The sequence below is a fragment of the Vigna unguiculata genome, chromosome 9 (assembly GCF_037176805.1).
Source record: "Vigna unguiculata cultivar grain cowpea cultivar isolate G323 ecotype 2 chromosome 9, ASM3717680v1, whole genome shotgun sequence".
Classification (NCBI taxonomy): Eukaryota; Viridiplantae; Streptophyta; class Magnoliopsida; order Fabales; family Fabaceae; genus Vigna; species Vigna unguiculata.
Genome location: NC_140800.1, coordinates 25649748 through 25721836, shown reverse-complemented (window position 1 = coordinate 25721836; position 72089 = coordinate 25649748). Strand labels below are relative to the sequence as shown.

Below are 72089 nucleotides of genomic sequence, written 5' to 3'. Positions count from 1 at the left end.
TCAATTAACGTCCCTGGTCTAGTGGCTGAGCATAGACATGGTCAGCAAAAGGGATCTGGAAGATCAAAAAGACCAGCCAAAATGATGAATGCAGTACGTACAAGTGGATTAAGAATGTCAGGTTTTACAGGACTCCGAACTTTTAATCCTTTGGATACTATGTTGAGACCTGGAATAGATTTTCATTCTAAAGTATCCATTGCGACTTCTGCACGCCGTGGAAGAGCTACCAGATGTGTACCTAAAGCCATGTTTGAGCGTTTCACTGAGAAAGCAATTAAAGTAATTATGCTAGCCCAGGAGGAAGCAAGGCGTCTTGGTCATAATTTTGTTGGAACAGAGCAAATTCTATTGGGTCTTATCGGTGAAGGCACTGGTATTGCTGCCAAGGTTCTGAAGTCAATGGGGATCAACCTTAAAGATGCTCGTGTGGAAGTAGAGAAGATAATTGGAAGAGGGAGTGGATTTGTAGCCGTTGAGATTCCGTTTACTCCTCGTGCAAAGCGTGTTTTGGAACTTTCACTGGAGGAAGCTCGTCAACTTGGTAATCATGTTTTTCACCTTTGTCCTTCCTTTGTTGTGTTAACTAATATATACTTGGCAAAAAAACATTTCTCCCGTTAACAGAGGATATCCTTCCCTTTTAGCCATCAGACAGTCTATTCTTAGTAGTTTCCTCATTGATTTTGTGGTGCAATTGTCACTTGAAATAATGTAGAAGAATTTGGTTATATAAGATCTATTATGCATATATATGTAAGGCAGTCTTCTATTATCAACAAAGGATAAAGCAGAGGATTGAAAAAGTGACCTTATGAATCTACGATACAAGATTTTCTTCAATGTTGTCATAAACTTTTGTTTAATACTTTGTATATATCGGGTCAATTTACCAAACTTGTTCATTGATAGTGTGTGTAAACCACCACTGAATGGTATTCTCTTACTTTAAAATGCATTTGGAGTTGAGTTTTCAGTCAGTTGTTATTATTTATTTTGTTTAATGTTGCTCTGTATTTTGGGATAAAAAGTTATACTTAGTTGTAACATTGTCTTAGATTGCTGGAATTATGACCTTAATCCTTAATATTTTCAGGTCACAATTATATTGGATCAGAGCACCTGCTACTGGGTCTTCTTCGAGAAGGTGAGGGTGTTGCAGCACGTGTTCTGGAAAACCTGGGTGCTGATCCTACCAACATTCGCACACAGGCTAGTATTATACTTCTATGTATCTTTTCCCAGCAAACTTCAGTTTGCATTGCATGGATACATAATGAGTTTATGTTTTATCTGATAGTTTTCACTGGATGGGTACAGGTTATTCGCATGGTGGGTGAGAGTGCCGACAGTGTTACTGCTACTGTTGGTTCGGGAAGTAGTGGGAATAAGATGCCAACTTTGGAGGAGTATGGTACGAATTTGACCAAGCTAGCAGAAGAGGTATGGAGAGGTCATGGTTTTCTTCATGAAGGTTTTAGGTCTTGTTTTATTGTGAATAAAAGCTTAATTTCTCATGTGCTTCCTAGGGAAAATTGGATCCTGTTGTGGGAAGGCAGCAGCAAATTGAGCGTGTGACACAAATTTTAGGCCGTCGAACTAAAAATAATCCTTGTCTGATTGGAGAACCTGGTGTTGGGAAGACAGCAATTGCTGAAGGTCTTGCTCAGCGGATTGCAAATGGTGATGTTCCTGAAACCATAGAGGGCAAAAAGGTTAGTTGAAATCAATGTACCTCTCCTGTTCTTCAAGTTAGTGTTAAGTTACCTGTTAAGTTTGGGGGCTTCATAATCTATTTTTGGCTTACTATGTACTGTTCAAATTGCTGGAATTCTAAAAAGTCTCATTTCGTATATATACTTATGAAATTTTTTTTACATATTATAAAATGGAGTTTTGTGGCACCAAGATGGTCAAATCAGTATCTATGGCATACCATCTCATTTTCAGTGATGATTGTATGATGGTAGTGATTTCATTATTTCATACTAATATTTCAGGTTGGGATAAGTAACGAAATTATTTGTTTTGTGGTTTTCAGTATCATTTGACAAGTCTCAAATCTTAAATAAACATGAATTTTTTTTTGGTTTAGTAGTATTTGGCATACAATAACCTGATTTGGACATGCTATTTGTTGACTATTAATATTATGCCGAACAAGTAGGTCATCACTTTTGTATTAGTCATTGTTATTTATCTTTTCAAATTAATGGGAATAAAATCTGGAATGGATTATCAATATTGGTGCTGTTTGAAGAGAATACATTTGTAGATTAAGTAGTTATCCTTTGATAACTTTTCCTTTCTGTTTTTTTGTAAACAAACTATTCAAAAAGCTGACCCTGTTTGGTGAAGGTACATAAAAATGATTGCATGTCTAACCCACTCCCTCCTCATTCTTGACAACAAGCATCTTTTCTTGATATCCCACATACTATAATATACTTTGTTTTCAATGCTTTAGGTTATAACCCTTGACATGGGTTTGCTTGTTGCTGGAACTAAATATCGTGGTGAGTTTGAGGAGAGGTTGAAGAAACTGATGGAAGAAATCAAGCAAAGTGACGAGATAATCCTTTTTATCGATGAGGTACACACTTTGATTGGAGCAGGAGCAGCAGAAGGGGCAATTGATGCTGCTAACATACTTAAGCCAGCTCTTGCAAGGGGTGAACTCCAGGTAGTACTTTCCCCTGCTGACATGTTCAAAATGAATTTACTGCATGCTGACTCTGATGTTAGCAATTTAATGTGAAGAGGGTGAAAAAAAATTGAATTTTTGACATTTGGATTTTAGTAGGATCACTCAAACTTGTGATGATAAAGGAAGAAAAGACTTTCTCTGGTCATAATATTGTCCTTGGAACTCCACACACTATACAAAAAATGTATTCGATCTTCTGGTCATTCCATGCTTGTAAACTGTTAAAGCCATTGTAAGTTATTTAACATGTCTGCTATGAGCAACTCTCTAGTCTCAATTCTAGTATAGTCGGGAGTTGTTGCTAACTTGTAGTCAGCATTATATGATATGCTGAAGATTTTTAATCCAAAATTTCAAGCTTGGAATTTCCTACAGTTTCAATTGCGGTTGATAGCACATCACAATGGCTGTTGTAGGCATATTTTGAATGGGGCTCCGAGGCCTATGCTAAACTCCTCAACACAATGAATATCTTCTAAATGTGGACCATTAAATAGTTTAATTCAGTCCCAAGTACTGGCATTGTTTTAATTAGTTTGTTCTGATATTTCTGCAGTGTATTGGAGCCACAACATTAGACGAATATAGAAAGCACATTGAAAAGGATCCTGCTTTAGAGAGACGATTCCAGCCAGTTAAAGTACCAGAACCGACTGTTGATGAAACAATACAGATTCTGAAAGGACTTAGAGAACGATATGAAATTCATCACAAGCTCCGCTATACTGATGAGGCTCTTGTAGCTGCTGCACAGCTGTCATACCAGTATATCAGGTTTGTCATAATTCATCTCTCTTTCTCTGTTCGTTTAATGTCATTTATGTTATAGATATTTTAATTTGTTTTTCAACATTGCATGTTTAAATTGGAAAATTTCCCTTGAATTAAGCTGATGCATGTTAGTTATGGAATTTTGCAACAATAGCTTCCCTCTTTGAATTGCTTTATATCAGTTATATTTATGTCTGAATGTAGTGATGTGATTGATATCTATGTTAACTATCATGCCATCCATTCATTTATGATAATGTTGTCTCTGCAGTGATCGGTTTTTGCCGGACAAAGCTATAGATTTGATTGATGAAGCTGGTTCCCGAGTTCGGCTTCAACATGCACAGGTATATATTATTTGTTTACATGAACTATCAGTTCTAGCTTCTATTATTGAGCTAATATAGGCTGTAACTCTATTTACTTCCAGTTACCGGAAGAAGCAAGAGAACTTGACAAAGAGGTCAGGCAGATTATAAAGGAGAAAGAGGAAGCTGTTCGTAACCAAGACTTTGAAAAGGTAATATCTCTCTAAGGATTTAACATGACAATTTTTATTGGACATTTTCACGAAAATTTTCAACTACCTTGACTAAGGAAAGTAATGTCTTTGCTAAAGTAAACGCTAAAAGTGATTGGCATTTTATCAATTATATAAAATGGATTTTGATTATACTAAGCTTGTAGAGTTTAAAGAATGTTGTAGTAGTATAAAGCCCCTTTTCTTTCACAAAAAAGGAAAGAACAGTGTAATGGCTGGTTCTTTTTGTCAGATGTAATATTTTTGTGCGTATAATTTATGGGTTGATGATGTGAATTTCTGAGCAGGCTGGAGAGCTACGAGATAGAGAAATGGATCTTAAGGCACAGATCTCAACACTTGTAGAGAAAGGCAAGGAGATGAGCAAAGCAGAGACTGAGGCAGGGGATGGAGGTCCTACTGTGACTGAAGCTGACATACAGCATATTGTCTCATCCTGGACTGGTATTCCGGTTGAGAAAGTCTCCACGGATGAATCTGATCGCCTCCTCAAGATGGAAGAGACTTTACATAAGCGAGTCATTGGTCAGGATGAAGCAGTGAAAGCCATTAGTCGGGCTATTCGTCGAGCTCGTGTTGGACTGAAGAACCCTAACCGTCCAATTGCTAGCTTCATCTTTTCTGGTCCAACTGGTGTGGGGAAGTCTGAATTGGCCAAAGCATTGGCTGCATACTACTTTGGCTCTGAAGAAGCTATGATACGACTTGACATGAGTGAGTTTATGGAAAGACACACAGTTTCCAAACTTATTGGTTCACCTCCTGGATATGTTGGTTACACTGAAGGTGGGCAGTTGACCGAGGCAGTTCGACGTCGTCCTTACACTGTTGTACTATTTGATGAGATTGAGAAAGCCCATCCCGATGTGTTCAACATGATGCTTCAGATCCTGGAAGATGGAAGACTAACTGACAGTAAGGGAAGAACTGTGGATTTCAAGAACACACTTCTTATAATGACATCAAATGTTGGAAGCAGTGTTATTGAGAAAGGAGGCCGTCGAATTGGATTTGATCTGGATTATGATGAGAAGGACAGCAGTTATAATAGAATCAAGAGCTTGGTGACTGAGGAGCTAAAGCAATACTTTAGGCCAGAATTTTTGAATAGGTTGGATGAAATGATTGTCTTCAGGCAACTCACAAAACTGGAGGTGAAGGAGATTGCTGACATAATGCTCAATGAGGTGTTTGCTAGACTGAAGGTGAAAGATATTGAACTTCAAGTAACAGAAAGATTTAGGGACAGAGTGGTGGAGGAAGGTTATAATCCTAGTTACGGAGCCAGACCTTTAAGAAGAGCTATAATGCGACTTTTGGAAGACAGCATGGCAGAGAAGATGCTTGCAAGAGAGATCAAAGAGGGTGACTCTGTTATAGTGGATGTTGATTCTGATGGTAACGTGATTGTGCTCAATGGTAGCAGTGGAGCCCCCGAGTCCTTACCAGAGGCACTTCCTGTATGATGACGCGGTTAAATTTCTGATACTATGTGTACTTAATATGTCCAAACCATAGTCTGTTATGATTCTCAGATTTTAAGAGAGAAAAAGACAAATTGAAAGATTAAAACAGCTTTCTCTTATTGAAAAAGGAAGAAACAATTAGAAAAATTACTCCAAAATACATAGCTTCCATGAGAGAGAAAGGAAAATTACATTACCAAAAACATTAATCCTTTACCTCCTTCCTCATTTCCTAATATATCTTATGCACGGACACGTTGATGGTCCTTGCCAGTGTCAAGGACGAGTCTGACACGGACAGGCCTTAGTATGCACAAAATTTGCAACTTACGGCAGCATCATAAAGTCTGGTTTCATGCTGAAAATTTGAAACAAAAAAAATAAATTAATAACCTAACATGTTAATATATATTTAAATAAATTCAGTAATCATGTTTCTGTTAATTTAATTTATTAACAATTTTTTATTTTATCCTTTTAAATATTTTTTTTAATATTAACCACTAGAATAAAATAGATTTCGGTGTTTTTTTACATTTATGAATTGTTATTCAATATTTCTTTAAATTAAATTTTTAAATAATGATTACAATAAATAAAAATAAGTTAAAATAAGATACAAGTTCAATTTTAAATATTAATAACAAAATGTCTACAACTAATAAAATATTTCAGTAGTTTAAAAAATATAAACTATAATATTAAATATTTAAATGTAAAACAATAATTAAGAAAACACAATAACTTAACATATGTAACACTACAATAGATAAAAAAAATTCGTTACTCATAATTTAAAAATAAATGAAAATTTTAAGATCAAAATGTATAATTATTTTGTTTTAAATTTATATTTTCTTATTTTGTTTAAATAATAGGCAAATTAATAATAACAAGTCATGGATAATAACAATTTATATATTTATATATGTGATGTGTTATTAAAGGAGTATGAAAGAAGTTAGTTGAAGTGATATTCAATTATTCTATTCTTGTTATTTTGGAGATTTTTGACGGATTGCATTTTATAATTTTTTTATCAATTTTATAAGGTATTTTTCTTTCTAAAGTATTATTTCTTCTTTTAAAGATTTTTTTTTTCACTATTGTTTGCTTTGTGTTGATTTTATTTATTTCTAAAGCAAATGTAATATTTTATTTATGGTTAGACGAGTAGAAAAAATGTCAAAATCTTCTAGTTTTAACTCGAAAATTTCAAGTAATTTTATTTCAAAAGATGTTCAACAAGTAGATTATGCGCCTTTATGGGCATATGTCACTTTATTAGACAAAAGAGTAGAAGGAGGGGGAATAAGAGATGAGCTTGCAATTTTTGTAAATTTTTTTTTAAAAGTTCTTATTCTAGAGTAAAAGCCCATTTATTGAAAATTTATGGGTTTGGAATTAGTATGTGCTCAAAGGTCAATGAAGAATATTTGGTTGAATTGAAATCGATTGTTGAATTGGTAGAAAATAGAGTAAAACCTAAGCATGTTCTCTTGCACACTGAAAATAGACATGAAAATACTTCATTAAAAAGAAGGAATAATGGTCCCTTAGAGAGGGCATTCAACATGGAGGATAGAGACAATCTCAATGCTCTCATAGCTAGAATGTTTTATTCTTCTGGATTACTTTTTAACCTTGCAAGAAACCCATATTACGTCAATTCATATTTGTTTGATGCAAATCATAATATTAATGGTTTTTTCCTCCTGGATACAATGCATTAAGGACAACCTTATTACAACAAGAGAGAGCACACGTTGAGAGGTTACACAATCCAATTAAATCAACTTGGAACAAAAAAAGGGGTTAGCATAGTCTCTGATGGATGGACGGATTCCCAAAGAAGACCTTTAATTAATTTTATGGCCACGAGTAAAGGGGCTCCTATTTTTTTAAAAGCGGTTGATGCTTTTGATGAAATAAAGAATAAGCAGTACATAGCGGACAAGATGGTCGATGTTATTAAAAAAGTAAGGGAAGAAAATGTTGTGCAAATTATAACGTATAATGCTTTTGTATGCAAGCTATTGGAATGATCATTGAAGGATTATTTCCTAAAATTTTTTGGACACCTTGTGTTATGCATACATTAAATCTTGCCTTGAAGAACATATGTGCAACAAAGAATGTTGAAGGGAATGATGTTGTTTATGGTGAATGTAGTTGGATTATAAAAATTATTGATGATGTTTCTTTTATTAGGAATTTTATCATGAATCACTCCATGAGATTGACAATTTTCAATCGTTTCTCACATTTGAAGTTACTTGCTGCTGCGGATACACGCTTTGCATATGCTATAGTGATGATGAAAAGGTTTAAATTTTTGAAACCTTTGTTGCAATCCATGGTCATTAGTGAAGAATGGAGTTCTTATAGAGCGAATGATATGGGCAAAGCTTAAGCTGTTAAAGAATTTGTTTTGAATGATGTATGGTGGGACAAAATTACGTATATTTTGGCTTTCACTCAGCCTATATATAACATGCTTAGAGCTTGTGATAAAGATAGTCCCACCCTTCATTTGGTTTATGAGTGGTGGGATACCATGATAGAAAAGGTGAAGATAGTTATATATAGGCAATAAGAAAAAGAAGTAAATGATACATCAACATTTTATGAAGTTGTTTACAATATACTAATAGCAAGATGGACTAAAAGTTGCACTCCTCTCCATTGCATGGCTCATTCTTTGAATCTTAGGTAAATGTATCTTCTCGATATTTTTGTAATAATTTATACCTAAATAATTAAAAACTTACTAATTTTATAATATATTTCTTTCCCAATTTGTATTTATAAGTATTATAGTGAAGAATGACTTCAAGAAAGTTCAAATAGGATCCCTCCGCATGAGAATGAAGAGATTTCTATGGAGAGGAATAAGTGTCTGAAGAAGTTTTTCACAACTAGTCAGGATAGACAAAAGGCTGCACTTGAATATGCTGATTTCTCATCAAAATAAAAAAGTTTTTCTTCTTTTGACACAATTGAAGATATGTGGATATTAGATCCTAAATCTTGGTGGGTGATGCATGGTTCTTCTGCCCCCTCCTTCAAAAGCTAGCATTGAAACTGTAGATTTATGAAAATATAAAGAGCAATAAACCCTATAGATAAACATACAGTTCCCAATATTTCAAAGGACTAAAAGTGGAAGCATACCTAGGAACAATAGATAATTTAGATTTCTAGTCTTCCACCTGTAAAGCACCCTTAATTTCCTCTTGATTTTCTCTTCTGATAGGGAGAAAGAGAAAAGAACAGAATGTTGATCAACGTACTCTCAGATGGGGACCATAACCCTTTTTGTAACCTCTGATGGTTACTTTTCTTAAAGATAATATTCCTAATTTGTCCCCGTCATCAAATTAGAATATCATGGGTATCTACACATTTAATATTTTCATGATATTATTAATCACTCTTAGCCACAAATACAATTAACCAGATCAATTTATTAAATTGACTAATAAAATATAATGACCCTAACACATTTAATTATATATATATATATATATATATATATATATATATATATATGCATGACCCAAATTGCTAACAATCTCTCACTGGTCACAAATATAAATCCTTATAAATGTGTCAGACTTTATGAGTTCAAAATTGTCGTTATATATACCTTGAGTATATCCAAAACATCCCGTCCATTGATTATATCCGCATATAGAACCAAAATAGTTTTAATTGCATTAATCGCAACTAAACTTGATAATGATTACTAATACTGACAGAACCATATGACATGGACTCATCATGAAAAGTGTAGCGTGAAAAATTATGTGAAAATGACCTGTACACGTCTATTTTTTCAACTGGTCCTTACTTTATCTCAATGAGATCAATATAATAACCTTAACATACAAAGTGTAATTTTTGAATGATAAACCATAAATTTATTAAAACCAAAAGTGTCCTTAGGACAATGTATACATACATAAAAATTAAACATAGAACATAAACCAAAAAAGTGAGTAACTTCCACTAAACCAAAGATTCCTCAAAAAGTAAAACACCCATATGAGCAACATGCTCATGAAAGTCCTTGGGTGGAAGTCCCTTATTAAGAGGATCTAACATCGTGAAGTTTGTCCCTAAGTGTTCTATGAAAATATGTCCACTCTGTACACTTTCTTTAACAACTAGGAACTTGATGTCAATGTGCTTTGACTTGCTCGAGCTCCTATTGTTGTTCGAATATAATACAACTAACTTATTGTCACAGTATAACTTAAGTGATCTTTCAATTTTTTTTTTACAATGCACAAACCTGTGACAAAGTTCCTCAGTCATATTCCTTGATTTGATGCCTCATAGCACGCTACAAATTCTGCAGCCATAGTGGATGACCCGTAATACTTTGCTTGGCACTACGCCAAGAAATTGCACCACCAGCTAACATGAAAATGTAACCTGAAGTGGATCTTAGGCTATCTTGGCATCCTGAAAAATCTGAGTCAGAATACCCAATGATCTCCAATTGATCTGACCTCTTGTATGTGAGCATATATTCTTTTAATCTTTGTAAATACCTCATTACTCTTTTTGCTGCTTTCCAATGATATATTCCTGGATTGCTTAAATACCTGCCTAATACTCAAACTATGTATGCAATATCCAGACATGTACATACTTGGGCATACATCAAACTCCCTACAGCTGATGCACAAGGAATCTTCTGTACTTCTTGAATTTCCAAATTTTCTTTTGGGCATTAATTAAGACTAAACTTGTCTCCCTTAACAACTGGAGTGTCATATGATTTACAGTCCTGCATGCCAAACTTTTTAAGCACCTTTTCTATTTAACTCCTCTGTGATAATCCTAGAATACCTTGAGATCGGTCTCGGTGTATCTGAATTCCTAATACAAAGGAGGCGTCCCCAAGATCTTTCATTTCAAAATTTCTAGATAGAAATTTCTTGGTTTCGTGCAACATGTCTATATTATTGGTGGCAAGCAGTATGTCATCACCATACAAGACCAGGAAAATATACTTGCCCCCACTGAATTTATGATATACACAATCATCGACTACATTCATCTCGAAACCAAATGAGAGAATCACGTGATGAAATTTGTGGTACCATTAAAGAGATGCATGTTTTAGCCCATAAATGGATTTTGTCAATTTGCAAACTATAGCCTTTGGGTCACCAGACACAAAGTTTTCTGGTTGTACCAAATTGCTAATAGAAACTTCTTGTAACATACCGTCAGGATATTACGAATCTACTTAATAAAATAAGATAATAATATTAGATGCTCATTTATTAAGCTCCATTTTCCAAAACATGGGAAATATAAAAATTTTGTTACATCCGAAGTTAACTCAAATCCATAAAATTTAAAACTCAATTATAATGTCTATGGGTAGTAATATGACATATTACAAATTCTTTAAAAAATCATAAAATATAAAACTCTAAGAAAGTCGTCTCCCAACTAGCCCCGCTCCGGCTCTATGCCTCACCAGATCCACCTGCAACATCGACTGCTCCCGTGTACCGCGTACACGATCATCGCCAAACACAAGCAGATAGGATGAGCTAATAGAATAAAACATATGCATCAATTTATATAACAAAACACACACAATCCAAGGATCCCCATTCTTTGATCTCATATCACATGGCCACCACCATGTAATCTATGTTCTACGTCTTTGGTTGATAATCTCAAGCATTCGTTACTATCCAACCTACAAGCCACCACTTGTAGAACGCATGCGGGAACACTCGCTATTCCGAGCCACAACTCAAAGAATGCTTGTGTTATCCTCCATCCTGAGTCATAACTCTAGGAATACTCCAACATCTTACCTTTGAGATATCGCCCAAAGCCTCGTAGACCACGCACATCCAAAGCAAGCAAAGCACAACGTCTGCTTTATCAAAAAATCGCCTGGCGCTCCATACGAGTCACCAGGCACAAAAGGCTTCCAAACCGCCTGGCGGGGGACACGTGCCACCAGGCGCCAAGCGCCTCTGATGCTATTGTTTCCACAAGTATCGCTTGGCGGGACAACCCTTATCGCTAGGCGTAACACGCTTAAATTCTCTACTGGTTTTGTAGCCATCGTCTGGCGATCAAACACCACCGCCAGGTGCGACACCAGTACTTCTGCAGTACTGGATTTTTAACACCTAGAACAAGTAAAAACAATCCATTCATATTTCATATATATATATATATATATATATTCCCCCTTTTAAACCATGCTAGCATTCAATTCTAACTTATGAATAACGTATGCTCAAACAAATATAAGCAACAACACTCTAACAATTTAAGCACATGATCCCATGCACCAATGCAAATTAATATTGACACATATGCATTCACCAATAACCAATTCTCAACATGTGACTAACCCCAAAGGGACATTCAAAATGATAGAGACTTACCACATAACCCAGTCATGCTTCATTAGAAGTTACTTGAAATTATCAAACGCTTATTCATGTATTTTAAAAACTCCAAAATCAGCAATATTGAGTAACGTATATCTCTAGCTACTGACGTCCAAATCAAATCTCCACCGTTCAAAGTGAAGAACCACATGTTATGGACCACCTGTCAAAATTTCACATAAATCGACGGTTAACAAACCGGGAAATGCAGTTTTACAAAAACTACGGAAACTAGAAAAAAATGGTGGTGCCTAGCGCCCAGAAGTGGGTAAGGTGGAGCTTGGCAGGATTATACTTCTGCCGGGCGGTTCCTGTTCCATGAAAAATACGAAAAATAATGTTTTTCGTGAATCAGAGCGCCACACATCACTGGTATGGCGCTTGGCGGCCAATTGGGTGCCGCCAGGCGGTTCCTGCAGTTTCAGGAATCCAGCAGCTCTTCCCTTGCGCCTGCGAAACTCACTTTTTTCCCAATTTCCCCTGGCATGCAGATTTCCATCAATTCTCACGCAATCCAGCTTCTAAGTATAATGATTCATATCTTCGGCGCATCCATTATCAATTTTTCCAAGCAATTCAACACCAATTAATCACATAACCTTCAACTCTAAAGATCTCAACCCTAAGAGATGTTCATACAAATTCTCATCCAATTTAGCCTCTAATTACATATAGTCCAACGAGGTATGAAGCCTAATCACTCTTAAAAGATTAGAACTTTAGTTTCCCCCACTCAGAATCATCACAAAACACGAAACACATCAAAATCGAGTCAATTCGACTCGCGTCGCCTGACGGGTGTTCATCACCGCCAGGCAGTTCAACCAAAAACCTAGAATCTGGGTTGCAGCCATGTGTCGCCTAGCGGCAGATCCCTGGATACAGGCGACTCCTCTTCAGGAACCCAATAAAATCAATACAAAATGAAGTGTCGCCTGGCAATGATTCATCACCCGCCAAGCGGTTTCTGGAAAAAATTCCAGAAACACGAGAATCACTTGAAATAGGCAGAATACATGCATCCAATTCATCATACATTGCAAGCAATTAATGACACGAATAAAAATAACGGAGTCCAGCTCCCCTAACTTGGATTCCTTGCTCCCAAAAATGAGTAAATCTTCGAGTCCTTGATCCCAATCAGCCTTAGTGTGATTCCTCCTTCAGAACTCCTTCTTCGCTATCTTTTCCCTATCTTTGCATTGTGATTTACTCTCTCAAAGTGTACCTATGGCAACCTTAGCATAAACCCCCTCCCCCCTTTTAATTCTCACTAACTTGCACCTTAATTAGCAACGATGGGAGGAAAAATTAAAATGGTCATTAAGCTAACTTAATTGCCATTCAAGGTCCATTAGTGACTATTTTTCCAGCCCCTCTTGGCTGCCCATTCAGCTAAGGTTTTCTCTACCCTTTCACATTAATGCCAAAAACTAGTGTTTGCAAAAAAAGAAAGTTTAATGTCGTTCTACCAAGGTTTGAACCCATAACCATGCCAATTACCAAGCACATGCACAACCATCAAGCCAATTCATGTTTCTTGATATTTTCTATAAATATAAGATTATATTATCCCTCTTCACGCTCAACATATTATTAAAATTACATGATTAAAATAACACCTAAATGGTATGCATAGGATTCGAACCCAAGTCCTCTCAATCTAACTAAGTACTTTTAACCATATGATCTAGCACTTTTCCATGTCATAAACCTTAACATTAAATTTCATAAAGGCTTCACTACCTGTATTTATTAAATAATTATTTATTTAATTATTTAAATTTCTCGGGTCTTACACTTCTTGTGCAACCTTGCTCATCATCTTGTTGTGAAAGAAATTAGAGTACATATTCATTTTTCACTCATTAAAAAGAAATAAGTTGGATCCTAAAAGAGCAGAAGACTTGGTTTATGTGCATACTAATTTGCGACTTTTGGCTAGGAAGAATGAAGAGTACAACCAAGGGAGTAGTAAGATGTGGGACATTAGAGGAGATACATGGGATGGTTTTGATGACGTTGGAAATCTTAGAGTGGCAACATTATCTCTTGATGAACCAAATATGGAAGTTTCCTTATTTACATATACTACTCAAGGAAGAGATGAAATTGACGCTATTCTTATTTTTAAGCAATAAACCATAAATAATGATTTACAATTTTTATTTGTTAAATTATTTAAAACTATAGTTTGTCTTTTTAATTCATATATTGAGTTTAATAAATTTAGCATATTCAATTTAGATAATATTTATTAATAAAATTTACATTTGTGGTATGATTTAAAACAAGTTATAATAATATAATATAGTTTTTAAATATAAAATAATCATCGTATCGAAAATGTGTCGTATCCTATATATTTTAAGATAAGACGAATCACCGTATCAGATACGTGACGTATCCGATACTTGTATCGTATCCATGCATCATAGCCTAATATACTACCTTTTTTCCCACACGTTCTGTATTTTGCATTTGTCATGTATATTGCACCTCCTACTATCCGATTTTGTTATTGCATCCGCATTGTTATATACCACGTGTCCATACTCAGATTCATTTTCTGTTACGATTTCTGATACCGTATCAATCCCTCCTCCATTGAAATTGACATTGACCCCAAGGTCAAAAGCTGGAAATTATTGTTGATGATGAAGGGTAGGAAGGTCTGGAGTAATGTTCATATTCGTGAAACAGTATAAAGAATGGTATTGGATTTGGGAAGATGATACCTTAGTATTAGATTCACCTCGAAAAGTGACATAATTGGAACCATCATAAAACTTAATAGTAAGAGTACTATAATCTGCCATATGTGGCCTAAGTGTGGCTAGCCATGCAATGCCAACGCTCCAACAATTTTGGAAGTAAAACAACAGATACATTGATTGTAAGATCTTGAATTTGGATAGGTATGTGTTTTACCATGCCTTCACAAGTTAAATAATGACTATTACCTACCCAAACTTTAAAATAATGTTCAACTTCCACATGTAGTCCCAAAATTTTTGCAAGATGAGGTTGGATGAAATTATCTAAAGAACCACTATCCAATAACACTTGAATTGTATGACCAAAAATAGATCCTTGAACTCGTTGGATGCATGGCCCCGATGAACCATAGAATTCACAATGGGAAAGATGAAGTTCTCCCACTTTTTCTCCCAATCTAATGCCCTCAGAAATTTTGGCACTACTATGTGCCATGTCAGATTATGATTCATCATCATATTGTAGAAGCAACAATTGACGATTGGAACATCAATGGGATGGTGTGAATTTCTCCTCACAAGTGTGATGAGGATCACTTCGCGTATACTCCAAAGGCGCGTCGATCTACGCAGCGGAATGGATGAATCAACACTTGTAGTGGAAGACTGAGTTGATACTCAGACGAGTTCTAGTGGGGAACTCTCACTGGTTTAGGGTTTGAGCTGGCGAATGTTAGGAGTGTTCTCAACCAATTTACATTCATCAGAAGCTCCTCGACACAAAACATGGCTTGCCTTATATAAGGAAGGCAACTGTGAAAAATGCTAGAGAAGAAGGAACTAACGGCAATACAGCCGTGTACATTGAACCCTAAGGAAAAAACGTTCGAATAAAATTGCGCCTTCTGAAAAGATATGAATGAACGCTTGATTCAGGAAGAAATTGGGTTGCTACGTGCATGCCCAATTGACATTGATGCTGTTTTGAAGAGAAAGTGCTGACTGCCACTTTGCAGACGCAAGGAGGTGTGCGGATTATCACTTGTAGAAGCGTGAAGTTGTTGCCACGCGTGATTGAGTTTGGGCTACAGCTGAATTGTGGACTGATGCAAGCCCAACTAGGTATGTTGATATTGGAAGCATTGGTGTGAGAAGAATATGGGCGCATGTCCAATACTAATTGGACAACTTAGAAAAATAGGCTACAATTAGTAACACAAACCAATTAGAACAACTTTTATTTAATTAAAAATATAAGAAATTAAAAGAAAAGGGCCAAGCCATTGGCCCAAGCTGAAAAGCCTTTTAGGTGATATTCATCATCACATCCCTCTTGAAGAGGATTTGTCCTCAGATCGAGGTTTCTTGGCCCACAACTTTGAAATCCTTTTTCCTCCAGGATGAAAAACACATCTGCAAGAATCATCAAATAATTTTTTTTTTTAAATTCTGGATACCATGCAGAGTATATTTTCTTAAGATACCATGCAAAGTATATTGATTTTCCCTTTGACTTAATTGTAATCTAAAAGGTAACTCTAAGTCAAAGGTTGATTTTCGCAAATCTTTTGAGGAGTATGGAATGATTGGTGAAGGTGGAAAAACAATTTTAGGGAAAGTTAAGACAAAAGCATTAATGACAAATAAAGAAGAGTTAAAAGATGGGATTAATCCCTGGAAGTTTATGCAAGGAATAGAATGTTGTATCTCTACTTCCCTAAGCATTATTTCTTTTCTTTCTTTTCTCTAAATCTCTTCTTTTCTTTTAAACTCTGCATCTTGTCTTACTCTCTCTTTTTCTTTCATTTTCCTCCTTCTCTTTCTCTTTTTCTCTCTTAATTTTTGAGCTTTTTCTTTCTTCAAGCTCTCTCTTCTCTATCTTTTCCCTATCTCTTTGATCCTTTTCTCGTTCCTCTCTCATTTCTTTCTCAAAATTTTCTCTTTCTTTTTGCTCTCTTGTCTGAATTCTTAATCTTTCCTTTTCTTCCAACTCCCTTATCTCTCTTACGAGTATTGTGAGTTTTTCCTCTTTCCTTCTTGCTATCTCAATTTTCTTTTTCTCTATCTCACGATAAAAATCAAAGGAAGGTGGTATGAATATTTTTCTCATGCATGCTCTCAACTCACTCCAATTTTGAATGGGAGATTTTCTTCCTTTTTCCACTCTAGACTGCCTATAATCCCACCACTCTCTTGCATGTCCTACAAAACTAGAAATGCACAAAGTAAGAATGTAGTATTTACTATGTCTAAGATGGAAAGAATGCATCAAATCATCTATTTCCCTCTCCCAAGATATGTATGATAATGCACTTATGTCCTCACCAAAAAAAGGGAATGTACTCTCATGTGTATGATGCATTATATGCTCACTATGACTACCTAAATGCAATCTATTGTACAAACGATAACTCATTTTGGAAAACACTTTTGAAACACTTATCTAAACAACTTTTCACAAAGAAACTTTATGAATTTTTAAAGAATATCAAGGAAAAGATTTCTAGAGATGCTCCTAGGAAAGGGAGGTGAGTCTCATGGACAAGCTTAGAAACCAAGCCTTTCCTAGCAAGAGATCTCTAAATTTCTTTCACAAAAATTTCTCAGTAAAAATTCTAAGCAACACAGATTTTTGATTGTGAAAAACAATTTTCAAAGTGTGTGAAAAATCCTATGACCAAAGAAAAGTCAAGTAAGTGTTTAAAGATTTGCACCTAGATATCACAAAGACGTAAAACATAAACTTAACATGCATATCACAAACACAAAACCGGGACATGGAAAACATAAAGAACAAGAAAATATAAAAAATAGGAAAACATAAACTAGACGAGAAATTTTCCTATGTGAAGAATCAAGTGGCACTTGGAACCCCTTGATGACCTCACACTACACGTTAAGAAGCTATTACAAACAACTAAGGAATGTAATTGCAATAATGCATTTTCCCATTCCAAAGCAAATGAACAGAAAACTAGAAACAAATATTACACAAAATTCTGTGATAACAAAACAACAATAAAAAATAAAAAAGATAAAACTGGATGTTAGCTGCTTCCCATATTTATCTCTCGGTCCAACCCACATCTAGATCTCTCCCTCTAGTGTTTATTGCAATTGTAGTCCCAGCTCACTCCTACAAGTCCTCTTGGAAAGCCACTCAAATGTATTTCCTCACAGTTGTACCACTTACAACAACTGCACCATCAAAACAAGGATTCACACACAAAGCTGCCAAATCAGTGAGATTCAAGCCAAAATGGAAAAACCAGAGATATCATATTCACGTGATAACGAAGCAAGCTAAGAAATCAAGAAAAGCTCAAATGGAAGAATTCGACAACATTAATTGACAGAATAAATGGACAGACTCAAATGATTAAACAAGAAAGACAATCAAGCAAAATAAGGAATTACAAGACTGGTTGGCACATAAAAAAGAACCTAAGGAATGTGTCTAGAACAAGATTAACAAAACTAAAATCAAGAAGACACAAAACAAGTTGAATCAAGAGCATATGCATTTGAATTTGAAGATGATAGTGGTATCTGTGTGAGTTGTGCTACACTCTTAGCACACTAAGGAAGTAAAAAAATTCCAGAGTCCTACAATACTTTTCAATTTTTTTTTCAGATTCGTTTTCTTTTCTATCTTAAGAAAAGTTGGACCATTGAATTTTTTTCTTTATTTTCTTTCAAACGTTCAAATATCTTTTGATTGCAGCTCCAAAATTTGAGTGTTCCAATTCCAATATAGGTATCAAGTGCACATGACAGAGTTCAAAGTTGATTCAACTCAAAAAAACAAAGAAAAAAATTAATGAAAAGCATACAAGACAACAATACTCGGACAATGACGAACAATGAGCACTATTTGCAGCAGGATTCACACAGATGAATCAGATATCAAAACAGATTCACACAATCAAAAGTGAATTGGTGATTAAAACAAATGACACAACCACACTAAAAATTCAACAGTGTAATTACACAGAAAGATGCATAAGATTTTGAAACATTAAAGCTCACCAAATTAGTCATAAACCACTAGAATCAGTTCACAACAGAGGCTACTGCAGAAAAGAAAATCAATCTGCCAAACTCGCAACTAAGCCCAAGGTAGTACATATATATGTGAACCAAACCAAGAAATTTGCCAACACAATCAAAGTAAGAATGAAACTACAAATATATGACAAGATGCACAGTCTAGGCCAATCACAGATACAAAAAAATATTGTGATATAGCAAATAGAATTGATCAAAACGGATTTAATCTTGAATAAACTGGAAGTTGTTCAAATAGTAACAACACATAGCAAATCAACCAAGATTTTTCCAATTAACAAACTGAAATACTTCTTCAAACACATATCAACTTAATAATTGGAAACAAAAATGGTCAAAAACTAAGTCACTCAACAATAAAAGATAGCTATGATTCAACCAAAACAGAATGCTCAACGTTCAACTCCGCATAATAGATTGTATCCACAAAGATGGTTAATCCAGAATGCACCAGATCAGCACAAAATTATATGGCAAAACTGAATCTATTACACAACAGTAAGTATCCACTGTAAGCTAGAAAGCAAAGAAGGATCAACATGATTTTACTTCAAATAGGTGGATACGAATCTATTTAGAGCACTAAAAAATCAATCACAAGACAGGACTCAGTCGATGAAAACAAAGTACTCAAGAACAAGGTGCTAACATAGCCTTGCCTTCACATGACCAAGACCTCATAAGGAATCTAAACAAAGCAAGATATACTGTAATAGCTCAATATTGGTTTGGTTAGTGATGAGTTCAAATTTTTGCCCTCATTTAATATTTAAATTTGGGGATTTAATTGAATTTTCTGTACTTAAAGATTGATTTAATTAGGATTTGTGATTATTGGATTTATTGAGTAATTTTGGTAAAAGTGGCGTAAAAATTGATTTTAGTTGCATAAAATATTATTGGATATTCTAACGTTTGTTAATGCAGCTGGAATTTATTTTTGGTCAATTAATAATGTGATTTTGAAATATTCAAAGTTACAAAATAAGTCCAAAATCAAGAAATTTTGAAAAAGAATAAATCAGGAGCTAAATGCACCCCCAGTTTTTATTTGCACACTCCTTCCTCAAGTGGACCACAAAAACCTGTTCTGCACCCCCAGTTTTCACTAAGTTGCACCCCTCCTACCACTTAAACTCCACTAAACCAGATCATGCCATGTGGCAATCCCCATCTCTTAAAATTAGCCAACCAAAGCAAGCCACGTGGCAACAATCCTTGCACTAACAAGCTGTCCAATGGAAGGCTGCCACGTCATCATCTTCATCTCCCAAAACCCTAACCCTAATTTTCTCCTCTCCTTCCACCCACCATGGCAGCCGCCGCCGCCATCTCCTCGCCGGCCACCACGAATAGCAACGCCATCTTCTTCTCGCGTCCAGCCGCTCCGCGCGCCACCACCATCTTCCTCCATTCGCGCAGCAACGGCGGCGCCACCGTTCTCGCCACCACCACAGATCGCGCAAGCTTCACCGCGGCGCCACCATCTTCTTCTCGCGCCTCCACCAACGCGCAACCAGCCACTGCTCGCAACAGCACCAAGCCGGAAACCACCGCGAGCCAGCAGCACACCGCCAGCGCGAACAGCGCGCATCTTCTTCTTCCTTGTTCGATCACCACCGCAACGCACCACCATCTGCGCGAACCAGCGCCGTCACGCCGCAACCACCATGCCCCTCCATCTTCTCCATTTCCGCAGCGCACGCGTCCCAGCTTACTCCTCCATCTCTCCCGCAACTCACCTCGCCGGCGACGCACCAGCAACCACCGCGCAACTCGCCGGAAACGCGCCGCACCGTCTGACCACCATGAACCACCGCGCCGTCACAAGGGAGGGAGAAGAGTGTGAGAGTGAAACCCTAATTCTGGAGAGAGAATCTGCACTGCCACGTGTCAGCATCTGATAGGCAGTCAACTGGTCAAACTCTGGTCAAATTCTGGTCAATTCTGTAAAAATGCTTAAATGCGAGGGGCAGAATTAGAAATTGGACAGGAATTAAGTTGCTAATTAATTAAATAAAAATAAAAGATTTTAGCAACTGACAGATAAAGCCCAAAGTCCAGTTGAAGCCTATATAAAGAGACTTAAGGGAGCAGAGGGACTGACAATTTACAGTTGACAGCTTAGACACTTCGAACTCTCTGGTTTTGGCAGATACCGTCTCCACCACATCTCTCATTCTTTCTTTTATTTTCCTCTCTCATATCATCATGTATTCCATCAAAGCCATGGAGGGCTAAGCTTTAAGGGTTAATTCCACTGTAATTTCTTAAATGGATTCTGAGGTTAGATGAATTTATGTGTTTGTTATTTTGATTATTGTTGTGGTTTTTGTTTATCTATGTCCTTTGCTTCTTAATCGAATAGAAAATAATGATTTTGAATCTACATGCATGCTAATCATATGAGTTAAAAGGTTTTTAAATTAAATTGAGACTTTACTTTGATTTTGTTTAGAAACTTTCATTTGATTAAATAAGTTTTTGCCAATAATTGAGACTTTAATTTGATTAGAGGTAATTACTTTAACTAAAATTAGTCAAGACTTTACTTTGATTAATTAAGTTTTCTATTTGGTAAAGAAACAAAGGAATAGACATGATTAGGCATAGTAAAATTAATTGAGACTGTACTTTGATTGAATTTACTATGGACAATCTAATAATTCTCACTTTTAATTGAGACTGTACTTTGATTAAAAGTGAGGATGCCAACAAATGAATTGAGTCTTTACATTGATTTATTTGTAAATCAACAACAATGATTAATTTAACAATAATCTCTAGATAACCAATGAAGAATCTTATTTAGAAAAAACAGTGGAATTGACCTATTTACTATTACTGTGTTTACAATCTTCCGTGTCATTTTCTTTGCATATCAAAACCTCCCTATTCTTATAGTTGCTAGTTTAAATTGCATTTTTGAGAATCAAATATTTGAGATCAATTCCGTATTCGTTGTGAGACGACTCAGGGTTATCTTAACCCTAACTATTTTCTTCACTACAAACTGGCAATACTGAAGTTGCTAAAGTAGTGGTAATTTGATCGCCCAACGACAGCGATATCAAATTTGGCACCGTTGCCGGGGAGTACGGTTAGTATTTCTTTTATTTTGATTCTGTTTTTTTTTTATTTTTTATTTATTTTACGCATATACGTTTGATATAGTTTGTTATTTTGTAGTATCTAGTTTTCTGTTAATATATTCCAAGCAAAGTTCTATTTTTGTTTTGATTAAGAATTTCTTTTAAGAAATTTTTTGAGACTAGTTTGGAAAACTCTGTCTAGGAAAGACTTGGTATTTAAGTTGTCCACTGTGACGCACCTCTCTTTCCTGGGAGTAGACCCAACGACATCTTAACTCATTTCTTTCTTGAAATCTTTCTCCAAAACAAGAATAGGAAAAAAAAAACACACAGGGAAACACTTTCAGGTGGACTTGCATAGTGCATGACTCGGGCCAATCCGGGTCAATTTTATCAACTTGATTCAGAACTTGAAAGGAACTTGCGTAAATCACGTAGGAGACTTGATCTCAGGTGTTCTATTGAAGGAGCACCATCATCATCTGAACCTACCACTGAAAGTGTACCGCTAGAATCACCTCCGGTGATTAACATATCTTCTGATCCATCACCTGAACCAGAAATTCAAGAAGATAGAATGGAAGAAAGAACAATAAGAGAGTTGGCTTCACCGGATGCAGCAATTACACAAAACATGTGCATCCAATATCCTGATGGAGAATGTGAGCTTAAGTCTGGGTTAATCCATCTTTTACCCAAATTCCATGGATTAGCAGGAGAAGACCCATACCATCACTTGAAGGAATTTCATGTTGTTTGTTCATCCATGAGACCTACAACAGTGACAGAGGAACATATCAAGCTTAAGGCTTTTCCATTCTCATTGCAAGATGCCGCTAAGAATTGGTTATACTGCCTTCCGCCAGGATCCATCAATACCTGGGAGACTCTGAAAAGATTATTTCTGGAAAAGTTTTTTCCAGCATCTAGAGTTGCTGCTATTCGCAAAGATATTTATGGGATAAGGCAACAAGAAAGAGAAAGTCTTCACGAGTATTGGGAGAGATTCAAAAAGTTGTGTGCTTCCTGTCCTCATCACCAAATAAACGAGCATCTCCTCATTCAATACTTTTATGAGGGATTGAGTATCATGGATAGACAAATGATAGATGCTGCAAGTGGAGGGTCATTGGTGGACAAAACGCCAACAAATGCAAGACAATTGATTGAAACTATGGCGTCAAACCATCAACAATTTTCCACAAGGAGTAATTCTATAACTCTATTGAAGGGAACCCATGGAGTAGAAGCTTCATATGTTGCAGATCACAAGAAATTAGAAGGGAAGTTGGATGACTTAGCAGCCATGGTAAGGACCTTGACAAACTTACAGAAAAAGCCTATCCCTTCTACTTTATGTGGAATTTGTGCTTCTACTAATCATCCTACAGAGGCTTGTTCTATGTTAAAAGAGACAGGGACGTTAGACAATGAACAACCTCAGGCATATGCTGCAAACATCTATGGCAATAATAGACCACCTCGGCAGCAATACAACCATGATTTGTCCTCCAACAAGTACAACCCAGATTGGAAGGAATATCCCAGCCAGAAATGGGGAAATCAATAGCCTTAACACCAACAAGTCTATGTTCCACCTCAACAGAGGCAACAACCACAACCAGCGGCAACCTCTGGTGATTCAAACATGGAGGCAATGATGAAAATGATGGCTGACATGATGAAGGGACAAATCAACAAGTTGAAACAGACGATGGAAGCAACCAATCAGAATTTGCAAAATCAGATTGCACAAATGGCAAATGAGTTAAATCAGATGAAGTCTCAACAAGGCTCAAGCAATTTGCCTGCACAAACTGTAATCAACCCGAGAAATGTAAGTGCTATTACTTTAAGATCGGGTAAGCAAATACAAGGTCTTGGGGATGCCCAAGAAGATGAAGATAAGGACAATGAAGTTGTACCTAATGATGAAAGAGGAAGATCAGATGAAGCAACACAAGCAACATCTGAGATGCCTGCACCCAGTGATAACTCCAGGTTGGTATCCCCTAATACTTCCTCTGAAAATCCTTCTCCTTATTCTCCTCCTCCTCCCTATCCAAACCGTTTGAAACCAAAAACTAAAATGATGGAGGAGTTAGACAAAGAAATCCTGAATACTTTCAAGAAAGTGGAGATAAACATCCCTTTGTTGGATGCTGTGAGACAAATTCCTAAATACGCCAAGTTTCTCAAAGAATTATGTACACATAAAAGGCGTATTATGGACAAAGAGGTAGTGAACATGGGAAGAAACGTTTCTAGCTTAATTAAGAAGCCTGCAGTCAGAATGCCGCAAAAGTGTAAGGATCCAGGTATGTTTTCTGTTCCCTGCATTATAGGTAGTACTAAGTTTGACAATGCTATGTTAGATTTAGGAGCTTCCATTAATGTAATGTCTTTATCTGTTTTTACTTCACTTCATCTTGGACCTCTTAAGTCTACTAGTGTGGTCATTCAGTTGGCCAACCGTAGCACAGTTAACCCTGCAGGTGTGTTAGAAGATGTGCTTGTCCGTGTGGAAAAATTAATTTTTCCTGCAGATTTCTATATCTTGGATATGAAGGATGATGAAGGAATGAGTTCAACCACAATCATCTTGGGAAGACCATTCATGATGACAGCACGTACCAAGATAGACGTGCATGCAGGATCCTTGACTATGGAGATAGGAGATGAGAAGGTGCAATTCAACGTGCTAGAAGCCATGAAGCACCCAATTGAAGACCATTCTTTGTTTTGTATTGATTTATTGAGTAATGTAGTGAACAATTATGCTTTTGGACTTTTGGACGTTTTATCTGGTTTTTCTTCTTCTTTGGATTTTTCTTTTTCGAATGTTTCGGGATCAATTTTAGACGAAAGAGAAAATTTTAAAACAGATGATGTTGAGGACGCGGTGTCACTATTTGATACCTCTGTGGCATCCAAGTGTGATGCTGAGGTGGCTGAAATTACCTTAGGCAATAAAATGTTGCCATCTGTGGAACAGCCACCCACTTTGGAGTTGAAACCTTTACCATCTCATTTGAAATATGTTTATCTTGAGAGGGATGGGAAACTCCCTGTTATTATATCTGCCTTGCTTACTGACGAGCAGGAACAAAAGCTATTGCAGGTTATCAAAGATCACAAGCGAGCAATAGGCTGGACTTTGGCAGATATTCCTGGTATTAGTCCTTCTTTCTGCATGCACAGAATACTCTTGGAGGAGGATGCTAAGCCAGTAAGGCAACCTCAGAGGAGACTGAATCCTCAGCTGATGGAGGTTGTGAAGAAAGAAGTCACCAAGTTGCTACAAGCAGGTATTATATATCCCATTTCTGACAGCACTTGGGTGAGTCCTGTACATGTGGTCCCCAAGAAATCTGGGATCACCGTGGTCAAGAATGAGAAGAACGAGTTGATTCCTACTCGTATTCAGAATAGCTGGAGGGTCTGTATTGATTATAGAAGACTAAACCAGGCCACCAGGAAGGACCACTTTCCTTTACCATTCATGGACCAGATGTTAGATCGATTGGCAGGTAAGTCTCATTACTGTTTTCTTGATGGATTCTCTGGGTATTTTCAGATTTGTATTGCCCAGAGGATCAACATAAGACTACTTTTACTTGTCCATTCGGTACATATGCTTATAGGAAAATGCCATTTGGCCTTTGTAATGCTCCTGGAACATTTCAGCGATGTATGATGAGTATTTTTACAGATTTGTTGGAGCATTGTATTGAGGTTTTTATGGATGATTTTAGTGTATATGGTTCATCTTTTGATCACTGCTTGTCTAATCTTGCTAGAGTCTTGGAGAGATGTGAAGAAACTAACCTTGTTCTAAATTTTGAAAAATGTCATTTTATGGTGGAACAAGGTATAGTTTTAGGTCACGTTGTTTCCAAGAATGGTATATCTGTAGATCCTGCTAAAATTGATATTATTTCACAATTGCCTTACCCCTCTTCTGTGAAAGAGGTTCGATCTTTTCTTGGACATGCAGGATTTTACAGGAGGTTTATCAAGGACTTCAGCAAGATAGCCAACCCTCTCTCCAACTTGTTGCAAAAGGATGTAGTATTTGACTTTGGAGAGAGGTGCAAAGATGCGTTTGATACATTGAAAAAGGCGCTTACCACCACTCCTATCATCCAGCCACCTGACTGGACATTACCGTTCGAGTTGATGTGTGATGCATCAAACTTTGCAGTAGGAGCGGTGCTTGCACAAAAAGATGGGAAGCTATCACATGTGATATATTATGCTTCCAGAACATTGGACACAGCGCAGGCTAACTACACCACGACTGAGAAGGAATTATTGGCTGTTGTGTTTGCCTTGGACAAATTCAGACCGTATATACTTGGTTCCAAGGTAATTGTTTATACTGATCATGCAACATTAAAATTCCTTCTGAAGAAAGCAGATTCGAAACCAAGGTTGATCAGATGGATGCTACTGCTCCAAGAGTTTGACATTGAGATTCTAGACAGAAGTGGAGCACATAACTTGGTAGCCGATCATCTTAGCAGGATTGAAAATGGAGAAGATAACATTCCTATTAAGGATGACTTTCCTGATGAAGTCCTCCTAGTGTTGACTGTTGTGAAAGGTATGTTTCCTGAACCTTGGTTTGCTGACATTGTTAATTATTTGGTTGTTTCTGCTATTCCTCCTTCCTTCTCCAAATATGAAAGAATCAAGCTAAAAAGTGAGGCAAAGTACTATATCTGGGAAGACCCAATCTTATGGCGCATCGGTAGTGACCAAGTCATAAGGAGGTGTGTTCCAGATATCGAGATACCTCATGTGCTTGAGTTCTGTCATTCGTCTCCTTTTGGTGGACATTATGGCACACAAAGAACAAGTAGGAAGGTGTTGGATTGTGGATTATATTGGCCTACTATTTTTAAAGATGCACAGAGGGTATATGAAAATTGTGAGCAGTGCCAAAGGGCAGCCAGATCCATTACAAGAAGGGATGAAATGCCTCAACAACCCATGCTATATTGTGAGGTATTTGATATTTGGGGTATTGATTTTATGGGTCTTTTTCCTCCTTCTTTTGGGTTTTCTTATATTTTGCTTGTTGTAGACTATGTCTCCAAATGGGTGGAAGCCATAGCTACAAGGACTAATGATTCTCGAGTTGTTATGAGTTTTGTCAGGTCTAACATTTTCTGCAGATTTGGGATACCACGAGCCATCATCAATGACCAGGGGACTCATTTCTGTAATAGGCTACTTGAGAACATGTTGAAGAAGTATGGGGTGACACATCGCATTGCTACACCATATCACCCCCAAACCAATGGACAAGCAGAGATCTCTAACAGAGAGATTAAAAAGATACTAGAGAAAGTAGTGAAGCCTAGTCGAAAGGATTGGGCCACAAGATTGGATGAAGCACTTTGGGCGCACAGGACAACCTACAAAACACCTATAGGTATGTCACCTTTCAGGGTGGTTTTTGGAAAGGCTTGTCATCTACCTGTGGAGATTGAACATCGGGCCTATTGGGCCGTGAAAGCATGCAACTTGGATTTGGAAGAAGCAGGGAATGAGCGAAAGCTTCAGTTGCAAGAACTAGAGGAGATTAGGCTAGCAGCCTATGAAAATTCAAAGTTCTACAAAGAGAAAACCAAGAAGTTCCATGACCAAAAGCTTGTGGCTAGAAAGGATTTCAAGGTAGGCCAAAAGGTGTTACTATACAAATCCAAGCTTGGTCACATGAGTGGTAAGTTGCGTTCTACTTGGGAAGGACCATACATTGTTACAGAAGTCTTCCCTTATGGAGCAGTGGAGATCAAGGAAGAATCTTCAGCAAGAACTTTTAAAGTTAATGGGCATCATCTTCGGATATTCAATGAAAATCAAGATATGCTGAATAAGACGATGGATGGGATGAACTTGACTTCTGCCTCATACCTTCCACCTTGAGGAGGTAAGTACACTTCATACTTTTTCTTTGCATTTTATACATATTGAATACATTGAGGACAATGCATGGATAAAGTGTGGGGGTGTGGGGAGATTTTCCCCCTTTTCTGTTTTTGTTTTCTATTTGTTTTGTTTTTTCTTTTCTAATTTTGTTTTTTGTTTGTTTTTATTATTATAAAAAAAAAGTTTCTGCTTTCAATAAAACATATTGACATTGGATTTTTGGATTTGATTTACTAATTGGAACGATCATAATTCTGGGAAAATAAAAGTCATGTGCTATGAGTGGATTGTTTTCTGTGATTTACTGATTGAGTTGATTTGAGAGTTTCTGGAATAAATCTTTTGTGAAAGAGTTTTTGACCTTGTGAGTTTTGAGCTTTATTGTAAGGATGAACTACCATGTGTCATTCCTATTTTTCTTGTGTGATTTGCTCATGTCTTGTTGATACTCAAATGTTTAGCTTGATTCTGTTGTTTTGCATCTTAGGTGAACATGCATGATTTGATATGACTGAGGCATTTCTTGTTTTAGCTACTTGGCCAAATAAGCTAACCATGACATTGATCCATTGGTAGCCCCTTGAGCTTAAACCTCTTTTTCTTGTTTTGAGCATATTGTTAAACCTTAAAAAGAAAAAGACCATGTTTGTCCTTAGGGAGAAAGCAGGAGCTAGTGGATTATGTTGAGATTGGTTGAGGAATAAAGTGTGGGGGTGTGTATTTCCCCCACAAAGTTGTAAAAATGGCAAAAAGGAAAATAATTGTGGATGACAGAGTGTTGTAATGAAAAATGTTGAAACTATGCTCCATAACTCTTTCTTCCCTACTATTTCAAAAACACACAAATCCTAAAATTTTTCCTACCTTTGCCTTGGCCTCATTATAACCTGTGAAAAGTCCTCATGATTTTTGAATGCATGTTTTCTAAAAGCTGTGAACATTAGAGTCTTTCTAAGCATTGAGAGTGTTTACTTGCATGGGTATTTTGAGTGAAAACACAAGCCAAAACACTTGAGCGAATCTTGGTGAGAAAATATATATTTAACTTGAGTGTTTCTCTTTCATATTTGATTATCTTGTAAACTCAAAAGATTAACTCATGTGTGAAAAACAGAATTTTATCCATTTGTATGTGCATGACAACATGATTTCTAGAAGATTGATCTGTTTCCATTGGTATTCATTTCTTTAATCCACTGAAAATATGGAATAAAAGACCTCAGAAAAAAGTTTTGAAATTGTTCAATTTTGCCCAGGAGTGCAAAAGGATAAGTGTGGGTGTGTGATGAGTTCAAATTTTTGCCCTCATTTAATATTTAAATTTGGGGATTTAATTGAATTTTCTGTGCTTAAAGATTGATTTAATTAGGATTTGTGATTATTGGATTTATTGAGTAATTTTGGTAAAAGTGGCGTAAAAATTGATTTTAGTTGCATAAAATATTATTGGATATTCTAACGTTTGTTAATGCAGCTGGAATTTATTTTTGGTCAATTAATAATGTGATTTTGAAATATTCAAAGTTACAAAATAAGTCCAAAATCAAGAAATTCTGAAAAAGAATAAATCAGGAGCTAAATGCACCCCCAGTTTTTATTTGCACACTCCTTCCTCAAGTGGACCACAAAAACCTGTTCCGCACCCCCAGTTTTCACTAAGTTGCACCCCTCCTACCACTTAAACTCCACTAAACCAGATCATGCCATGTGGCAATCCCCATCTCTTAAAATTAGCCAACCAAAGCAAGCCACGTGGCAACAATCCTTGCACTAACAAGCTGTCCAATGGAAGGCTGCCACGTCATCATCTTCATCTCCCAAAACCCTAACCCTAATTTTCTCCTCTCCTTCCACCCACCATGGCAGCCGCCGCCGCCATCTCCTCGCCGGCCACCACGAACAGCAACGCCATCTTCTTCTCGCGTCCAGCCGCTCCGCGCGCCACCACCATCTTCCTCCATTCGCGCAGCAACGGCGGCGCCACCGTTCTCGCCACCACCACAGATCGCGCAAGCTTCACCGCGGCGCCACCATCTTCTTCTCGCGCCTCCACCAACGCGCAACCAGCCACTGCTCGCAACAGCACCAAGCCGGAAACCACCGCGAGCCAGCAGCACACCGCCAGCGCGAACAACGCACATCTTCTTCTTCCTTATTCGATCACCACCGCAACGCACCACCATCTGCGCGAACCAGCGCCGTCACGCCGCAACCACCATGCCTCTCCATCTTCTCCATTTCCGCAGCGCACGCGTCCCAGCTTACTCCTCCATCTCTCCCGCAACTCACCTCGCCGGCGACGCACCAGCAACCACCGCGCAACTCGCCGGAAACGCGCCGCACCGTCTGACCACCATAAACCACCGCGCCGTCACAAGGAAGGGAGAAGAGTGTGAGAGTGAAACCCTAATTCTGGAGAGAGAATCTGCACTGCCACGTGTCAGCATCTGATAGGCAGTCAACTGGTCAAACTCTGGTCAAACTGGTCAAACTCTGGTCAAACTCTGGTCAATTCTGTAAAAATGCTTAAATGCGAGGGGCAGAATTGGAAATTGGACAGGAATTAAGTTGCTAATTAATTAAATAAAAATAAAAGATTTTAGCAACTGACAGATAAAGCCCAAAGTCCAGTTGAAGCCTATATAAAGAGACTTAAGGGAGCAGAGGGACTGATAATTTACAGTTGACAGCTTAGACACTTCGAACTCTCTGGTTTTGGCAGATACCGTCTCCACCACATCTCTCATTCTTTCTTTTATTTTCTTTCTTTCATATCATCATGTATTCCATCAAAGCCATGGAGGGCTAAGCTTTAAGGGTTAATTCCACTGTAATTTCTTAAATGGATTCTGAGGTTAGATGAATTTATGTGTTTGTTATTTTGATTATTGTTGTGGTTTTTGTTTATCTATGTCCTTTGCTTCTTAATCGAATAGAAAATAATGATTTTGAATCTACATGCATGCTAATCATATGAGTTAAAAGGTTTTTAAATTAAATTGAGACTTTACTTTGATTTTGTTTAGAAACTTTCATTTGATTAAATAAGTTTTTGCCAATAATTGAGACTTTAATTTGATTAGAGGTAATTACTTTAAATAAAATTAGTCAAGACTTTACTTTGATTAATTAAGTTTTCTATTTGGTAAAGAAACAAAGGAATAGACATGATTAGGCATAGTAAAATTAATTGAGACTGTACTTTGATTGAATTTACTATGGACAATCTAATAATTCTCACTTTTAATTGAGACTGTACTTTGATTAAAAGTGAGGATGCCAACAAATGAATTGAGTCTTTACATTGATTTATTTGTAAATCAACAACAATGATTAATTTAACAATAATCTCTAGATAACCAATGAAGAATCTTATTTAGAAAAAGCAGTGGAATTGACCTATTTACTATTACTGTGTTTACAATCTTCCGTGTCATTTTCTTTGCATATCAAAACCTCCCTATTCTTATAGTTGCTAGTTTAAATTGCATTTTTGAGAATCAAATATTTGAGATCAATTCCGTATTCGTTGTGAGACGACTCAGGGTTATCTTAACCCTAACTATTTTCTTCACTACAAACTGGCAATACTGAAGTTGCTAAAGTAGTGGTAATTTGATCGCCCAACGACAGCGATATCAGTTAGCAACACTCATTGGCAAGCAGTTTCAAAGTGCAGAACAACAACAGAACTCAAAAGCATAAACAACAAATGTGTAAGCAAAACAACAAATGGAAGGACGAATTAAGCACGAAACAGTGAAAATATGCACTGCAGATAGTTGCTAAAGTTCTAATAGTAGTTAAGGAACTCCATAACAGAAACTAAGAGTGAAAAACAAAACATGGACTGAATCAGAGACAAAGCAATGAACAATACTCAAATTTGGCAACACTACTATGGAATTATCGATATATAAAATGAACTAAACAAAACCTAAGACAAAAACACGAGATTATAAAATTAAAAGCTAGGTAATCAAAACTGAGATTAAACCTACTGACATGCATTTGAACGACAAATTAGGTAGCTTAAGACATGATATCATCAGTATTGATTCAAGACAATAAGAACAAATTAAGGAATCAATTTCAGCAAAAATTTTAGAACACAGATTTTTGAAGAGCAGCAAAGATGAACTCAAACAAATTCGTACAAGACAGAAATCAAACATATATGAAAGAAGAATCAGAGATAAGTGAAGAATGGTGGGAGTATTCTCAACCAATTTACATTCATCAAAAGCTCCTCGATATAAAACATGGCTTGCCTTATATAAGGAAGGCAACCGTGAAAAATTGTAGAGAAGAAGGAACTAACGACAATACAACCGTGTACATTGAACCCTAAGGGAAAAACGTTCGAATGTTAGGAACCCTAACGACTAAGGCGCAAAGGAACCCTAACGACTAACGCACGTTCCTCGTGTGGCAAGCAATGCAGATCCCAGAAGTAGGGAGGATGAAGAAATGCGTGAGGGACTTGAGAAAGTATTAGGGCTTCAAAGAAATAGAAGTTGCACCTTCTAAAAACATATGAATGAATGCTTGATTGTGGCAGAAATTGGGATGCTACGTGGAGACCCAATTGACACTGATGCTGTTTTGAAGAGAAAGTGTTGACTGCTACTTTGCAGACGCATGAAGGTGTGTGGATTATCACTTGTAGAAGCATGAAGGTGTTGCCACGAGTGATTGAGTTTGGGCCGCAGCTGAATTGTGGACTGATGCAGGCCCAACTAGGTATGTTGATATTGGAAGCATTAGTGTGAGAAGAATAGGGGCGCAAGCCCAATACCAATTGGACAACTTAGAAAAATAGGCTACAATTAGCAAAACAAACCAATTAGAACAGCTTTTATTTAATTAAAAATAAAACAAATTAAAAGAAATGAGCTAAGCCATTGGGCCAAGCTGAAAATCCTTTTAGGTGATATTCATCAAAGTGTAACATAGCCCACACTCTCTACGAAGCTGCATCTCCGCAGGTGACAGGCATTTGACGTTCTCCTTAGGGAATTTGAGTTGTGAAGTCGATGGTGTGGGTAACAACCCCTGATAAGACGTAATTAGTTGGGCAATGTAACGTCCTAGCCAGAAATTACTTATTAAAATAAATAAGAAAATAAATAAATAACAACCTCATTTATTAATCATCAATTTCCCAAAAATCGCGGGAAAATTTTAAAACTTGACGTTCAACACGCCAACATAAATTAAATAAGTCGTATCAATACGTCTTACAAATAAAACTGTCCATAAAATTTTTACAATAAAACCATAGTTCAACATAATATCTAATGATAAAATCCCTGAGAGGTCCCCACTCCGTCTCTATGTATCTGTCTGCTCACCTGCATCAACATCTGCTCCCATGTAACAAGTTACATGATCATCGCCAAGCACAAACAGATAGGGTGAGCTCATTTAAATAAAACCAACAATATAATATTAAAGACCACATAAACAAATTTAAACCCGGGTTAGTACACTTCCCCCTTTTCTTTTACTCCTTCATTTCCAACATTTGTCTTTAGACGTCTATTATCTCTATACCCTTTAGGTAAGAACAATGATTGATCTTCACTGTACGAGTGTCTACTCGCCCCTCCAAGTACAGGCCACCACCTGATAGTCCACACGTGGGAATAACCTTACCACAACATCTCACCGTGACACCAAGTGGAGTTCCCCAAAACAAACCTAAGTTTGTAGTTGTTTCCAGACTACCAAATCTCTATGAGAATCCACTGAAGAGGGCAATCATCTGAAATCTCGCCGTACGAGCCATAACCCACACACTCCACTGTACTTCCTAAACCACCAGGCTACAACCTAGAGTGGTCATGTGTTACCCCAATACAAGATACACTCGTAACTAGGTCCCCAGCCAAAGCATCACATCATGAACATCCCCTAAAGCGGTGTAGAAAACTTTGCTCGTGCACCATCATTGGACCAAAACCGCGTGGCGCACATCTCATGTCGTTAGGCGAAATTCGCTCCAGACCGCCCGACGGGCATCACACACCGCCAGGCGCCACGCGTCTGCAGTATCTTCACTGCACCACCACCACCTAATAGGCACCACCTCGCCACAGACGCCCTGCTTCGTCGTCACCGCCTGGCACAGCCATCACACGCCGCCAGGTGCCCTACTCGCACTGTGACCATTGTCACTGATTTATTTCCCGTCCGCTTGGCGGCTGCTCACGTCGCCAGGTGCTATACCAGTAGCACAATGCTACTGGTTTTTGGGCACTTAAACAGATCCCAAAGGACCTCCAAAACATACCACTCACCCAATTATAGCGCAAATATGAGTTTTCCAGTCATACATCTATGACAAAATTACATCAACTCATTTAGACATGCCAACAAATCAAGTATTGTCATGCATCCATGCTCACCTTCGTTTACCCCTTTCAAATATGCCTCATACATTTAACATACCCTAGTCATTTAATCATACATTCTGATATTTATATAAATCATGACACCACACTTTGATCAATATTGCATATGTACCATAACAATAATTCACAACCACAAATATGTCTAAGGAAAGATTACACCAACCATGCCAATTCATATACATCCATCTCACTCTTACTATCAAATTAACATACTTCCTGAATCTGACTTACCACATACACCCAAACGTTCAAAAATTAATACTATCTATATCATACCTCACACTTTCATTTATTTCAATCTACCTTAGTCTCGTTTAAGTCAAATTCTCCTTATTTATTACATTTTCTATGAATCATACACGTATAGCTTGCCTATTAAACACCCAATGACATGAAGCCCAAATAGAACTACACAACACCCATTGCACTTTCAGACCGCTTGGCGGCAATTCATGCACCGCCAGGCGGTGCATACATATATGGAAATCTACAGATTTTTCCTGCACCGAAACACACCCAAACCTTCCTATCCTAGTTTCCCCCTTCATACTGACATAATTTGCTATCAAAGTATCATTCAGAATTCATACATCACACATAGTAACATCCATTCTGCAAAACCAACCCACCAATCATTGACAAAATTCAAGATTATCTATCACTGATTCCATCATAAACCCTAACTCCCGATTCCAATTACAAGTTCATACAATTTCCGTCAAATTAATAACTTTCAATCATAATTCAATTTACCAATAATATATGTGCAATAAAATTCAATCCACACATCATAACAACAATGAAACACCAAAAACCAGAAAAAATCTGGGCAAACAATTCGTGCCGTCTGGCGGATCATCCTCAGCCGCTAGGCGGTTCATAGAGAAAACCTAGTATTTGGGTTCTGGTGTATGTGTCGCCTGACGGGCTTCCCCAATGCCGCCAGGCGGTTTCTAGAATTTCCAGAACGCGATGAATTTTAAAGAAACACGGAGACAGTTGTATTCCATTCATCATATTTCTCACAAGACATGTAATTTATCATACAAAACATCGAGAAGAACTCCCCTAACCTGGATTTCCTTGCTCAATTTGCTAAATATGCTAGTTCCTTCTTGTTTGCCAATCTCTTTCTTGCTCTTCTACCAATTCAGACCCAGAACCTCACCCAACACTCACAACACTCTCCTTTCGTGCTCTATTTCTGGTATAATCTTAGCCTTGCCAAAACCTTTCCTAATAATCAACTTTTACCTTTTAAACAGTACTTAAATTTAGGTCAATAATGCAAAAACGGGATTCCCACTTAATTAATGGTTAATGACCATTCATGGTCCCTTTATGGTTGTTTTTCAGCCTCCCTTGCTGCTAGATCAGTTAGGGTTTCCTTTAACCCTTCCCATTCCACCCAAATCTAGCATTAGCAAAAAAATATAAGGTTTAATTTAGGTCTTCCACAAGGTTAGAACTCACCACCATTCAATTGCCAAGTCAATACCAAACCATCGTGCCAATCCCTGTTTCATGCCAACTAGTATAACCCAATTACTATCTTCTTACTTACACGCACATACATATTACTAAAACAATAAAAAAATTAAATCCTACACAAATGGCATACATAGGACTCGAACCTAAGTCCTCTCACACAATTAAAGTACTCTCAACCACTTGAGCTAGTACTTTTCCACATCATGAAGTTAGCATTTAATGCCTTAAAGGCTTCTCTCCCTCACGTTAATTAAATATTTACTCATTTAATTATTTAAATTTAGTGGGTCTTACAGGCAAGACCTTGTAAATGGGCCTCAGGGGAGTGTTGTATAAGAGAGCTTTGTCTCACATAACTTTGCAAGGGCCACGACTCTTATCAATGATGTCGGAGCTTGAATGACAATATCCTGCTTAATGTCTGGTCGAAGTCCATCAATAAAGTAATATATAAGAGCTGCTTCCGAGAGCTCTTCCACGTGATTAGCAAGAATTGAAAATTGATGATAATAGTGGTGAACCGATTTTGTTTGAACCAATTTTAGGAGTACTGCAAGGGGCGAATCAAAAGGAGAGGGCCCAAAATAGGTTTAAACAACCTGGGCCAAATCTTGCCAATCTAGAATGAGTTGAAAACGTTGCAACATTTGGCTGCAATCATTAACAGCTCTGGTTTTGGAGTGTGATAGAGGGAAAAAAGTTTCCACACGGAACAACCAATTAATGGTTCACTACCATCATATGTAGGGAAGTTTAATTTCATTGAACGAAGAGACGATGTAGTACTCGTGCTCTACAATGGCGGTTCGTGACGAACAATTAGTTCAAAATGGCGTGACATGGAATCCATAGAACGAGTGAGGGTATCCAAAGTAGACTCTAAACGATTCATACGGTAAGGATCATATGACTCCGTGAGGTTATCCACCTGAATTTCTAAACGAGAAATGTGATCAATGTATCGAGCTTCTTAGGATGCCCCCACCTCCTAAAGTTTGCGTACATTTGCAACTAATTGTTTTAAGCGGGTATTCTCAGCCATGGTCAACAAAAAAACACCAATTATTATGGTTCTCAAATTCTAAAAGAGAAAGAGACAAATTGAAAGATTAAAACAACTTTCTCCTATTGAAAAAGGAAGAAGCAACTAAAAACATTATTCCAAAACTCTAATACAGAGATTAGCCATGAGAGAGAAAGGAAAATTGCATCACCAAAAATACCACCCCTTTACCTCCTTCCCCATTCCTTAATATACTACCCTTTTTCCCACACGTTTCATATTTTGCATTTGTCACGTATATCGCACCTCCCACTACCCGATTATGTTATTGCATTTATGCCACGTGTCCATACTCAGTTTCATTTTCTGCTACGATTTCTGATATCGTATCATAGTCATAAATGTTTTACTTGTTAATGTACCTATAGTTTTTTATTGGTACTGGTAGGCCTCATCTTTCTTGCCTATTGCCAAGAAAAACCAAATCCAGAAAAGGGTAGTGGGGTTATTAGGGATGGGGGAAAAACTGAAAAGCATCTACTGAAGGTGAAAATCAAATCAGTGTCGTATTTAGTGTAACTTTACCTCTAATGAACTATTCCGTAGGAAAATGAAATACTTTCATGTTTTCACTGGTTTTTGACCAATGATGTAATAACCAACATTACTATAAATGATCGGTTTGGCCAATTCTTTGCATGAGAAATCAATGCGTAATGACAAAATTCTAGCATGATAATCATAGGTTCAAGGTAATTATATCAACTTGAATACGCAATTGTTCCCAAATAATCTATGCACACAAATTTGTGTGGATGATGGTGAAGCAATGTGATTAAGTGTTGTATAGGCTTGTTTCATAGTATCTGTTAAGAGATCCAACACATTCATTCAGGGTTGGATTTATGGTGGTTGAATGTCTAAACTTTTGCATTTGAGTTGGAATAAAGGTGCAGTTCAGGAATGAAATTCATTGTTGTACAATGGACTATTTTTATGAAAAGTGAACCAGTGGAGATGGTAATTAACAGTCACAAAGAACATGTTCAAAACTTTAAAGTTTATGTTAAAGAACTTAAAATTTATATGTTTTGTTAACCGTACTTTAAATTTAAATTATAATTTCACAGTATTTATTTAATATATCAAGTAATAAAGACAAAGAAATATTTAATTTCGTAATTGTACGGGTAGGCCGGCATTATCCCAACCCAATTAGTGTTGAGGGAAATTGGCCATATCTCAGCCCTATGGATTGGGAGGAAACATTTCCAGCCCAGAAAGCGCAGGAAAAGATTGGCTAGCAGGACACAAAGGCCAGGTATATCTTGATCCACCTTGGCCGTGTATATCCTGGCCCAGTGATGCGATTGGTAAGCTAGAAAACTGGCATGCAGGTGCATAGACAATGAGCGCATAATCTTAGTCAAAAAGGAATGAAATGATCTTGGACAATTATGCTATGTTGTTAATGGAGCGTATCAACATTAATGAAGGGAATAAAAACAGTTCGCAAGGAGAGTATAAAGGAAGACAGAGGAAGGATCGACACAAGGTTCTTGATATCGCTTGGTTTCATACAAGAACATTTTGGCACCATTCGTGGGGCCAAACGATCCTAAAAAAGGATGGTGTCAACGAGAGCAGTGGTAGATCAGAGCGTGGCGTTGACAGAGATGCAACGGGAGATGAACTATCATTTGGAGGAGTTGAGGTGCAAGAATGAGGAAGAAGTGAATGCCCTGAGAGAAGAAAATCAACGAATACAAAGACAGATGGAACAAAATTTCCAGTAAAGGGAAGAATCTTATAATGACGGAGAAGAGGAAGGTGCAACAGGGCAAGACGAGTTCAGGGTATAGACTAACACCAACCAAATAGGAACAAGGATGAAAGCAGCCAGACGCCATCCCTTCGTGGGTGGGAGCATGGATGTAAAGCTCCCCGCACGATGGAAAGAATTGAGTATGAGCCAATATTCACCACCCAATTAGGGTTTTATACCTTAGATGACAAAATCCTTTGTCGGGTTTTCCCAATATTCCAAAAGGGGCTTACGCTTAATTGGTTTACACGATTACCACCCAACTTTATTGATTGTTTTGATATGTTGGTCACCCGCTTTGACATTCAGTTTGCTACCAGTAAGCCACACCATCTCACTTCTTTAGCATTAGTAAATATACGACAAGAGAAGGGGAAATCGTTGTTGGAGTTTATGGATTGGTTTGTGAAAATATTGTTAAATATCACTAATTTAAATATTGAGGTCACCATGCACCTCCTTGTAATGGCGCTGAAGCCCGACTTGTTTGTTGACAGTCTATGCAAGAAACCCATAAGCAATATGGACGAGCTCCAGACTAGAGCAACCAAATCATACATACAAAGAAATTGAACGAGTTTCGCAGTACGACTCGATCAAACACTCAAGAAAAGAGACATCTCGATAGGGAAAGGGTGCTAACATCACGACCTGGTAGCAAGTTTAAAGACTCTAGACAACCAAAGTATAATAGGTACACACTTGTCTAACAGGGCGAAAATTTCGGAGGAGGCCCTAAATGCTTACAATAGTAAACCCTCGAAGGATTCCAAATTCCTCGAACGCGGATACCACTAAGCATTATAAGTATCATTGCAGTTATGGGGATACAACAGAGGATTTCTTTATCCTGAAAGAAAAAATTGAGGACATTTCAGAAAATTTGTCAAACGGCAGGAAAGAGGATTCTCTTCCAAGGGAGAATGAGAGGGGCGATATGAGGAACAACCACAAAGGACGTACCGGGAGAGGCGAGAAGAGGGGGCCAGAAGGAAGGTAGAGCACAAGAAAGACGAGGAGCAATATGCGAGGGAGAAGTCACTAAGAGGGGTGATAAACTATATATCAAGAGACTCTGCGGGAGGCAAGGCAATTGTGTCCGCCAGGAAAAAGCACATAAGGACGATCCAAAGTGTTAACGTTGTGTGTACGTTCCCTCGGCGACTCAGGCCACCCATGACATTTTGTGACGAGGATTTCCAAGCCATTGACCCCTAACACGATGACCCAATAGTGATCTCAGTGGAGATTGAAGACTTTACAGTAAGGAAAACCTTGGTGGATAAGGGGAGTTTAGTGGACATCCTATACTGGGGCACTTTTAGAAAGTTGAGAATTCTCTAGAGGCAGAACTTCAATAGTACTCTGTTTACCAAGTTCGAAACAGGGAGAACAACGCTACCAGTAAAAATTTGAGACCTTATTTTTGACATCCATACCTCTTATAATATTTTGCTAGGGAGACACTCGTTGAACGCAACCAAAGGACTTGTGTTAGCAAAACTCTTGTGGACACCCTAGAGATGTGGGGAGTTTTGCGAAGTGTTGAAAACAAAATAACGATGGGACAATGAACCAAAAATAAAATTTGCAAACATAGAATTTGGAGTCGCCACCGTAGTTTTGTTTTGGAAAATTACAGAAAAATCCTCAAAAATAAGACAAGGTTTGCAAAACAACCAGATTTTGAGTCCGGAAGTCGGGTACGCGAGGAGAAGGTATTAACATCCCATGTATCCGTCCTAAGACGGTACCTTCAATTAAACGTGCAAAAGTATGCTATTTTTTCAAAACATTTATTTTCACAAAAATAATAATAAAAGAATGTACAAAAGAAACAAAAATAATTTTTTAGTTTTTTGGGCCCAACAAGGATTAATCCTCGCTCCTACGTATCTCCATTTACACTAAAGAATCATGGTTACGTAGTTCTTATGAAAAATTATTTGAGAATCCTGTTGATTTGATTTTTTTTTATAATTTTGAAAAAAAAAATAATTTATGCTTGTTTATGAAAATTTGAATTATTTGGAATGCGACACGAATGGCCGGATAAACACAAAAAGTAAATAAAGAAAATTATTTTTTATTTTTGGTTCTTTATATATATTTTTTATATTAAAAAAACAAATTTGAAAATAAATGTCGTACGATGCGAGCGGTCGGAGTTACACTAAAAGAAATAAGGAAAAATATTTTTTATGATGAAAATTGGAAAAAATAAATTAAAAGATAAAAACTAACAATGACGTACCTTCACCCTCTCATCCTGTAATTATGGCTACCTTCTCTCTTCTTTTTTCTTACCTCGCTCTCTAAGATTTTTGTTTTTTTTCCAAGAAAGGTGAAAATGTGGTGTGTTTGTGTAGGTGGTAATGAGAAAGAATAGTAGAGAATATTTTGGTTTTTTCCTCCCTTCTCCTATAACAAACTATGTATTTATATTCACACATTACAATATGAATGCAATCATTGTCTTAATTGTAATGAACAATACAAAGAAGGAATTGGTCATGATAGCAGTACATTAGGGAAATCAAATAACAACAAATCAGAGCACAATATCAATTATCAATAGTAAATGTTGATTCTAATTATTAGAAGAGATATTGCTTCTAATTATTAGTCATATAATTATTTTCGCTATTAGGAACAAAGGGTAGGAAAATAAAGAGGGAGGACGAAAAATTTGGGCTCATGAGAAGGAGTGTGATAAAATAATGTTTGAAAATATTTAAAGAAAATTTTATTTCACTTTTTTTTATTTACCATTAATTAAAAACTTTTTTTATTTTTTATTCTTTATTTTTTTTTTTGAAAATAAATTTATTCACCCGGACGAAATTGGGTGTTGACAACTGTCCCTCTTAGATTTTACTAGATAATATGAAATTTTAACTTTTTCGTATTATCGTAATAAAAATATAAGTAAAGATAAAAATACTAATTTCGTTTAGATTTCAAAAGAAGACATATTTAAACACAAATTTGACCATTCCAAAGGAGACATGGTCTTTATCAGAAAGAAAAGGACTAAGTGATCATCACCAAGTAGAGAATCCCGATCCAACACATCATTTCTTTTCTTACTTTGTGGAAAAAAACAAATTAGAGCAATCCCAAGGAGAAGGTCTATATCCAAAAGATTCGACGACCATTACCATGTAGAGGGGCTCGACCTGAAAAACCACACTTTTTTTAATTTTTTAAAATAGATTAGACTAATCCAAAGAAAAATGTCTATATCCAATGGATTCGGTGACCATTGTTAGACCCGATAAATTTAAATAATTAAATAAATAATTATTTAATAAATGTGGGTAGTAGAAGCCTTTATACCATTTAATGTTAATTGTTATGATGTGGAAAAGTACTAGCTCAAGTTGTTGAGAGTACTTAGTTCTGTGAGAGGACTTGGGTTCGAGTCCTATGTATGCCAATTGTATGATATTTTATTTTGTGCATTGTTTTAAGATTATATTTGAATGTGAGTAGTGATAATGTAATCCTAAAATTTTAGGAATTATCATGAAACATGATTAGTTGAATTGGTTGTACATTTGTTTTGTGATTTAATGGTTGTGGGTTCAAACCTTGCTAAGGATGAAATTAACTCTTTTATTTTTGTTAAACTAATTATGGCATGAATTTGAAAGGGTAGAGAAACCCTACTAACAATAGGCCTCCAAGGGAGGCTGGGAAAAACAATCCATAATGGTCTTTGAAGGACAATGATAGTCATTTAAATGCCAAATTCGTTTTTTTTTTTGCCATTAACCATAATTAAGGACCTATAAAAGGGGCAAATGGAAGGGTTTGGAGACTAGGAAACCTAGAGTGCTGGGAGGAGGACGAATTCAGAGGGGAAAAGAGAGTTTGGGTTGAGAAGAGAGCTGAACTTTTTTTTGGGAGAGCAAATGAGGGTTTTTGGGTATTACAAAGCTAAGGTTAGGAGACCAATTGGAACAAGGATTTCTAGGTAAGAGGAGCTATTTCGTGTTTATGATTATGTGTATGATTAAGAAGCCTGTTCCCATGATTTGATGTTTGCATGCCGTGAAATTTCGTGCTCTATGTGATGGGATTAGAGTTCTGTTGTTTTGATGTTGTCCGGGAAACTATTTATGCTTTGGAATGGATATAATAAGGGTTTTTAGGTTGTTGATTATTTATGGCTCAACTTTAGGTTTTGAATGGTCCAATTGAGTTAAAACTTATCCATGAGAATTGCCATTGTTTGGATTGTTTGGTAATGGTCAAATTGTGGTTTTGGTAATGAACATGGAGAAAGTCTGCTAATTTCGCTTAAGAGAGCAAGGCTCGCCTAGGCGAAAGTAGCAGAGACTTAAACCTATTTTTGCTCGAGCGTCTCACTCAAGCGGGAAGCCCAGGTTTTGGGCCACAAAGCATCTCACTCAGGCGAGAGTGGCTCGCCTAAGCGAGAAATCTTGAGGAGTTGTGTGTGTTTGCTGGACTCGCCGCCTAAGCGAGAGACTTAGTTTTAAGCGAAGGGTGATCTCGCTTAAGCGAGCCATCACAAATTACCACTGTGACGCACTCGCTCAGGCGAGAAAGCCCAGCTTAGGCGAGTCAGGCCTGATCGCTTGAGTGAAGGCTTCTAGCCTAAGCGAGATCAGTGCAATTTATGTGTGTTGTTTGTACGCCTGGATGCGAGCTTGAATCAGGAGATGTTGTGCCATGAGCGGATAGGTTCATGGATGGTGGTGAACACGTGATTATATGAGCAGGGAGGTTCATATTCAGTTACTCTCGTGTGGGGATATGAGCGAGGTAGGTTCGTATGTTCCGTGCTCACACTTGAGATATGCCATGTGCGGGGAGGTACGTAGCTGGCGGATCACATGTGTTGGACTACGAGCGGGTAGGTCCGTAGAGTAGGACTATGAGTAGGGAGGTTCGTAGAGGCAGGACCACGAGCGGGCAGGTTCGTGTGAGCATCATAAATCCTGAGTCCAAGGCTAGCTATGTTATGTGTATTGAAGGTTGCAAAGCCTTGGGAAATTAGGGACTTGGCCAAGAACTAACTAGAATGAATCAGATGGGTGTATTGATTTTATTCTGTAAATTATATGTTGTTTGTTTTATTTATAAGCTCACCATTTCTGCTTGTGTTTGGCGATGATCGTGTAAATCTTTACACGAGAGCAGATGATGCTATAGGTGATGTTGTTGATGCTTGAGACGGAGAGAATGGCTAGCTTGGGATTTGAGCTAGGAACTTATTTATGTTATTGCTATTTTATTTGATTTCTTTAGAAATTGTAATCAAACTATTTACATTGGCTTTAATTGATGTTTGGCTCTTGAATAATATTTGAATTTTTCCCGCGTTTGGGAATAATAAAAATTATGTCGATTGACTTTCTATATTTTATTTATTTATTTACTTTGATTAAGTAATTTCCAATAAGGATTTTACAACCATTACCACGTAAAGGGTCCTTATCCAAGAAACTGCATTCTTTTTGCAAATTTGACTTTTTGAAAAAAAAAGTTAGACTAATCTCGAGGAGAGGTATATCTAAAAGATTCGGTGACCATTACCATGTAGAGGGTCTCAATTTAACAAATCACTTTTTTTACTTTTTTCTTTTCTAACTTTTTTGAAAAAACATATTAGAGCAATCTCGAGGAGAGGGCCTATATCGAAATAGAAATAAATCAATGATCATTGCTTCATAGAGGGTCTTGATATAAAGAAATTGATGATCATTGTCTCGCAAAGGGTCTTGATGTGACAAAGAAATCAATGACCATTGCCTCATAGAGGGCCTTGATGCAAAGAAATCGATGACCATTGCATCGTAGAGGGCCTCGATGTGACAAAGAAATGATTGACCATTGCCTCGCAAATGGCCACCTTAATGTAAGAAATTGATGACCATTGCCTCGCAAAAGGCCTTGATGTAAAGAAATTGATAACAATTTCCTCACAGAGGGCCCCGATGTGAACGAAAACCATGACCATTGCCTTGTAGAGGGTATTTATGTAAACATAAGGAAATCAATGACCATTGCCTTACAAAGGGTCTTGATGTAAATATAAGAAAATCAATGATCATTGCCTCATAGAGGGTCTTGAGGTAAACATAAGGAGATAAATGACCATTGTCTCGTAGAGGGTCTTGATGTAAACAATAAGGAAATCAACGACCATTGCCTCGTAGAGGGTCTTGATGTATTAAAGGAGAACCTGAAATTTGCTTTTGAAGTGTTGACAAACACTGCATGAATGCTTAACATTGGTGAGACTTACACATAAAAGATGTCCTTGCTAACTCTTTTTTTTTTCAAATTTCTTTTTTTAACGATTTTTTCTTTGAAATGATTTTGTGGAGTAAGATGGATGACATGATGTGGATGTGTGTATGTTGTATGGTATGATGAAACAGATTGAAAAGACTCTTTTTATATTTTTCATTTTTCATTTTTTTTATCAATCTAATAAATGTTGGAGGAGTATGCTTATGTTGAATTCCTATTGAACATTGATTATGCATGACATGTTATGATTTTCTTTTTGAACCTATTTTCCATACATAGATGAGTGGATGCATGAGTGCAATTTGCTTCTTTTTTTTTCATTTTTCATTTTTCCTTTATTTTAATTTGCAAGCAAAGAAAACTGAGCTTGAGGCTAGACAAACTAGGTTTGGGGGCCAATGTGGAAACTGGGCTTGGGGATCAGTGTGAAAACCAGGCTTGGGGACTAGTGTGGAAACCGGGCTTGAGAGCCAGTGTGGGAACTGGGCTTGGGGTATATTGGTCATTCATATGAATTAAGAGGACCATAAGTTTGAGAAACATCATAGAAATAAATTTGTGTATTTTTTTAAATTGTCTTCCTTCTAAAACGAAAGGATTTGATAACCATTCATATGAGTGAAGAGGGTTTTGATTAGGAAGGTGGAAAATATTTTATTCAAAAAGATGAATGAGTCATGTATGCATGACTTGGTATGATGTATGAAATACCTTATGTATGAATTTTTCTTTTGCATTTTTTTGAAAACAAATTCGAATTGATCCCCATTTCATTGTTATTTCGAATTCATGGAATCATTCTACTTTGATTTTTTTGTTTATTGTTCAAAATCATTTCTTTGGTCTAATCAGTTTACTAACGAACCTCTTTTTTTAATCATTTCTTTTGAAACACTATTTCAATGACATGCATGAAATTGCCAAGGGCTTGAAAAGGCTTGGATGAGCCCAATTTGAACTGGTCTTTGGCACAAAATGTGTTTGGGCTTTCCCTAATTATTAAGATTGAAAAATGACGGGGTCTTCACAAGTTGCCCCTCATGTGATCACAAACTTCAATGTAAATAAATGCCCTAATTCAGAATGAATGATGAGAATATATGAATTACAAACAAAGTGACTGCCCTAGTTTGGGTTTGGGATTCATAAAGATGGACTATTTTAAGGTTGGCAAAGGTTTAGGCTTAGAGCGGAGGATACTATAGGATCAAAGATGGAGTTTCATGAAGAATGACTCGAAAGGGAACAACCCAAATTTAGCTTAATTGCCTGATTGTCCGTGTTGATTTTGAAAAGCTTTGAAAATATGTCACCCCAAAATATACTCCCCAAAAGCAAATATCTGAACACACTTTTTCAAAAAAAATTTATCATGTTTTTTAGAACAAACCTGTTAGCAAATCAAAATTTTCCTCTAAATTAAAACCTTCAAAAGATAACAACCAATATTTGATTTGTGTTGACTTTATTATGCTTGTATCGTGACCAAGGCTAGGGATATGGAAGTAAATGATAGTAAAGGCCCAAAAAAGTGATGTGAGGGTTGTTTCGAAGAAGGATATTTGAATAATGTTTCATTCAATATTTGTTTGACTTCATTTTGTTCACCTTTTTTTTCTATATTTTGACTTTTTGTTCCGATTCTCTAAAAAATTGCTTTATATATATATATATATATATATATATATATATATATATATATATATATATATATATAACCACATCATTTATTTCTTTTTCTTTTTTTTTTGATATTTTTTTATTGGTGAACTAAGAGTTGGATGAAATAAATTTGTCAACTCTTAGTGTGAGGATGATCATTGTTTAGGGTAATTTGAAAGAATTTCTTTTAAGGCTCTAATTGGATAGCAAAGGATGATTATTTTTGTTTTTTTTTTATAAATAAACATGGTCACACGTCATTTTAAATCATGGTTGTTTTTCAAATTGGACAAAATTTCAAATCATTATACCTTCTAGAATTAAGAAACTCTAATTTTCATGTATCTCACATCAAGTCCAAAAACTAGCCCATTTACTTTTATGCCCCAACTAGACTACTAAACTCAAGTTCAAATTATGGTCACTTAAAGGATAAAATAGTAAGGATAATTTTTTTTTTTGTAACTAATTAATTTAGTTAAAAAATCTTAAATTTAAATAAATGATAAGGATAAAAATAGTAAGGTAAATTTTTAGTTTAAAAAATGTTATTCAAAGGGTAAAATTGGAAAAAATCGTGTACATGGAATCCCACAATAAGAATAATTTTAGTTTAAAAAACAGTTAAATTTAAATAAACACTCACTTAAAAGGATAAAAATGGTAAGGTAATTTTAGTTTCAAAAAAGTTAATCAAAGGGTAAAATTAGAAAAAATTGTGTACGCTAGAATTTATTTATTAATGGTATAGATACTTTTGGAGCCTTTGTATATTTAAAACCATTTTGTAACTTTCACAATTTGATGGAAACCGAAAATTAGTAGCAGTTATAGTTATGACTTATGACAGATATGTGTAGAAAATAACTGTTTTAGAAATTAGTTATTTATACCTATATATAAAAGAGATTCACTCTTGTAACTACAGTTTTGGTGTACACAATTTAGACAATTTTACCCTTTATTTATAGATCTCATTTTATTATTTTATTTTGTAAATATTTTTTTTAATTCACTATTATAACTGCTTTGTAACTGTGCTTTTAATGTACACAATTCTTTACCAATTTTACCCTTGATCAATATATTTTATTTTATTATTTTATCTTTCAAGTTTTTGTAAATATTTTTTGAAATCAGTTAACTAACAATTTATGTGATAATATTTGATTTTATTACGTAAAAAAGGTGAATACACACGTAAACGTTTGTGTGTGTGTCTACTAGTGTATTAGAAACCCATAATGGCTTTTGATAGTATGTTAAGATTGTGAAGTTATTTGTAGTTTGTGGACCGAGGATAATCTCTGGAGGAGACTTTTGTCTCTAGGCAGCAAATATATTGATTCAATTTTGAATATTGTATTTTATTACTTTTATCAATCGGTGTTATATTACATTCTATTACTCTTCGTTGGTTAGAATTATTTATATTTTTTTTCTTTCAATATGATTCGTATCATGACGTAGAGATGACTTTGAATTGTGCTATTCCGGCATGAATCAGTGTAATTCTGTATCACTGGTGCAAATCACACAATTCTAATGAAAGAAATTAAAAAATCAGATCAGCTTAAATGATTAAGTGATTCAAGCTTCACACAGTCACTACTTAGCTCTATGGGTGGTCTACTATTCATATTCATTATTTTGAAACGAAAACTTCGTGCAGTCACTCAATAGCAAAGTAGGCATTTTATCAAATGGAATATTCAGCGGGTGGATCTTAGTTAATAATTATTGAAACCGAAAATAATATATTTATACATTTAATTTTTGTTATTAATAAAACAAAAATAAATAATTGAATCATTAATATTATTATTGAGAATAGGAGAAAGAATTGAATTTGTATCGTTTTTATGTTTTTATCTTTGTTTTTCTTTTATATTTTCAAAAACATGAATATTCTTCTATTTAAAAAAAAATCAAAACTAAAAAATAAATTATCAAAATCTAATTAAATATTAATAAATATTAAAATATATAATTATATAAAAGAAAAAATTTATAATAATAATTGAAACTAGATTATGAAAATATATATAATAGTTAATTTTTTCTTTTATATTCATAAAAAAATTACTATATAAAAGATTAAAGAAATTAAAAAATAACAAATTAGTATCTTAGATTGTTGGGGTAAGAGACTTGCTTTTTTTTTTCAATGGAATGGAACAAAATACTTAAGAAACAAAGCCAAAAAAAAGTTTTCGTTTAACTTTAGTTTTTCTATTAAAAACCGGAAAGACATGGGAGAGTGAAAGATTAATAGAAAAGTAAATCAAGAGAAAAAAAAAGAAAAAAAATTAGTGAGTCCTTTATTCTTTACAATATTTAATTGTATATTCTACTATTTATTGACATTAAATTACATGTTTTATAAAAAAGTTAGAAAACTACCGAATTGAATTCTCATAAATTATATATATATATATATATACATATATATATATATATACATATATATATATATATATATATATATATATATATATATATATATATATATATATATATATATATATATATATATATAAAATTTTTAAAGTTTGGAGGACCACGACATCTTTCACCTCCAAACAGATTCATTTCTGGTTCAATTGTTTCCAAAAAAGATTTGTTCTTGATTCAATTGAAAATTGTAATAATTTGGTGAAAGGTTTAAATTACATGCTCAATGCAATGCTTGAAAGAATGTCATCAATTCTTGTCAACTTTTGAGAGAGGAGACTACCTTACCCCGTTATGCAGTGTTCCATTCTCGATACATAGATTGAGGGAGCCCTTTCTAGATTGTAATGGATATAACTTAAATCTCAGTTTTTTGTGAAGAACTATGACTAATATTTGACTTTATTTGTTGTAAGTCAAAGTAGGTTTGTTGTTGATAATTATATAGATTTAAAATTATCTATAAGCCTTCTTCGTACTTTTCTCTAATAACGTGAAATATATAGAGTACCCTTTTTGTATTTTTTGTGTTTTATCCCTTGGTTCTAATATGGTGTCAAAGGTTTGAAAACAACATGAGTGTGAGAAACCCAATTTTCTTGGGTTCTTTGAAACATTTGTCCTAAGTGGTATGAGTAATTGATGACATATGTAAGACTAGTAGAATTTAATTAATTAAATAATTAATTTATTATTAAATGCGGATAGTGGAAGTCTTTATAGTATTTAATTCCAACTTGTATGATGTGGAAAAGTACAAGCTTAAATGGTTGAGAGTGTTATTTATTTGATTTATATTTTTATATATGTGATCATGTTGTGGAATGATATATAATCATTGAATTATAATAGTTAGCAAGAAACATGAATTTGTTTGATGATTAGCATTGATTTGACATTGGCATGGTTGTGGGTTCAAGTCTTAGAGAACTCAAATTAAACTTTATTTTTGCTTAATTTAGTTTTGGCTTGAATTTGAAAGTTTAAAAGAAACCCTAGCAGACATAGCAGCCAAGGGTGGCTAAAAAAAATGAATGTATTAGACAATTGAATGGTAATTAACATTACCATTAAGTCACATTTGCGTTTTTGACATTAAACCATATCATTAAGACTCCATTATAAGGCCAATTAGTGGTAAGAAAGAAGGTTTTGTTGGCTGGCATTGGAGAGGGTATTGTGAGGAGCAAAAATTCAGAGAGAAAAGAGTGTTCTAGTGTGAAAGAGGAGCTGAATTGTGAGAGTAAGCCAAGGGAAGGCCATTGTTGAACAAAGGAAACTCTCAAGTATCCATCTTAAGCACGGAAACCAGGTTAGGGGAGTTGAAAAATCGTACTCTTATTATGTTTTGTATAATTGCATGAACTGTATGATGAATGAGTACCTTTAAACTGTCTAAAATTGTATGAAATCCGCGTTTCTGGGATTTTTCCAGAAACCGCCTGGCGGGTGTTGATTGGCTGCCACGCGACTCAACGTTTCTGGGTTGAAATTGGGTTCTAGAAGAAGAATCGCTTGGCGGTACACTCCCGACCGCTAGGCAACGCGTGATTTGCGCACCAGTTTTGGTTTTTCTGTTTGAACTGCCTGGCGGTGATGAATAACCGCCAAGCGACACGAACCATTTTTGCTCGATTTTGGTGATTTTGGGGTTCTGTGGTGATTTTGATTGGGGGGAAACCAGGGTTAATTGTTGAAGGATGGTTTAGTGCTGAATTGTCTTTGAATTCCATGCAATGGATGGTTAACTCGAACGGAACAGTGTTACGGTTGGGAAGGATTAAGGATATTTGCTGCTAGATGACTTAGGGCTGTAATTTGAAGGAGAAATTGTAGGGAATGACTGGAAGAATGCATTTGGGACGAGAATCGAATGCTAGGTGATTGAGAAATGGACTGAAATCAGAGTTGTGTGCATGAATTAGGGTTCGCAGGGCTTGATGGAATTGGAGTTCCTAGAGACTACAGGAACCACTTGGCAGCTCGTAGGTTGCCACCTGGCGCCGTATCAGAGTGCCAAGACTAGATGTTTTGATGCGTTGGGAAAAGCCATTTGGAGTCAGGTGTATTATAATGGTGAGATTGGGAATTTGATTAGGAGTGGTCTAGACTAGAAAACTGTTGTTAAAAGCTTATAGGGTCTAGGGTGCCGCATTGGAATGATTAGGACTCAAATGAGTGTAACATGGTATTGATGGAAGGATAGTTGATGATACAGTAACAGAAACATAATTGTAAAGGATGGGTGAGATAGGTAGTAGGTACCCAGCACATGTATATGTGAAAATCCTTTGGACAAATTGGGTTGGTAGTTACAAAATAGAACAAGGCATTGAGGCATTTGGAATCATATAATAAGTAATGTTATATCATTAGCGTTGGCACTGGACTGTGAAAAGGACTCCATAACGGTGGTAACAGGCTTGGCAATAACTTAAGGTTAAGGAATCCAAGAGTAATAATAGGACAGGAATGAGGAAGCTTGATTTTGTAATTGTGATGCTATTAGTAGAATATGTACTGTTAACAAGTTAAGGAGTGATGATTAAACCTCACTCTTGTTAGTAACCATCAAAGTTATAAGATACTAGGAAAATGACCGGATGAATATGATGTAAGCAATTGTGCTTGAACTGAAGTAGAAACTAGTATCGCGCAAACACTGTCATGGCGCCTGACGGTGATGTGCAAATCGCTAGGCGATAGCGTTGCTCTAATGGGGTGTCTGGACTTGGGGCGTCTGGCGGTAGAGAGCTTTCCACCAGGCGATGGTCGCTACAACAGTGGCACCTGAAACTCGTGCGCCTGGCAGCAGGGGTAGTTCGCCAGGCGGTATCTGCAGCATTGGAATTTCTGAGGCGTTTGGTGCTTGGTGGTACGCGTCCCCCGCCAGGCGGTCTGGAGGTGGTAGCGCCTGGCGGAACATGTCCCCCGCCAGGCGATTTTGCTGCTGCAACCTTAAGTTGATGGTTCTGCAGGCGTGATCTACAAGGCTTTTGGTGATGCTTCAAAGGTGGGTTTGCTGTTGTTCCTTGAGTTGAGCTCGAAACGTATCCCTTGAGTTGAGCTCGGGATAGGGGTTAAGCACGTTGCATTCCTCGAGTTGAGCTCAGAATGGCATCCCTCGAGTTGAGCTCAGGATGGCAGATGAACACGAGGAACCCTTGAGTTGAGCTTGGGTTGGCGAGTGTTCCCGGTGTGAGTGTGCTGGTTGTGGCCAGTACGGATGGGTCCAGATAGATTGCCCTCCTCATTAAATAACTGACAAGTTTGGTAGTCTTGGGACATTGCGAACTATGTTAGTATTTAGGAACTCCACCTGGCATTACGGTGTATGATCCGTAGCAATGATTTCCCGCACGTGCTATGTCGGTTGTGGCCGATAGGTATGACAGCAGGTCATCTTGAAGTACTCACTAGGAGATGTAGAACGCGAATATCATGGTTGTGGTCATGCGAGATGGAATCAAATGAGGGAATTTCTAGGCTGTGATGGGTGACATATATATATATATATATATATATATATATATATGTGTGTGTGTGTGTGTGTGTGTGTGTGTGTGATTAATATATGTACATGTGTTTTATATGATTAATCTGTTAAACTCACCCTATCTGTTTGTGTTTGGCGATGATCGTGTACGCGGTACACGTGAGCAGATGATGTTGATGCAGGTGGTTCTGGTGGAGCTTAGCCACAGAGAGGGGATAGCTCGGGAGTTTTATGTTTTTATTATTGGTTTTGAAATAATATGTAAACTCTTATGAGACACTTTGATATTATTTCTGTTTTATAAACTTTGAATTTTGGAATTATATTTGGAAGTAATAAAAAATTTAAATTTCCCGCGTTTTGGAAAATGAGGTATTATTAAATGCAACGTATTTATTTATTATTTTTATTTTATTAAAAATCTGTAATATCCTGACGGGATGTTACAACACACCCCTAGTCAAGGGTTCTATCAATAGGAGCATGGCCAGACAAATTCAAGAAGAGTTAGCATTCTCCCAACAAGATGAAGCTAAGCTCCTTTTCACTTAGGCCATTATGAAACATTTTTAGACCTTGTATTAAAGGTCTTGTAGTGTATGATTTTCTTTAAAGGCCTTATATTAAAGACTAAGTAGTGTAGGGTTTAAAAAGAAAAAAAAAACAATATTGCTTAAGTAGGGAGCATCATATACTCCTACTTAAGCAACTCTTTGATGTTTAATTATGTTAACCTAGCTTGTTTAGTAAGGGCTCCCACACATGCCACGTGACAAACTCTTAATGGAGACTTCTCTTACAAAGGTAGTGGTCATGTGTCATGATCTTATTGGAGAGACTTTTTCATAAAGTAGCTTTCCACATGGCACTCCATGATTGGTTTATTTTTGTGAGATTGAGTGCCACATGCCAAACTCTCCTTCACCAAGCTAGCATTTTTAGGATTTTGGTACATGTTAGCATTCTAGTGTTTTGGACCATTTTGGAGACACCTTACTCAATAAATAGAGGTGTATCTCCCATGTATTTCTCACTTTGAGATTGATAATATTATGCTACCAAAATCATTTTTAAGCCATATCTCTTCACTTAGTCATTTGCTAGAACATCCCATGAGGTCCCTCTAGCACCCTTTTCTCTAGAGTTGGCCTAACCTTTCTTAGAACACCACAAACCACCTTCATCCAACCTTTCAAACACCAAAACTGAGACCATATTTTTTCCCATCCACCAACTTCTGCAAGTTCATCATCTCTCCAAAACACCATCTCAGAAAGGAAGTGAGTTTCTTGGGATCATCAAGAAGTGAGTTGTCTTGGATTAACAAAAGTGTTAGAAGAAGAATCTCATAAAGGATAATGATTTGAAAGGAAGCTACTGTGAAACATGGTTGGTCATGGGAGTATTACACAAGGGGCCTTACCAATCTTTGACGAGAAGCTGTTTGGTGATGGGAAGATCAAGATGCTAGCCATCTTTGGGTTCCAAGATGTTGCAGAAGTTGTAGAGGGTGGTCTTGTGGAACCTCAAAACAAAGCCTCTGATGAAAAGAAAAAGAATTACAAGCAACAACAAAAGTTGGACAACAAGGCACGATTTCTAATTTATATGTGTGTGAGATCCAAAATTTAACAACATTTCCAAGGCAGCCATTGCCAAAGAAATGTGGGATATCTTGAGTTCCTTACAATTGAGTAAAACGAGACCATCATTGAGTATATGTGTATTTATGGATGACATGCTAATATTTAGTACATGCATTGATGTAGTCTCTGGAACTAAATTGTTTCTAGGATGTAAATTTGAAATGAAAAATATGGGTGAAGTCAATGTGATTTTAGATGTTAGAATTATAAGGAAGGGAGATAATATATTATTATCCCAAGAACAATACATTGAGAAACTTCTCAAGAAGTTTAGTGTTAAGTTTTAAACTGCATATCTTGCTAAATTTATAATGCAAATGGGGGAAAATGAAATGAACATGAAAGACATCTATTTTATGATACAAAGGGTAGTCCTAATTGCACTATTTTATCGAAAGACAGGCATGTCAACACTATTCTAGATGCAAACAGATTTCATATGCTACAATGGTGATGTACAAATTGCACTATTGTAGCCAAAATTAATATGGAATGGATGCAGGAATTTTATGTGGTTAAAATGGCGTAGACAACTTGGGATTGATGGGAAAATATTGCTAAGGTTCGTAACTCAGGCCACATGCAATCAGAACTTAAAATCACATATCATACCTAAGATAAGCAACACTAAGATGCAAAATTTTTGGATGATAAAGCTGAACCAAAGTTGATTGGTCATGACAGCAAGGTATCAAACCTAAAAGCTCTAAAATAATGCAATTTAATGAAAATTATAGCCTAAAACTAAATGAGATGCATAATTCGAAAAATTGTACCTATAGAGGACTAAAAATCTTAAAATGGTGACAATTATCATGTTCTAAGCTTGAGTTCTGAAATAAGTGCAAGGAAACATTTAGGAATCACGAATGCATTGCAGATAACTTGAATGCTCCTAAGCTACTAGTTATGATATGCAGAGACAGAACATAATCTGGAAAGATAAGTTGAAAGATAGAACCAAAATCACAAACAACTAATGAACATTTAACTAAAGGCAATATCCAGAGAAACAAACTAACTATGATACCCATGCATTGTATGTAGGAAAAATTGCTCCTAAAATTGACTACTTGGTGTAATAAAAGAAATAAACTAAAAATCTACAATGAATGCTACTGGAACCTATGAGAACTAGAAAAATTAGGGGACATACAAACCTAAACCAACGTGTAACAGAACATAGAATTCAAAATTGGAAAATTAGAATCACAACTACTAGTAAAAGAAACTTTTACGGAAGCAACAAAAACATAACTTCTAACAAAGATTACAAGCAAGAAGATAAAAGAACAAGTATAAAAGAACTTGAAAAGTAGATTCAGAGTTAGAATTTTGATTCTAAATTGGTGAGTTGGATTGTCTTTGCTCAAGAAGACATCTTGGCAAGGAAGGCCCACCTTTGGGTTCTTTGATTTCTAGACTAAATTAAAAAATTGTAGAGCTTGCACAACCCAATTCATCAATCAGATTCAAGAAATAACTTTGAATCAACCATCCGGGATTGAAAAGAAATGTATGAATAAAATTAAAGTTTCATTACTCGAAAGCATAGAAAATAATTCGAACATTTAAAGGAAACTGAAAGAACTAAGTCAACAATGCCAATGCTGCAAAATAACGACACATGCACACTAACAAGACTGCATAAATCTAAAAGAAAGCAAGAAATGACAATTTTGGCAGAAACCGTAAACGATAAAAACTAAAACAGTAAAGAAATGCATAAACTAAATTGAAATTGGGAGAAGGAATGAAAATTTTCATTTTATTTAGTTCAAGGAGAATTTACAGAAGGTTACGTAAAACCCAATAAATTTAAATAATTAATTAAATAATTATTTAATAAATGCGGGTAGTAGGAGCCTTTAAAAAATTTAATGTGGAATGTGGTGATGTGAAAAAGTACTAGCTCAAATGGTTGAGAGTACTTAGTTTTGTGTGAAAGGACTTGGGTTTAAGTCTTATGTATGTCAAATTGTATATTATCTTATTATTTGTATTATTTTAATGATATGATTGAATGTGAGTCGTAATAATGTAATCCTAACATTATAGGAATTATCATGAAACATGAATTATGAATTGGTTGAATAATTGAGTGGTTATGTGTTCAAACCTTGTTAGGAACAAAACTAAACTTCTTTTTACCAAATTTTATTTTTGAATGGAGGTGAAAAGGCATAGGAACCCTAGCTGCCAAAAGAGGCAGCCTAATGGGCTGGAGACAACCAACTAATGGTCCATGATTAACCATTAACATAAGACTTTATGGCATTTTCGGTTTTTGGGTTAAGCACAATTAATTGGGGTATTAAATTTGAGAGAGAGGAGACTTAGGGAAGAAATTTTGGATTGTAATTTCGTGGTATTGAAAAGAGAGGTTTCCAGAGACATCAATAGTGTTGTTCGAAGGGCAAAAGCTGAGAATCTTGGAGTAGGAAAAAGGTTCTTAGACCCCTTGAAAGAATAATCTTGGAAGATCAATTGGGGCACGAATTCCAAGTAAGGGAAGCTGTTTATAATGGTTTTGATTCATGTATTATGCATTGTGACTTGTATGAACCCTATTGCATGAATCCCATCTCCAATTACGCTGTTTCTCGCAAATTCTGGATTTTCGCCTAAAAATCGCCTGGCGGGCATGAAGGTGCCGCCAGGTGACACATCAAAAATGACCCAGTTTTATGGGTTCTGCTATGAACCGCTTGGCGGTGATGAACTACCACTAGGCGGCATGACGTGTTTCTGTGTTGTTTTGTGTGTTTTGGTGCAAGAGTCATTGCGACTTTTGGAATTGGTTATTATTCGTTGTTTATGATGCATAATAATGTAAATTTCTATGATGTAATTGTATGATAAAGGGGTGTGAAAATTATGTGAGGATAACCATTGATTCATGAGAAGAGTGGGATTCTTGAAAGGGAAAAGGGATGAATAGATGTTCTTGAATCAATAATTATATGATGCGAAAGGAAGGATATTACATTGTGTTGTGCTTATAAAATTTATGTGAATTGGTGTGGTTTGGTTTAATTGGATTGTGTGTCAAATTAGAGGGAACTAGACTCCTCGCAGGTGCAGAAAACCTGGTTTTTACCAGGAACTGGTGTGCCGCCTGGCGGCATCGTACTGGCCACCAGGCGATAACGTGAAACCAGCACTGTTCGAGAAATTTTGGGCAGCGACTACGAGGGAGTGTGCAAGTGAATTGAATCTTAGGGCCATGATTATGGATTTCAATGACAAGAAGGGAGTATTACAATTTGGAAGTGGAAGGGTTAATGAGGAGAATAGGATGGTAGTTATTGTAATATATATATATATATATATATATATATATATATATATATATATATATATATATATGTGTGTGTGTGTGTGTGTGTGTGTGTGTGTGTGTGTGTGTGTGTGTGTGTGTGTATGTGTGAAGTAATATTAAATGGTAATTACAAGGGAATTGTGATAAGTAGTTAGGAGCCAATATGATGGTTGATTTGAATGGTAGAATTTCGGATGCCGATGTGGATGATTTTCCTATATGCATGGTTGTGAAGGTAAAGTAACCCCATTAAATTAGTGTAGCGTTGAGTGGATAAATACTGAATAAAAGGTTTGACATTATTTCAGTAGTGCAGTAGCATATGATACAAATTAGGTACTGGATTGGTGGTCTTATTCCCTAAGACTGCCGGAGACATTAGGCAATAATAGAGTACTAGGTAAAATCCTAAGTATTGAAAAAGGGGACTTACAAATGTTAAGGTAAGACTCGTGAATCGCATGGAGGTTGCAGAGCACAAATAATTGAATTTGATTGGTGAGTGAATACCCGGACTTTTAGGAGTTTTAGACTGCAAGTCAAACTAATTTTGGGTGTTAAAATCAGTACAGTTCGCTACTGATGTAGCGCCTAGCGGCACGGGTAGGTGCGTCAGGTAGTAGGATCTCTAGGGGGTCCCTGCACTAGCGGCAATGTGTGATCCGCCAGGCGATAAACCCTGTAATAGTGGTTCTGCGAGAGGCTGGCACCTGGCGGCAAGGGGTGTTCCGCTAGGCGGTCGGGGCAAATTTCACTTGGTGGCGCTTAGGCTGCGCCAGGCGATAATGCTGCTATCAATGGCTTGGGTGTGTGTTGTTTTATGCCATGATGCTATACTTGGATCGGGAGATGTTGTGCCATGAGCGAGTAGGTTCATGGATGGTGGTGAACATGTGATGATATGAGCGTGGAGGTTAATATCCAGTTACTCTTGTGTGGGGATACGAGCGAGGTAGGTTCGTATATTCCGTGCTCACACTTGAGAGATGCTGCGTGCGGGGAGGTACGTAGTTGGTGGATCACATGTGTTGGACTGCGGGCAGGCAGGTCCGTAGAGCAGGACTACGAGCGGGTAGGTTCGTAGAGGCAGGACCACAAGCGGGCAGGTTCGTGTGAGCATCATAAATCCTGAGTCCAAGGCTAACTATTTGTGCGATTTAAAGTTGAAAAGCCTTGGGGTTTTACCGGTGCTTTTATCTCTTTTAGACATCACAATATGTATATTTCAATTCTAAAATATGGTATCATGAGCCAATTTAACTAAACTAATATATTTATCATCAATATGTTTCTCAATCACATAACAATATAAGCAATCAAATCAACATCTTAATGAATATTTAACATCATGCCTTAGAGAAAATGATACAGATAAATTCAAGTGTATTAACTAGAGCATTCAACAAGTCAAATCATTCAACTTATAGTAATAACATAAAATAATCTAGTTTTCCTTACTTATGCTAAGCTTCTGACTCAATTGACCTCCATAGATGTTAGCTCTCACAAAATATTATACCTATATATAGAAAACTCATAAGAGTTACCTGAACATATTTTAATAATTATAAACAATCGAAGGTTCATCTTAAACCCTTTTAAAGAACATGTGACATTTCTATAATAAATACATGCAAAATTTTTAAAAATTAATTTAAAAGAAAAAGTAAAAATGAATTTATTAAAAAAACATTTTGATCACTAAGATCGTTCTATTCCAGGTAAGAATCTCTATGACGTGACAAACTTTATAAAATAAAAGTTAATTAAATAATTTTTATATTTATAAACTTTGTATTTTGAAAATAAAATATTAAAGTTTCATTTATAACATTCCCTTAATTACTTTTAAGTCTTTACAATAAACAATAAAAAATAAAATTCCAAATTAACATAAAAGATCATATTACACTACACATAATATAAAATAAAAAAGTACGCATAAGAAAAATAAAAGAATAGAATAAATATTGAAATAATAACAATAAATATGTATTCTTTTTGTAAAAGAAAGAAAAACAGACAAAAATCCATTCATATCAGCTTATTGTCACCAACTTACTTGTTTTTAAATGGTTTTAACTTTTTTTTTTCTTTTAATCAATTCCTTAAAATGTTCATACCATCAACCTAACGATTTTGTCAATCAAGCTTACCGAATCAACTTAACTAATCCAAATTTTCATAAACCTGATTTGACTTGAAAAATTGAATTGTTTCCTCCTAAAGTAAGCGATTTCACCGTCAAAAAATCCAATAACAAAATATCATGCTCCCATTTCCAAGTTCACCTTATACGACATCGTTCTGACGCCGCCAAAACAAATGTCTCTCTCCGGTCTAAACCAATAATTTATCCACGCCAGGGAAGGAAACCAAATATTAGACCCTCTCTGACAAAATAAAAGCCACGTATTATCCTGAGTCTTCTCTTCAGCGGACCCATTACGATGAACCGACGCCGTTTCGTCCCACACACCCGCGCACGATTCTAACGGAACAAACTCTCCGACTATTCCTCCCCATTTCCCCTTCGATTTTCCCGAGAAAATCTCGCTCCGAGAAAATCTAGCTCAGTCACCGCGACACTTCTTTATCCACAGCACTGTAAACTCATGGATCGGAGGAGAAACGCGAGTCCTGTTTACGCGCGGCAGTGGAGTGGTGGTTCCAGCAGCACCGGCTCGTCGTCACCGGCGATGTCTCCGGCTCATCCTCAGTCGCGCCTCGGTGCTTCTTCTACCGGTCTCTCCACCGTCAAGCGCACACAAAACGTGGCCGCCAAAGCAGCCGCGCAGCGCCTCGCTCGTGTCATGGCGTCTCAGAACGCCATCGTCGACGACGGTGAAGATGACGACGATCTCGATTTCCGGTTCAGCGCTCCGCCTCCTGCATCTCTTTCTTCTTTCTCCAGCAACGCCAGCAGTAACAGGAGCACCAGCACGAATGCCTCCACTATTCCTCCGATTTCGGTCGCCAGGCCTAACAGATCTCCTTCTCCTGCGGTAACTCTCTCTGCAATTGTTCGTTCTGATGCGTTTGCGTGATTAATTGCATGGATTCACTTGTTGAATTGTGAAAAATAGATTGAAGTAAATGCGTGTTCGATACGATTTTGAACTTAGGTGTGTTTTATTGGTTCGTGGTTGTTAATTTTTATGGCATTAATAATGATCGAGCGAGATCGAAGTTTTGGATTGTCACTTTTGGTTGCATGATTGTGGATTGATTCAATTCGTGTTGCCTAGTTCATGTTGAGCTAATAGGATTTTTATGTTTTTATTAGTTAGGTCGGAACTTTGTAGAGCATACTCATTCGGTTCGTTCAACATCAGCTGGAAGATCGGGGGTTTCTGTTCGTTCAGCGGCAGTGGTGCCACCGAGCAAATCCACACTCCGAACGCCTATGGCTATACCTCCTATTGACCCTCCTACTAATCGGAATAGAGAGAAAAGGTACTTTAGTTCTGTTACTCCTTATTTCTTATGGTTTTTCAGCTATGGTAATTAACTATTAAGCTTTTACGTCTCGGAGGATTTTCCAAGTTGATACAATATTACTGTAACGCAGTGTAGTTCCCGTTAGTTCTTCTGGTTTTGTGGATATGTTGATTGACTACGAAACTTTTCTTTCTTGGAGCTTTTCCACGTTAAGATGATAGTGGAGTAACGCCTAAGCTGAGTCTTCATAAATTTTAAAGATGGTATATACCAAGGAATGTCCTAAGTTTTCATGTTAAGGATTTAAAAATAAATAGTATTTAGAGGAAATTAAAGCTTTTTTAATTTTATAATGTATGAATGCGGCGTTTGGGAATAGCTTCTTTCCTGTTAATAATTATTTTTCTTCAAAAGCTACCTAATGAAGCAAGAAAAAATAAGATAAGCCAAACATGCATACGATCTATTTTTCGCTAAAATATTTATTTTATGTTTTTATATTTACGAATAAATACCAAAATACTCTTTATTTTGACATTTGAGGGAGTCTTTGGTAAAGGCAAAAACTTAAGTTTCTCAGAAATTGACAAACTATGTTTTTCATATTTAGTTTACCTTTTTAAAAATAACGTTCCTAGTAAACAACGCTTTTTTTCAGAAATATTTTTAGCAAAGTTTTTCACAAAACATTCTCATGTGGGGAGGTGGAAATCTAACTTTCGCGAGTTGAATTAAAATTTAATGAAAAAATTATCATGTTACTCTTGCATCATTTAGTATGGTAATAAATTAAATTTTTTTAGTAAAACTAAGGCATTACTCTTTGATTTATAAAAAACTTATATAATTATTTTTATTAATATTTTGTTACTAATCAGACATAATCTAGTTATTTCTAAGAATTATGATTTCCACGATTCATGCTTCCCATAAATGATGATATTTGGGTCTGAAAAGTTGAATGCCTGTTCCCCACAAAATCATCACGCATCTAACTTCCCTTGCCATAATTTTTTAACAAGTTTTATTATTTATAAGGTGGTTGGTTGACTATCTCTAGTCGTGATTTGGCCAATTTTCACTTCTACACAGTTCACATATATTAAATTGATTCTTTTCTATGTATAAATGAGCTTAGTCTCTATTTTATTTAATGAGGTCATATAAATATTTAGGTGTGTATGGAGACTGAAGTGATAGGCTATCAAACGCTAGTTTATTGGCCGTTAAGAATATTGATATCTTTGAATTATAACCAACAGTGATGATTTCAGGTTTCCATCAGATATATCTATCAGGCCCCTTAACTCAAAAGACACAGGAGACCAGCGTGAAGCGTCTGCACTCCGTGATGAAGTATAGTATTTGTACTCACCAATTTCGTCCCAAAAGCAAAATCTGTGTATCCTCATATTGGCTATGCTATTTTTTAAGCTTTAATTTAGTATTTTTAATGTAACTCAAAGGATGAGTGTCGAGGCTGATTCATACTGATTTTGCAGCTTGATATGCTACAAGAAGAGAACGAGACTTTATTAGAGAAGGTATGTTCATTAACAACCAACAAGGTCGGCGTTTTTCTCATGTTATGTGATATTGAATTGATTGTAATGCCTGGTTATATTCCAGCTAAGACAAGCGGAGGAAAAACGCCAAGAAGTGGAGGCTAGAAGTAGGGAACTTGAGAAACAGGTAAATTTTTCTTAGATATTAACTAAATTTGAAAACTAGCAAATGTAATTTTAACACCATATTTTAGATTCCATTATTCCATAGTTTGCATATTTGTTAAACTTTCATTCATGGCAGTCTTTAACTTCTTAGTAAACATTTACCGGGAAGTCTGTAACTATGACCAAGTTTAGATAAACTTCTAAATAAACATTAATCGGGGAAGTAAATGAAGTATCATGAATCAAACTTCTCTCATAAGCTCAACTTACGCACTCGACTCTTTTATAAACTTTTCCATATATCTTCTCCAAAAATTGATTGCATAATCTTATTTTTAACTTGCAGAAAAAGTATGTATTAGGATTCAATTGCTATGTATGGGACTTGAGTCTCACATTGAAAGTATGAGATTCTAGTGTGGGGTTGGTAATGGCTAGGTTTTATGGTGTGACATTCCCCAGGTTGTCAATTAGTATTAGAGCCTACCCCCATGTCTCTCAAGTGCAAATAAGTGGTATGGATGGTGATCCTGAAATCATAGTTTTTGCATGTGACTAGCCAATGGGCCAGTGCACAACCAGCCTGCTTGTATGTTACTGATGTGAAGTTTGGTAGATTGTTAGGAGTCAAGTAGAAGATATGGGACTTGAGTTTGACATTAGAAGTATGGGATTCTAATGTGGGGTTTATGGGCCTCGGGCTCTCTAACCACAATGGTTTGTAGGGTAGTTCTCCCAAAGTTTTATCAGTGTGATTCATTTTTTATGAAGACCCATTTTAGTTCTTAAGAGGTATGGTGTTATGGTGAAGAAAACCTAAGGAAGATTCTCACTAGATATTAAGATAGCCAATTGATTATCTAGGTGCGAAGGTGCACTTCCAAGGGTTAGAGAGTTCAGTTAAGCAAGATCCAATACAGAAAGAGGAGAAGATGAAAATAGCAGAATATAAACAAGCATAATATGAACCAAAAGAAGAAGTAAAATGGAGCAAAAGATGAAAGACTAGAAAGGGGATGGGAATTATGGTTTTGGCACGCCACTTGAGGGGGCACAAAGGCTCACCAACTCAAGATAAGTGGGGATGGCGCCACTTGAGTCTAGAATCAAGATAAGACTAAAGGGAGATCACACTCTTAAGAGAACTCTCACAAAGGTGGTCAAATATATGTCTATAAATTCAAAATATTCAACCCTTTTACAAGTCTAAGAGACCTCCTTTTATAGGTAAAAGGGGCCTCTTTGAAAAACACAAACAAAAGGACACAAAAGCAAATACAAGAGAAATGCTTCTAGAAACTAGGTCATCGAAAGGAGACTCCTTTGAAGTGAGGCGTGACCTAGCTTGTCCTCCAAGCCTCTCCATGCGCCTTTGACCTTCTAGAAGAGAAGGTCAACTCCAAGTTTCTCCAAGATCTTCAAAGGGCAGCCCATGTGTGTGGTCCAAGCCCAAGTCTATCCTCTTCTCCAAATAAGTGTTATTCTCCTCCAAGATAGTCCTAGCCAATCCTAAAAAACAAACACAAACAAAAGAGTCAACAAGTCAACTCAAGCATGGTCAACAAGGCCAACTCAAACAAAAGTCAACAAAGTAAATTAAACATAAACTGATGCTAAATAAACTAAGAGATCTCCCATCTTGTCATGCTTCTAGTAATCCTCCTAGGAAGGTCCTCTATGCTCTCATGAAGAGTCATGGAATCATCAATTTCACTTCTATTTTTTCTTTGTTAGTGTTTATGGAGAAACTTATCTAAATTAGTTTATAGGAGCTATTTAACTACATGCAAAAGCAACTTCATAGTTGTCAAGAACTATTCTGAGTTTGCTGATATCAGTGTCCTTGTTTACTTAACTTTGGCAGGTTGCTTCTCTTGGAGAAGGTGTATCCCTGGAAGCTAAACTGTTGAGCAGGTAATCTAGCTTCGAATTCTCTTGGCACAGTGGTAATTGAACAATTTATTTTGTTTAAGATTATGATTTTTGTGTTATATTTGCAGGAAGGAAGCTGCTTTGCGTCAAAGAGAGGTATACTGAAACAATGGATATAAGATGTGGCATAAAAAATATGAAATTAATGATGGCTGGATGTTTGAAATTATATGATCACCCTTGATTGATTGATAACGCTCTATTCCATGTCCTCTAATCTAAGTATTTATCTAAAAAGTGTTTTTAACTTTCTGTATCATCGTGAAAAATGCATGCATATATTTGTGCAAATGAGCATGAATCCGAAGCAGCTATGTTGCTTGACATTTTTGTAAAGCTCTGTTACCAGTTACTGCTTTCTCCTTGAAATGTGGAATTTCAGCAAGAGGCTTGTCATTGTTAGTTCTTTCAAAGAATGTCCATGGAATACTCAATATTTTTGTACAGGCTGCTCTCAGGGCTGCTCAACAAACACAGAGTGGGAGAGATGAGGACATCGCTGCCCTTCGAGTGGAAATTCAGGTAGTTTTGAATAAAACACATGTTTTCCCATGAAGTTGTACCATTTATCTGCTCTGATCAATTATTCTCTGTTATAAGTTTTATAAGTTTTAGCTATCTTCTTTGTATTTGTTAGAACCTAAAAGATGATGCTGCAGCAACTTTGGAGCAGCAGCAAGAAGCTGAAGCTGAAGCAAAGGCTCTTCGCACAATGACTCAGAGAATGATCTTGACCCAAGAAGAAATGGTTACTGTTTATCACTGAAATAAAGATTTAGTAAGTCGTCATTTTCTCATTTGTCTTAATTCATCTTATCTGTCTTTTAGGAGGAAGTTGTCCTAAAGAGATGTTGGCTAGCCCGCTACTGGGGTCTTGCTGTAAAACATGGTAATGAAATTACTACCCTCAACTTTCTGTGTAGAGAAGACACTTTCCACCAATCTTGAACTATTATCTGAAAAATAGTGACTTCCAATCTTGAACTATTATCTGAAAAATAGTGACTTCAAAAGTTTCAGGAGCATATTTTTCAAAACTCGGTTTATCTATTAACAATAAATAAGTCCTTATAATCCTTATAATTTGAAAAATCATGCTACTTCTATGCTTTTTAGGAATATGTGCAGATATAGCACAATCCAAGCATGAACATTGGTCTTCTCTAGCTCCTCTTCCTTTTGAACTTGTCATCTCGGCTGGACAGAAGGCTAAGGAAGAATCTTGGAACAAAAGTGAGAATGAGTTTGTACTAAAAATTCATTACAATTATGTATCGGAAATTATCCATAATGATGTCTAATGAAAGAGCATGGACCAGGTGGTGATGGTCTAGATAGAAGCAAACTTGTTCGTGATTTGAATGATCTTGCTGGGGAAGGAAATATTGAGAGTATGCTTTCAGTGGAGATGGGTTTGAGGGAACTTGCTTCCTTAAAGGTTATTCATGTTTAATTTTTAAAAATTAGTGCTTTGTTTGTTCAGTTCCTTGTTGTACTTTTTTCATGGGTGTTTTAGATACAAAGAATTATATTTTAAAGCTTCTTTTATAAAATAGTTCATTGAGAGATGAGAAAGAAAGCATAAATATTTTGTAACTGATAATATAAGTCATTTATGGATCAGGATGTATTGAAGCTGAATTACATCCTGATAGACTGATAATATAAGTCTTTTATGGGCAGATACGGGTCAGTGTGGTATGTAAAGGGAGAGGAAGGAAGGTAGTGTAAGTGGTGGTTTTGAAGGGTTTATGAGAGGAGGAAGGAGTAATCTCTTCAATTTTTTTCCAATTTTGTGTCTTATTGTTTGTATTCTGTACGGAGGGCTTCTTCTGATTGTAAGGAGCTGGCCCCCCTATACTAATACTTTTCTATCGTAAATTGGACATAAGATTTTTTTTTTCTGATTTTATTTTTATTTTGTAGGTTGAGGATGCTGTTGTGCTTGCATTAGCCCAACACAGACGACCGAATTTGGTTCGACAAACTGTTTTAGGTATTTAATTTGACGTCTTCTATCTTTTTCAAATGTCAGTTTTGTCTAGTTTTATGGTTAGTCCTGTTCAACTGTCTGATTTATGTTTAGAATTCTATTTAAGTAGTTTTTATTCATGTACCCATTTTATGGTAATTCTCCCGAAACTATTGTTCTGGAACTAGTCCAAAATAGGATGTTTAGTAAGCAGAGTTGTTTTATAATGTTCATATTTTTATTTATTTATTGTCAGATTCCAAGTCACAAGGCGATGCTAAATATTCAGATGCATTTGGTAAGAATTAAGTCGGCAGTTTTATTTTGTAGTGTTTAATTTGATATTGTCTATTTTAAGTTTGGGAAGAAATATGCTTTGACCTGCTTTACCGATGCTAAATTTGCTGTGATTACCTACGGAACTTTGTAAGTGTCAAGGTTGCATATTTGCATTATAGAATTTATCTGTTTCTCTTTCACAGGTAAAATATAGCTTGTATATTTTTCATTCATTTCTCTACATTATGAATTGCATGGTACGTAGTCATTTTGCCCTCTTCATTATGTGAGAAATGTAAAACCACCCTTGCCTTTACAAGTATAAGGTGTTAAATATTGGTGTGCACCCTTGTAGATGATAGAGAGAAACGTGACAATTACAATTGTGTGAAGTCTTTTAACGATGGACTGATCTCCATCTATGGGATGAACTTTATGTGGGAGGGCCAGTGACTTCATGTCTATTTTTATGCTAATATATGATGCATACGAGGCTGCATTTAGCCCTACTTCATTTCTATATGGAAATGTGTTTCGCAAGTGATTCTTTGTTGATTTTTCTGTTTCTTTGTTTCCTCCAGAATTAAGTGAAGAGGAAGCAGAAGACGTTCTTTTCAAAGAGGTCAGTTCCTTTTTATTCTAATATATGGTGCAATTCATGATATTATTTCTTCGAAATTGCGATATCTTCTTCCTTCAGATGAAAATTTTAGAATGCAGATTTCCACTATTATTTTCTCATGTCTATAACATATGATAAATGTCTTGTCGAATCAGCAATCAGATTATCTTGGCAGAGATTTGTGCTTTGTTGAATTTCGTTATGTATAAGGCAGATTGTTACACTTTAATCACAATCTTTTTAAAGATGAAACCTTGCGATGTAGGCTACCCAAGTAGCGGTGGCTTTATGATGAACAGTTTTTGTCAGTTGAATTTAAAGTTTAACTAATTTGTGAATAGTGTGCATGTAGACGTAACTTGATATGATTTACTAATAAAATCTAAACATTGCAGTCTTGGCTAACCTATATCTGGAGAAGAGCTCTGTTTCATGGTGTGGAAGAAGATATTGCAGAAGAACGGCTTCAATATTGGATTGCCCGCAGTGGGCAGGCACCAACTTCACATGATGCTGTTGATGGTAAGCTCTTTGCCTTTTTATGATTTTTGGTTTTCTGAAGAGAGTAATATGTTACCAAGTTAAAACAATCTTGAAACTACAGTGGGATTAATATATACATGGTTTTGAACTGCGTTGATTGGCTAAATATTGCAAATGGAAACTCCCTCCATGGATCATAACATTTAAAAAAAAAAAATCTGAGTATAACAGGGTCAACAGAAAAATGTTGATCTTGGTTCTCAATTAGTATATAAGAAAAATAAAAGTCATAACCGGAATCAAGCTGATTTTCAGTCTTGGTTATATTAATCAGAAATGATTCTGTATCATCTCAAAATATGTATTTGGTGGAATTGAATCTATTCTATCTAGTCTGGACAAATTGTGCTATTCAGCAATAGAGATAACCTTGTTTTCTTCAGCCCGATTTGTATGGCAGATCCGCATGCATCCGGCATGCAAATTTAAATTAAAAAAAAAAAAAACTCACTTTGGTTTTATCTAAACTGGAAGTATTCACGTTTAGGTATTCAAATGATGATCTCCAACTTTGTCTAATTATCCATACCAAGGAAAATTCTACGGAACATTATGTTTGATTAAGGAAAGAAAAGATAAAAAAGGAAAAGGATTTGAAAGGGATGTTTTTAGGTTGTTTTTGGTGGGGTGAAGATGAAAGGAAAGAAAGAACATTTTCCATTTCTCTTGTTTAACTGTGTTGAAAGTAGAAGCGAATAGAAGATATATTTGTAAAATGAGATAAACACCCTAAGTAAAGAGTGAGACGTGATTCTCAATGGAAGTACTTTTGTCTCCGTATGGAAAAGATCCGTCCTCCTTTTTCTTCAATATTGGACAGAATACAAAAGGTTACATGGCACTCATCGTTTTCCCTTTCTCTTATGTTCCAATTGACGGACTGAGGTAGGAAATATATACCCTTTTTCCATCTTTCCTTAATCCTTTCTTATTCACATGAAACCAAGAAACCTTAAAGTCTATAGCATCATGTCATTACAATTGAATTGAATTTATTTATAAGAAAAAAATTTAATGATGTAGATGTGATTTTAAACGTATTCGTGGAAAATTCACGGAGAGAAGGGTGTTATTATTATTGCTTTTGATGTACTGGTTTGTTTTGTATCGCTCATTCTGCTTTCTATATAGTTGAGCGTGGCTTGGTGGAGTTGAGGAAGCTAAGTATAGAACCGCAACTTTGGGAAGCATCTCGGAAGGGAATTGATCAGCCCCAGGGGTCAGCAGATGGTAATCATAAGCCTGCCACCGACTCTGATGCCTCATCCTGATTGTCTCGGCCCCTTAGTTTCTTAATTGATTCTTTGTCCTATATGTATATTTTTTGTTTTGTTTTCTACACAAGTTTTTCATTCTGTAAACATCTCAACATTATATTCGGGAATACAAAGAAAGCAAGAATCTTTACATTGCACCAGAAACAGTGGGTTGTAGTAATTTGCAATCTACACAAGACAGAAAATTTCCCTATTCTTTTAAATTTAATTGTAATTTGAGATTCCGAGTTTGTATTTTTGTTGTCGAACGAAGAGGCAGGAGAATTGCAGCCACTATTTTTGTATTTTTTGTTTTGTTTAATATTATATTTTGTATTGTTTAGTTATGAACTAAAAGCTTGAAACGGTTTGTCTTAGAAAATTGGAAAGGAAAGTTCAGTAAGTAGATATTAAGTTGTTTGAGATGTTGATGCTATTTAAGTACCAAGTAATAAGAAGAACATGGTTTTCACCATTTCTGCATATTAGAATTCAGTTAGGCCTAACGGCAGGGTGGTGTAACAGGGATTAAGCATCTATAATGATAAGGTAACCTCAATTAGGGCAGAATGGAATTGCATAATCTTACTTGTCACCCACCCCTAAAAAATAACATTAAAAAAGGTAACCTCTTGTATCATGTTAATAATGATAAGAAATAATATGTGGGGTAGTAGTAACGGACAGCAGTAGTTTATATCACAACCCATACAACCCATGCTTTGAGCTGAAGATTTCATCAGGAGCGTGCCTTTGCTTGCAGAAAACATGGATACTCTAGTCGTCCACGTATATTATGGATTCTGAGAATATAATTCAGACCTCTGATGGTGCTCTACTCACGCGGGGTCCTGTTCCGCTTTGTGAAGTGTGGACACCAATAGTGGCTGGTGCATAGCAACCCGGATCATAAAAAGAAGGAAAGCCTGCGCAATTTAATAGTAAAAGTTCATGAGCTTTTTCTCCACTTGCGTATTTTATGACTATATTGAAAAGGACCCAAATTTTGAGGTGAAAAAACGAAACTTAAAAAAAAATAAAACATCAACGAAGATTACTTGCAAGAATTCAAAAGCAGAATATAAGCTTCACTCGCACTCTTTCACACGTTTTCCAACTCTGATGCTCAAAAGTCATTTCAACCACTTCTACTCGGTTATATTATTCAGTCTTACCCTTGTGACATAAATTTTCCTATGCATTATGAGCACCTACTCTTCTTTTCACTTTTTGTTTTGGAGTTGGTTAGGAATAGAATTTGGGTCTTAGAGGCAATAGAATATTTTGACAATGAGGAGATGAACGCCAAAATCAGTGACACTAGTGCTAGTAATGATGAAAAACCTGAAATCTTTTGTAAAAGCTGTAAAGGTAGGGACCATTTTCTTCTCCTTTACCAGTTCTTTGAGCAGCAAATACAACAGAAGCACAGAATCCACCGCATAAATCTTGATCAAATTTGTCATTTTATAGTTTGTTCTTTTTTTGGCTTTCATTATCTTGCATTTTTTTTCTGCCTTGTCTTGTGGAAATAAAATAATAACCTAGCTACCCTTGTGCTTTGTAGTAATTATAGCCAGACTACACCATCCTTCTCCCTTCAACTCTAGTTAGATGGGGTCGATTCAAATCACTCCCAATGTTTGCCAAACCAAAAACATCCATAAATTGCGCTGTTGCATAGCTAACAAGCAATACACAACACACAGCTTGCAAAGCTGAAATGGTGAATGAAGGTTGCCCCACTAGAAGCTAGCGTGGAAAGGTTTGTGGCCCCATGTGGCTCCTTGGAGTTCAGCATGTGAGTTTATAAGCAAAAGCAAAATAATTTATATATTGTTGATGAATGGAGGTGGGGTTTTGTTTTCTTATCTATCACCAGGACAAAAAAATATTGAAATTAAAAGAATGATGGAGTCACCTTATAATTATAAGAAAAGCCTTTTCACGTCTGGTCAAAGGGAACAAGTTCATTCCCATATAAGTACATAAAGATAAGTCTTTAACCACCACAAGGAAAACATTAGACTTTATGGGGCTAAGATTATTTCATTTCCACTCCCACTTAATAATGTTTGGGTTTTTGTCCATTCAACAACAACATACTTATTGTGGGCATGAAAAAACCTCATCCCAGATCTTACTCATTACCTAAATAAAGATTCTTTACAATAAAAAAAAGGGAAAGGTATACCCCCTTTCATCACTCAAGTTCTTTAGTGAGTATTGTTTATGGTTAATGATGCCTTTGAGTATTCTTCAGTTTTTATAGCTTCCCTGACAAGCCACACATACATTTTAAACTAAATGAGCATTAGAGTAATAAGATGGCTCTATTTTCCTTGGAATCTCCGTTCTGTAACCACTTATCTTGTCGATGTGCAAATCTAGCCGTACTTGCTCATCAAGAAAAACCAATGAATCAAACATTTTTCTTCGGACAAAAGCAAACATAAAAAGTAACTCTCCATCTGTTTTACACCTGCATGTTTACTGCATTTAACCAAGATGCTGTGGAGTACTGTTAATTAACCAAGTGCAAAAGAATCTTTCTAAAATTGATTGAAACTCAAAATATGAGATGAAACCTCCCTCATTTTGTAGCTTTTGAAAACATTGAGCCAATAATAAAGAACAAAAGTTAATTTTCATACATGTAAGAATTCCGATTATTAAGAAAAGTATAATAAACTCAATAAATTTCTCATACATAACTTTTATACCATCATCACCAAGGTTTTAAAAATAATGTTTATTGGTTGTTACTTGGATCAACAATTTATCTATAATTTTCTGCAACATCAAGAATTTAAAATCTTAATTATTGTTTTTGTATAAATTAAATTCTACTAAAACACTGTCAAGAAGTCACAGTGCATTTCTCATACTGCTAATCATGTTCTCACTAGGTGAGACTTGGATCAAATACAGCATCCTTCACTCAAAGCATTTAACCTGGATAGTGATGATGATGAGAATTAAGAAATAAGAAAATTCTTTTATATGATTTTTTAAAAGAACAAATCCTCAAA

General features: G+C 36.1%; 2 protein-coding genes and 1 pseudogene across 4 annotated transcripts in view; all 3 read left to right on the top strand.

Moving 5' to 3' along the window:
- Positions 1-5591, top strand: part of LOC114163287 (chaperone protein ClpC, chloroplastic) — a 6947-nt gene extending 1356 nt beyond the window's left edge. For both annotated transcript variants that reach the window (XM_085667141.1, XM_028047507.2), the window contains exons 2-10: positions 1-544; positions 1097-1212; positions 1321-1443; positions 1530-1715; positions 2468-2683; positions 3264-3481; positions 3750-3825; positions 3909-3998; positions 4307-5591. The exon at positions 1-544 is cut by the window's left edge and continues 38 nt beyond it. In XM_085667141.1, coding sequence (XP_085523267.1) covers positions 1-544; positions 1097-1212; positions 1321-1443; positions 1530-1715; positions 2468-2683; positions 3264-3481; positions 3750-3825; positions 3909-3998; positions 4307-5485 — 2748 coding nt within the window. In that variant the 3' untranslated portion in view covers positions 5486-5591. The remainder of the gene's footprint in view (positions 545-1096; positions 1213-1320; positions 1444-1529; positions 1716-2467; positions 2684-3263; positions 3482-3749; positions 3826-3908; positions 3999-4306) is intronic.
- Positions 5592-6637: 1046 nt separating this feature from the next.
- LOC146883816 (uncharacterized) lies at positions 6638-8201 on the top strand (annotated as a pseudogene).
- A 51504-nt stretch (positions 8202-59705) lies between these two features.
- On the top strand, positions 59706-69404 carry LOC114163537 (coiled-coil domain-containing protein SCD2-like). 2 transcript variants are annotated; one of them, XM_085666587.1, is made up of 17 exons: positions 59709-60344; positions 60626-60795; positions 62055-62136; positions 62283-62324; positions 62410-62472; positions 64318-64367; positions 64454-64481; positions 64833-64907; positions 65023-65133; positions 65214-65274; positions 65502-65618; positions 65705-65823; positions 66312-66381; positions 66614-66655; positions 67218-67258; positions 67654-67780; positions 68933-69404. In XM_085666587.1, the coding sequence occupies exons 1-17, from the start codon at positions 59955-59957 to the stop codon at positions 69070-69072; spliced, it is 1728 nt and encodes a 575-aa protein (XP_085522713.1). In that variant the 5' UTR covers positions 59709-59954; the 3' UTR covers positions 69073-69404. The 2 variants fall into 2 exon arrangements, with proteins under 2 accessions (XP_085522714.1, XP_085522713.1); XM_085666588.1 differs by lacking the exon at positions 66614-66655 and having other exon boundaries at positions 59706-60344.
- The last annotated feature ends 2685 nt before the right edge of the window (positions 69405-72089 follow it).

What these genes read in the sequence shown, in the direction of transcription:
- LOC114163537 (XM_085666587.1), top strand. Translation starts at nt 59,955, where the DNA reads ATGGATCGGAGGAGAAACGCGAGTCCTGTTTACGCGCGGCAGTGGAGT. An exon ending in CTGCTTTGCGTCAAAGAGAG is followed by an intron (nt 64,482 to 64,832) that starts GTATACTGAAAC and finishes ATTTTTGTACAG; the next exon opens with GCTGCTCTCAGGGCTGCTCA. An exon ending in GGAAGAATCTTGGAACAAAA is followed by an intron (nt 65,619 to 65,704) that starts GTGAGAATGAGT and finishes AGCATGGACCAG; the next exon opens with GTGGTGATGGTCTAGATAGA.